Source organism: Pyrgilauda ruficollis, unplaced genomic scaffold (assembly GCF_017590135.1).
Source record: "Pyrgilauda ruficollis isolate IOZ18807 unplaced genomic scaffold, ASM1759013v1 scaffold127, whole genome shotgun sequence".
NCBI classification, from domain to species: Eukaryota; Metazoa; Chordata; class Aves; order Passeriformes; family Passeridae; genus Pyrgilauda; species Pyrgilauda ruficollis.
Window position 1 is genome coordinate 1,250,326 of NW_024511099.1, and position 68,872 is coordinate 1,319,197.

The 68,872-nt window shown below is 51.7% G+C and overlaps 3 protein-coding genes across 3 annotated transcripts in view; 1 reads left to right on the plus strand and 2 right to left on the minus strand.

The window, feature by feature from the left end:
• Nucleotides 1-10,286: 10,286 nt before the first annotated feature.
• LOC121348637 (BPI fold-containing family B member 4-like) lies at nucleotides 10,287-20,847 on the plus strand. The gene is made up of 15 exons (XM_041458387.1): nucleotides 10,287-10,398; nucleotides 11,157-11,271; nucleotides 11,720-11,824; nucleotides 12,058-12,213; nucleotides 13,780-13,843; nucleotides 14,198-14,261; nucleotides 14,692-14,783; nucleotides 15,846-16,019; nucleotides 17,050-17,103; nucleotides 17,694-17,861; nucleotides 17,979-18,046; nucleotides 19,106-19,148; nucleotides 19,636-19,699; nucleotides 20,158-20,234; nucleotides 20,762-20,847. The coding sequence occupies exons 1-15, from the start codon at nucleotides 10,287-10,289 to the stop codon at nucleotides 20,783-20,785; spliced, it is 1,380 nt and encodes a 459-aa protein (XP_041314321.1). The 3' UTR covers nucleotides 20,786-20,847.
• A 4,226-nt stretch (nucleotides 20,848-25,073) lies between these two features.
• BPIFB2 (BPI fold containing family B member 2) lies at nucleotides 25,074-38,547 on the minus strand. The gene is made up of 17 exons (XM_041458297.1): nucleotides 38,509-38,547; nucleotides 30,675-30,747; nucleotides 29,733-29,849; nucleotides 29,407-29,500; nucleotides 29,036-29,140; nucleotides 28,730-28,867; nucleotides 28,260-28,305; nucleotides 27,948-28,008; nucleotides 27,613-27,704; nucleotides 27,316-27,492; nucleotides 26,924-26,965; nucleotides 26,632-26,796; nucleotides 26,294-26,361; nucleotides 25,967-26,012; nucleotides 25,642-25,705; nucleotides 25,459-25,535; nucleotides 25,074-25,142 (listed from the first exon to the last, which is right to left on the minus strand). The coding sequence occupies exons 1-17, from the start codon at nucleotides 38,545-38,547 to the stop codon at nucleotides 25,074-25,076; spliced, it is 1,473 nt and encodes a 490-aa protein (XP_041314231.1).
• A 29,653-nt stretch (nucleotides 38,548-68,200) lies between these two features.
• CDK5RAP1 (CDK5 regulatory subunit associated protein 1) overlaps nucleotides 68,201-68,872 on the minus strand; it is a 4,379-nt gene continuing 3,707 nt past the window's right edge. The window contains exons 9-10 of the mRNA XM_041458298.1: nucleotides 68,564-68,704; nucleotides 68,201-68,432 (exon numbers count right to left, since the gene is read on the minus strand). Of these exons, the coding sequence (XP_041314232.1) occupies nucleotides 68,352-68,432; nucleotides 68,564-68,704 (222 nt within the window). The 3' untranslated portion in view covers nucleotides 68,201-68,351. The remainder of the gene's footprint in view (nucleotides 68,433-68,563; nucleotides 68,705-68,872) is intronic.

Below are 68,872 nucleotides of genomic sequence, written 5' to 3' on the forward strand. Positions count from 1 at the left end.
GGCTGGCTTCAGAGACCAGCTTTGGCTATTTAGAAAACATCAATTCAATAAATCATAAGGGGAGCAGCTGCCGTTCTCTGCTGAGCCAAGGCACATCAGATAAAATATTGCTCATTTATTTGGTTTGGTAGAAATAAAGTTGCTGTAGTGGAACATCATTACAGACTGTTCTTAATTCACCTCAGGGCTATTTCTAATAGCAGCACACAACTCTCCTGTGACAGCCTCAGTGAATGAGATGGGTGTTTTGATGTCAAGCTGAATGTAAGAAAGGTTTTAGGAATCAAAGCTTTGAGAGAGAAATAACTACTGTTTGTGCTGTGATACTGGAAGAGGTCCCTGTTTTATTATTAGCACTATAGCTATTGAAAGCCCTGACACTTGTTCCTGGGGGATTTGAAGCAATTCAAGCCGTGAAATACTGTTTCAGCTCAGCCTTTTACAAGTCACTGCGTGTCGGTGAAGCCGAAGGTGGCTTTGATCGCTGGTGGAGGCACCCAGGGCTGGCGTTAACTTAATAATATTAGTTTGATTTTCTCAGCTGTGTGGCAGCTGGGAGCCCTGCAACCACCCAGCCGTGGTGCACAGCAGAAATCTGCTGCTGGCCAAGCAGGAGGGCTGGGGAGAGGCTGTCCAAAGCCTCTGAATTCAGACCTGCTGCTTGGCACAAAGACAGTCAGGGTCATGCTCAGTAATGGGGCCAGGACATCTGTAGGGATGGTTCCTACTGGTCTGAAAAGATGCTGGAGACTGTTACTTAAAAAAAAAAAAAAAAAAAAAAACCAACAAAAAATCCTCAAGATGCCTTATTTCCTCCTTGCATCAGGGCTTGGCAAAAACAAGTGAGAATCTTGTGGCTCTGAAATTGCCACTGTATTGCAGCGGGACAAACAGCCACTGCCATGGTGTTTGCTGTGTTATGTCCCAAATGCCCACTCACCTGAGTGAGGCAGCAGGTGTTTCACCTTTGTTTGGTGTGGGATGCTGCAGAAGGGAGCCTTGGATCCTGCTGTGCCACAGGGTGTTGCTTCGCCCTTGCTTGTCTTACTTATTCCCTAAAAAATAGAGGCAACTGCTGGAAAATGTGTATTTGCTCCAGCTCCCAGGAAACCAGCTTGTGTTTCTGAGAGTGTTCCAGCTCCCAGTGCAGGAGCAGGGCTGGATTCCTGTGTGTGAGCTGCGTTTGGCTGCCAAAGCCGTGTCCTTCAGTGGGATGGAGGTGCAGCCCTGCCCTCGCTGTGGCTGACGCTTGGTCAAGGCAGCACCGTCGCCCCTCAGTGCTGGGGGTTCCTCAGGAGCCTCCTCAGCAGCGGCTCTGGAGAGCCCTGTGCCAGGGGCACGGGGGGGATTCTGTGTGAGTGACAGGATGCTCGTGGTTCCTGGGAAGAAATGGACAACAGGAGGGAAGGATTTGCAGGGTGCTGGTGTTACCAGAGTTTCACACAGCGTATTTCACACGCAGCAACACTCCTGCTGCCCATGGCCATGCTGGACACACCTCTCCTCTAGCCCAGCTAGCCCCTGCTTACAATAACTTCTGCTGGAAGAGAAAAACCAATTGCATCCTGAAACAGCAAAGCTGAAGGAGCAGAGCTCTCCTGCTGACTGCTGCCAATGACCTTGATTCCTTGATTCCGCCTTGAGGCCTGCAAAGTGTCATAATTCAATGAGAATATTTATACTGAGCTGCACGGCACAAGCCCAAAGATTCCCAGCTCCTCATTTCCATCTGACTAATTTCACATGGCCAATAGGGGAGTCAGGTTTTTTTATTCACTCTCTCCTCCAAGTAAACCTCCAGAGTGCTCTTCTCCTCTACATAAAAGTTGCTCAAAATAGTGGTGATGGAGCTGTTTAGTTCAGCTGTATTTCCATGCTATTGGTGACTTTGTTAACAGCAGGCCCCTGCCGACGCTGTCCCTTTGATGCTGGGTGCTGCATGGCACATTAAAAATCCTTAACTTGGTTCTAAAGCCTCACTAAAAACCCTACTGGGACTTTGATGTTGAGAAGATTCCACTCAAAGCGCCCAAGCCCTGTGAAGCTCCCCAGCCTTATCTCAGAGGCAGGACAGCCAGCGGCTGCCTCGGGCGAGAAAATATCAGTGGCAGCAAAAACGTGTAGTGATTATTTACAGTCTGAGCATCTGCAGTCAGGAGAGGCTGCAGGAAATTACCAGATCCTGGTGATGCTGTGAAAAATCCTCTTCTTTGTTTTGGAGACAGTTTGGAGGGCTGCACGCTGTGGTTCAGTGTTTGGGTATGGGGGTGATCCAGCTGAAACACCTTGATGGAGCACGTGGTGATTTCACACACAAATTCCAGCTGTGAGCACCTCTGCCCCCAGATGGTTACATAGGGTGTTTCTTGCTCAGTGGTGGGATGCTAAAAGCAATTGTGGAAGCTTATTTAGGTTTTAATTAGATTGTAGTGGGGTTTTGAACAATGACACCTTCCTTGCTGCTGTGCAGGTGAGGGACACGGTTCTTTCCCACAGGATGTGGGGTGGCTGGGGCCTTTGGCATGGCTGTGCCAATGAGTGAGTCCCTTTGTGCATGTGAGGAGCTCTGCTGTGGAGCTTCTTAACAGATATTCTTAACAGATCAATCTGTGCTATCAAAGTTTTGCTTTTACTGCGTGAGTGAAATCATCCTTGAGCCACATAGTTTTTGTAACTTAGAATCATAGAATGGTTTGGGTTGAAAGGGACCTTCCAAAATTACCTAGTCCAGCCCCTCTGCCATGGGCAGGGACATCTTCCACTACTCCAGGTTGCTCCAACCTGACCTTGAGCACCTCCAGGGATGGGGCAGCCACAGCTTCTCTGGCCAGGCTGTGCCAGAATCTTACCAACCTCATAGTAAAAAAAAAAATCTTCCTCCTTATCTCCAGTCTAAAGGTTCCCTCTTTTAGGGAACAGGCCCTGCTGAAATGTCTGTTCCCATCACTCTGAGTGTCTGTGATGCTGTAGTGTGAGTTACCTGGCCCTGCTCATGCCCCAAGCCCCTGGGCTGTGTCCATGCTCAGGGCTGGCATTGCACTCCTTGCCATGTCTCAGGTCGATATCAAATAGCTCTTCTTAGTGAAAGGGGAATTAAATGGTCTCTCTCTATTCTGTCTTTATTGCCTTTGGTGCACAGGAATCGATCTGCCCACACCGGCAGTCACTTTAAGCAGCTTTATCCCCTTCATGAACCTTTTCCTGTGGAACCTTCCCAACCAGTGCCTTTCCCCTTCCAGCTCCAAACCCCCAGCGTTCCATCAACACCCTCCTGCCGCCCTGCGCTGTCCCGTGCCCCCTTCCCGGTCACCGGGGGCGGTCGGGGGTCCCTGCCCGGTCCGGTCCCTTTCCCGGCGGAGGTCCCTGCCCGGTCCGTGCCCGGTCCCTGCCCTGTCCCTGCTCGGTCCCTGCCCTGTCCCAGCCCGGTCCCTGCCCTGTCCCTGCCCGGTCCCTGCCCTGTTCCTGCCCGGTTCGTGCCCGGTCCCTTTCCCGGCGGAGGTCCCTGCCCGGTCCCTGCCCGGTCCGTGCCCGGTCCCTGCCCGGTCCGTGCCCGGTCCCTGCCCTGTCCCTGCCCGGTCCCTCCCCAGTCCGTGCCCTGTCCCTGCTCTGTCCCAGCCCGGTCCCAGTCCGGTCCCTGCCCTGTCCCTGCCCGGTCCGTGCCCGGTCCCTGCCCGGTCCCTGCCCGGTCCCTGCCCCCGGGGCCGCCCGCCGCCAGCAGGGGGCGGTACAGCCCCGGGGAGCCGCCCTGAGCTCCAGGGGCCGCGGGTTCGAGTCCCGCGGTTCCAGCCCCGCGCTGGGTGTCCGAGCCGCTGTCCCTGCTCCCGGAGTGTCTCTCGGCCTCTCCCTGGCGCTCCTCTGCGCTTCGTGGGTGTATTTCACCAGAAACCCTCCAGGCCTGTCCCCAGGGTAGCTCTGGGCCCGTGCACCCCCTGCCCCTCGCTCCCGTCTCTTTCTTCGCGAGAGCCGAGCTCCTCGCCCATCCTTTGCGCTGGAATGGCTGTTCCGTGTGGAAACATGGGGACCCAGGCAGGATGTGTGAGAAATGTGGCATCTCCTCGGTGCACAGGACACGGGATGGGTGCTCACAAATACCAGCTGTACCAGCTGTAGGTGTGAACTGGGATGCTGAGCCCCACGGGGTCAGAGGCAGGACAGCCACCCACCTGTGTGGCGTGACCCTGTTCTTTGCCCTCCAGCCTGCTCAGGATTTTAATGCCTCTTTGTCCTTTAATGCCTTTTTGTCTCCTTTCAGAATCACATTGGTTGTTTTGATGTTTCTGCCCCAAGACAGAATCGACACACCATCACCAAACTGATGGAAGGGAAATGGCACCTGGGTGAGTTAGACCTCATCCGTGCTCGTCAGGCTAATTAACTCATCAGCAAGGTTTGTTTAACATGAACTCACTCTCTGGTTTCAGCTGCAATTTCTTTAGAGCAGTCGGTGTCTTCCTGGATATAAGCATTTATTTCCATAACGCTGACTCGGAACCCTGCCTGCCTGCAGGGCTGTAATTTATCCCCCGAGGAGCATCTGGACAAAGCAGGGCACTAATTCTGCCACCTGTGCCGATGATGTGTCCGAAGAGACCGTGTCAAGGCTCTATTAAAAGCTGTGAATAAGACAGAAAGCCTGAAATCTTTGCTTCCAGAAGATGTATGAATGTAATATAAAGCTGCTGCTAATTCTTCCCAGGGATTAATGGAGACTATCAAGGACAATTTCACTCAATACTGCTTTTCTTTTTGTAAAGTAAAGCTTCCCCAAACCTCAGGCAAGGCAGAAACATGACTTTGAGTCTGTGTCGCTATCCTTCAGTCAAATAGAATTAGCTGTCTTTATTTAAAAAGTCTTCACTGGCACCACAGTGCCAACACTTTCTGAGACAACAAAATGGACAGAAATCCATTTTCCAGCCTGAGAGGAAGGCAAAAAATAAATTGGAAGAATGAAGAGTGAGGAGGAATTGAGGCGTTCACAGCGCTCGCAGTGCGAGTGATTGGAAGTGATGGGAGGAAAGCAGGAGAGGGATTCATTTGCTTAAAACACAGAACTGGAATTGACTTGGAGGTGCATGTTGCATCACTGAGGAGCCCAGGCTACCGTGGCTCTGCTGGGGATGTGCTGGGCAGCAGCAGGAAGGGAGGGAGGGACAGAGAGCTGCTGGTGTAGGTCAGCTGCTGCAGAAGCCAGGGATGGCTCTGGCCGTGCACCCCAAGCACAGGGCAGACAGCAGGTCACAACCCCTTGTGTGGGGCCAGCTGAGAAAGAATGCCCCAGGGAAACCTGGAATGGGCCAAACCTGAAAGTCCAGATGCAAAACACCCACCCAGAAAGGTGCTCAGGGCAGAACTTTGGCTGCACTTTGGTCTTTGCAGTGACAGACACTGATAAAATATTGCAAAACTTGGTGAAGCAGTGCCTGCCCAAAGCAGCTGGGAAGGGATTTGCAAGGCTGCCTGGGCTTCCCTGGGTGTCCCTGTGAGCCCTGCAGCCTGTGCTGCTGTCAGTGTTGTGTTGGGGAGCTCTGGGCAAGCTCTGAACACCCGTCTGCAGAAGTGCCCCCATTTTTGCTCTGCAGAGTGCCCAGTGAGTTTTCTGTGCTTTTCTTTTCCGTCTCACTGTGCTGCATCTGCCTGATGAAGTTTGTCCCTTTTTGCAGGCTGATAACATTATGCTCCTTCTGCTTCTGTTGGCGTCTCAGAAGAAGAAAATTTCCTGTCTATAAAATTCCTGGAGACATCGATTTGTGCTTATCTCACGGCAGTGATTTTACTCGGCTTTGCTGTTTATGCTCAGCATTGCGGATGCTTCCAGAAATCAATGCTGCTGCTCTGCCTCCTCCTGACAGGCAGCTCTCTGTGTCCTTCTCCCTGTTTTCCCTGCCTGGGCTCTCTGTGTGGCCCTTGCCTGAGATGATGCTCCTGCTTCTCAAGCTGCCCGTGTAGGAAACTGCAGGGCTGAGTGATCAGACACGGGCACAGCTGCAAAGGAGGGCTCTGACGTCTGCCCTGCCACGGGCCCGGGGTTTGTGTGCCAAGCAGCAGCCCCAGGTCAGCCTGAGCTTGGCAAGGCTGCCTGTGCTGCAGGAGTGATGGGTATTAATTAAGCTGCTCTGCCCTCCTGGGCTGCTGACAATGGGAGCTGCTAAACCAGCCACTGTAAATCTGGCCCTGGGGATTGTGGGTTTCTGTCAATCCTGGCCTCGAGTCAAGTCCCAGTGCTTGAGGAGGGTTTGAGTCCTTCAGTTCTTGCTAAAACCTACCAGGTCCTTTCTAGGAGACTCTAGTTTAAGTTTTGGCAAATCCTGTTGCTCAAAATTAGTTTTGGAGCCTGGCTCTGGGAAGATTAATCCATCCCAAACCAACCAGAGCACAGGTGACTCCACAGAGACAGTGCTGCACTAATGCCATGTTTCTGGTGCTGAATTCAGCGTTTTACACTGCATTGGGGAGCTCAGAGACAGCTCCTTCCTTCCACTTCCCTGAGCAATTTCATTAACAGGAGTGGGAAAAAAAAAAATCTCTGAACAAGCCAGCTCGTAGTGAGGCAGAAGAATTAGAACAGTGAGTCACACTTTTCCATGCCCAGGCTCTGGACTGAGCTGTCCTGACTGAGGGCCTGATCCCCTCCCAGAGAAGGTCTGGTATGTTGCCATATTCCCCAGTAAAACACTGTGTGGGAAAAACAATTCATCACCCCAACTTCAGCATTTCAGAGACCAGGCTGCGAGTTCACAGCCCAGCTGCAGTCAGCACTTAAAGCTTATTTTGTTCCCCCTGCCCTTTCCCAGTTTCTGCTCCAGCACAGCAGTTTGCTGTGTCATTTTCCTCCCCAAGTGCTTTCTCCTTCCCCTTGGGCTGCTGCCTTCTTGTTGGCATCAGGGAATTTTTTCCATTGACATCTGGGCTGAGCAGTTCATTAATGTTCACAGCACCCGTTTGGAAGCAGTCACGGACTCCTAGGAGGTGTCCCTGGGAGGGAAAAGGCTGGACATCTGTACAAAGCAGCTCCATCACAGCCTGCAAGTCCTGCCACCAGACTTAGGCTTTTTACCTCGAGAGATTCAGTTTATTTATACTCTAAACAAGGAGTTACTATTTGCCCATTAAAGAATTTTAACACTCTGAGGTTACTCCTTTTAGTTTTAGTTTTAGTTTTAGTTTTTATTTGTCACATAGCAGTGAAGGAAAGCTGTGCTCCTCTAGCCTGCAAACCTCTGAAATGTCCCAAACCACCATCTGTCATTAAAATGTAGTGCAAAAATTCTGATTTTATTTCATCTTCTGCATTGCTCAGCATTTTAATTTGACCTGTATGGTGGAATTCTCCTAAGTTTTCCCTAGGCTTCCATGGTTCTGAATATTAGAGAAAAAAAAAAGTTAATTTAATTATATTTAGTAAATTATTACATTTAATTACTTTAATATTACTCTTCTAAAGATCCTGTTGCTTTTTAACCTGCCTTCTTGCAGAACCCCAAGCCTGGGGCAGTGCAGGATGCCAGAGGCTGCTCTGGAGCATTTCTTCTCTGTGGGTGTTGGTCTTCCCTTGAGCCCTTCTGCTTTCCAGCAGTTGTGTTGAGACAATCTCTTCTACAATTTCTTGCAATGCTTTATTTTAATATATCTTCCCTTGTCACTGCAGGGCTGAATCCAGCCTCCTGGTAAGTGATATCTAAATCACTGCTGCAAGGAGAGGATGAAATATGGGCGCAGGAGAGGGGAAACAAGGGATGTGACTGAGGAGGAAAAAGTCACAGAGCAAGAAGAAATATGGACAGGGTGTGTAAAATGGGCTGTGTTCCTCACGGCTGCTGTCAGTGCCGTGGCTCAGGTGTGGTGCAGGACGTGAGGGTGTGGACATGGATCCCATGGAACAGCGAGAGGATCCGATGGGAGCGCCTGGCTCTGCTGGGCATGTGCACGTACACAGCAACTCAGGTGACACTGCACACACAGGGACACTCTGAAACCAGCTGGAAATCCACATTTGTTCGTGCTCAGCATTGATATTCCTGTACGTGGCTGGAGCAGTGTCAGGGACTCTTCACTGTGGGTGTGCTCGTGGTGACTGCTCAGCCTGGTGCATTTGGGTCTTTGAAAGGGGACAAAGAGGAGCAGCATGGATAGGTTGCCTGTTAACATCATCTACTTCATCCCCTGGTTTTGGGACTAGACTGCCACCAGCACATCAAATGCAGTGCTGGTTGAGTGTTAAATAAAACAAGTTTCTGTGACAAGCAAAAGTTTGCTCCATTGAGCCCGAGCCCTGGGCAGCCCGTGCTGAGGGACTCAGTGCAAGCACTTTGCTGCTGCTGCAAAACACACCTTGTACAGAATTGAAGAGCATCCTGAGTATATTTTTCTGCCTTCTGTATTCCCAGGGGACAGCTAGCTCTAAACTCACTGTGGTGGTAGCAGCTTTCTCCTAACTTCAACTTGAATCATCAGCTTTGTTTGTTCCTGTGCCAGCCTTGTCCCTGAGCCCAGGCAGCTCTCCTCCCTCTCTCCTCTCCTTCTCTCCCATGTTTGTGGAGGATGATGGTATCTCTGCTGCTCCCTGTTCCATGAGGCTGAGCACACCAGCCCCTCTCCAGCTCCCCAGCTCTCTCCCCAGCCCTTTGCTGCCCAGCTTCCCCCGTTTCCATCCCAGCTGAACACGGGTGGCCAGACCCAAACAAAGTGTCCAGATAAGATCTCCCCGGGGCCCTGCACAATGGAAACTTCTGCTAAGCCCAGCCAAGGCATCTGCTGAGGGCTGAGAGTCTTATTCCTGCAGGATGAGATTTTCCTTTGAAATCCGTGTTGCTGCTACCAGTGTTCAGCTACCATAAGTGTTGTTTATTCAAAACCATATTAACCATTGGCTTTTTGCATTTCAATACAACTTCATTTTTTACTTGGCAATTTACAGACCCATCTGAAATCAATCTAAATGCCAGCCTTTATCAGATCTCTGCAACACTCAGTATTGCCTCTTGTCAAGAAAATCTTTTCCCAGGAGTCCACTTGAACCAGGAATAAGTCTTTTGCTTCTCACACCTTGCCAGGTTGCCAAAAATAGATATTCTAAACCTAAGTTCCTATGCTTTTTGTGCTGCCTTCCTGCATAGACAACCCCATCAGAGGCCAAATCACCCTGGGACTGACTTGCCAGCTTGCCAAAAATAGATATTCTAGGTCTAAGTCTCCTGGAACCCCCATTCCTGTGCTCTGTGTGCTGCCTTCCTGCTCAGGAAGTCACATCAGCCTTCTGCCAAGATTCTTCAGTAATTCTCACTAATTTTTAAAAAGCTTGTTTACCTCATGGGGTCCCCACTGGCTCGACTTTTGCGGGGCACCATTTTTAGAGCAGATGGGGTGAGGGGGGGTTGAAAAGCAGCATCCAGAGGCCAAGTGAGCACTCAGGGGGCGGCTCAGTGGTGTTGCCTTGTTTCTAACAAGAAAGCTGGCAGCTGGGTGCTGCTTGCAAGGAGCAGGAGCAAAGGGATGGCTGCCCATGGCCCAGGGAGGCTGAGCACGAGAGGCGTGTCCCCTTGGCTGCGGATTTTATATAAGGGCCGTGCTTTCATCTCAGCTCTGGGGAGAAAAGGGACAGCGCAGAGTCTCGAGGAGTCCAGAGGAGCCTGAGTGGAGCCAAGAGCCCATCCCAGCTGGCTGCAGCTGAGTCAGGTAACATCCTCCACGTGCAGGTTGTGTGGTGGCAGGGTGACAGCTGCAGGGGCAGGTCCCCACGCTGGAAGTGCTTGACTGCTTTGGTTGGAGGTTGTGCTGGGCACCAAGCTCCTGATCACCTCGCTATGTCTGCTATGGCATAATTAAATTTGTGTTAGTAGTTATTAAGTTATAACTTCTAGCTGGCTTATTTTTATCACTTGTGCTTTAGTTTATTGCTTTTGAAAGGTAGAAGGAGCACAGAGAGTCCTCAGATGCTTCCCTTGGCAAAGCCCCTCACCAAAAGACCTGTAACTGTGTATTGCAGGGCTACAGAAATAGCTTAAACATCAGGTTTGGCTTCTTTGTGTGAACATTTTGGGCCACTCATAAGGGATGAGGAAAGGGCTTTTATTGACCCACATGTGCAGCCTGTCCATGTGTGTGGACATGAAGAAGGTTCTGTTGCTCTGGGCTTGAGCAGAGTCTCCTTTGATCCAGATAAAGAGTAAAGGAGGGATTCCTTTCTTGACTTCTTTCCTCATAAAGACATTGGGGTCGCTTCTGAGAGTTTTTTGCCTCACTGTCCCCTCTGATGTCTCCCTTGCCAGCAGGGGAATCTTCTGGAGATGATGGTTTTGAAGCTTTTTGGAATCATCTTTTTCTGTGGCCTCCTCCCACCCTCGCAGGAAGTCTTGTCTGGGCTGTCCTGCGCTGTCAGCCCGCAGGCAATGCAGAACGGTAACTACAAAAAACACCTCAAAGTTGTGTCTGCTTTGAAAGCTCTGTGTAAAGTAAAACTTTCTGAGTTTTACTCCCCATTATCTTTATTTCATAATTCCTCAGGGCTGCAGACTTTGCTCAGAGCCCCTGAGAGCCATCACCAGATTCATGGGTCAGGGAAATCTCTGCTCCAGAACTGGGGCACGTTTCAGCTCCAAGCAGCCACACAGAATTTCAGGGCTAGATCTGGATTATTTCCTCTTTTTTTCTCAGTTTCTCATTTCCATATTGGAGCAGCTGATATTTGACAAACAGCTGCTCTGAAGTAGCAGACATAATAATATTTGCAATGTTCAGGCTTGTTTCAAGTTGTTTCTACGAAAAAACTCCAAAAGCCGAAAGCAAAAATAAACAGGCAAAAATCAACAAGTAAAAACCTCTTTGACAAAGGGGAAATGAGCTGTGAGTGGGAGCCCAGCCTCTGAGTGGGGTCCTGCTGCCCCTGGCAGTGCACAGCCAAGCTGTGATGTTTGAATTGGAGTCTGGGATGCTTTCCACTGCTGCCCCTCCTGTTCACTTCACCAAGGGCAGCTTTGGTTTATTGCACCAAAGTTGTAAAATGCCACCCCTGTGTTATTTTACTGCATGGGGACAGCTGATGTCTCTCCATGAGGAGTTCTGGGGAGGGGAGGGGCTTTGCTGTGCCAGGCTGGATGTGCCTGAGGGGGACAGGTCACTGCTGCCCGTGCTGGTCCTCACACACAGATGTTTTCCAGTTCTCTCAGATGCCATAATTCATAATGGGCTCATCCAGCAGCACCTGCAGGGTCTCGTGGTTCCCAACATCATGGGTGAAGGGAGTCAGCTGAACTCTCCCACCAGCATCACGGAGTAAGTGCTTCACTGAGTTCCCCTTCAGCATCCGTTCTGAGCAAGGCGGGCTGAGCTGTCCCTGGCATGGCTGGCCTGGGCTGTTATCCTGGTCTTATTGTGGTACTGAAAATCTGACCCAGTAATGTTGTCAGTGTGGTCACAGCGTGGGTGGCAAGGGACCCTGCAGGTTGTGGGTGCAGAGTGACAGCTCTGGTGGTGCTGTTAATGCCTGGCAGCACTGAGAGAGGGAAAAGGCACCACGGAGGGAAAAAGCAGACAGCTCTCCAAAGTCAGCTTCCACCCCAGCCTGCCCTAGGCTGCCTCTTGCAGTCAGCTGTCTCTTATCCTTGTACCTCCAGCTGGAAGTGGCAGGGGTGCTGTGGGTGCTGTAGGTCCTCCCTGGGTGCAGCTGCTCAGCTGCTGGAAGGTGTTTTTAGTTTGTGCCAGCCTTTGCTGTTGTTCACAGCCTGCACCTGATCAAGGTCCGGGTGCCCAGGCTGTCGGTGGTGCTGCTGCCAGGGATCGGGGTCCAGCTGACCATCGGGGCCAAGCTGCAGCTCAGAGGCAACTGGTGAGTGGGGGATTCAGGCAGGGAAAGCCCTGCCCTGACATATTTTGCATCTCTTAAGGATTTTGAAGTGTTTCTTACCTATAATAAAGTCACAGAGCAAAACAGACACCGAAAACGACCTGTGGCATTGGCAATAGCCTGCTGGAAATGGAGAAGTCTGTTTCTCCTGGCTTTGGTGAGTTTCTGTGCGTAGAGGCTGAGAGATGCAATAATCCCGTTTGCTTTTTTTGCAGCTTGGTTGGCCTGCTCTCAGAACTCATTGATATCTTAGTGGAGGTGAACATTACTGCAAACATTAAATGCACGAATTTTGAATCTGGCACGTTCCAGGTTGTCACTGAAGACTGCCTCTGCATTCTTGGGGCCATAAAGATCAAGGTCCTTTCTGGGTAAGTGCCTGTGGATTTACGTTTTCGTTATGTGCAATCCTCTTCTCTTTATTAATATGGACAGTCTGCCAGGACACAGAGGTGCTCGCTGGTACAGAGCCAGGCCTCAGGGATGGAATTTCTTTCCTATTGCCAGTGCCAATTGCATCAGTGGAATGAGGCTTAATTTGCCCAGCTTGCCTGTGGAAATTTTAAGGTCTGAAGCATGAGGTTTGGTACCTTTCCCAACACACTTTCTCTAGACTTAGCTAGAGAATTGATATCCAAAGGGTAGGAGTAATAGGGCTGGGAGAATTCCAGGAAAACGGGACCATTACTTTCCCTGGTTCTGTGCTCCGACTTTGGCTGCTGTCCCAGGAGGATGCCTGGCATGTGGAGTTTCCCTCTGATTGCTGTGGCTGTGTGTAATTCCATGCAAATGTGCCATCTCTTGCTCAGTCTTATTAAATTCTTGACAGCAAGGATTGGCTGACTTCATGTATTGATGAACTCAGCAGTACATTGATAATGGGAAATATTTTCTTCTATTGCTTTTGAATTACTCACTTTTCGGGTTCATCGAAATCCTCCTAATTAATTTTTGCATTATTCATTATATTTCAATCAGTGCAGCAGCTGCTTTGAAAAATGCTGTGTGAGTGAACAGAGGAGCACGACTCACCTGCTCTGGGGGTCATGGTTTAATTTTTAGCAGGATTAATGTGATGGTTTGCAGGAAGTGAACTCCTAGAGGGCCAAGGGAAGTGTAAATATACACAAATGACTTCATGGCAGCTCCTCAGATCCATTTGTAGGCAGAATTTGGGCATAAATAACAGGTGCTCTATGAATTCCTGCTGTCTGTGTCTTGCCAACTCAACAGTCCAGAAATATATTGATTATCAGACAAAACTGCCTCTGTGCTGCTGCAGGCATCACAGGTCCTGAGTGAGTTGTTCAGCAGCAGTGTGGAAATGTCACACAGCAGATTTCTCCTCTTGTTATTCCAGATGCAAATTGTTTGTTCCCAGTAACTAACATGAAGATATTTCCTAACAGCTCCCTCTTCCCTTAACTACAGCACTGATTTAAATACCTGAGGGAGATACCAAGCACAAGGTTAGACTGTGACAGGCTCACTCTTTTCATGCAGTGAAAGCTCCCTGAGAGCTGAAGGAATATTTTCCTCACAGAAAGGGTTGTCAAGCACTGGAACAGGCTGCCCAGGGATGTGGTAGGGACACCACCCCTGGAAGTGCTAAAAAATGTGACTATGGCACCTGAGGACGTGGTTTAGTGGGGAACCTGGTGGTGGTGCAGAGCTGATGGTTGGACTTGATAATTTTGGGCGTGTTTTCCAGTCTTAATGATTCTGTGATTCTCAGCAATGAGTGAAATTCTCTCCTCAGTGGATAAGTGGCTCTTTTTTACCTCCAGCCCCTGCTCTGGTGAGCATCAGCCACAGCACTGGCCCTGAAGGGATGACTGAGGGTGTAGGAGAATGTAAAATGAAGGCTGGAGATCTTTTTGTCTCCTGTCCTGGAGTTTTGTTTGTGCTGATTTGGAGGTTTTTTCTTTCTTTTCCAGCTTGCTCACCCTGTCAGTGAACGAGCTGGTTCTTCGCCAGCTGACAGCGACTCTGCCCGCTTTGGTACGGCTGAGGATTGTCCTCCTGTCACAGCTGAAGCACAGAAACACTGGGGAAAACTGGTTACAGCAAGATGCACTGTCTCTGTGCTGCTGTCCCACATCACTGCCATGGCCCGTGGGGCTGGGCTGTCCACAGGGCTGCTGCCTGTGGGGCGAAGCCCCAGATCCAAACATTTCCCTTCAGTGTGGTCCCACCGCTCCAGGGATGCTGCGCTGCCCCAAGTCTTTCACAGCATCCCAGCTGTGTCTATTGCCATGCAGCTCTTTCCCTGGTGGGGAAAGGAGAGCCTCTGGGCAGGCTGTGGGTGATGGTGGTGAGGGGGTTGGGCAGTCCCATCTCTGCTTTGTGTTGCAGCTCTGTCCCGTGGTCGATATCGTGATGAACCTTGTGAACATCCATCTGCTGAGCACTCTCAATGGTGCGTTGCTTGTGGAGGCTGAGGCACTGCTGCCCTGTGTTTCCCACAGTGGGAACAAGACCCATTTCCCACATCAAGTCCCTCAGCATCAGCAGAAGTCCAGCACTTCTGCAGGGCTGTTGGTGAGCCTGGAATTCACACCCCAGCATTCCAGTGAACTGCTCCCACCTTGGCCCTCCTTATTCCACTTTTATGCATCACCTTTGGATTTTTCTTATTGTCTTTGATGCTCTTTTTGTGCTATATCCTAAAGGCAGATCCCACCAAGCTGAACTGGGGATGTTCTGGCCTTTTGGAGTAGCAGCAAGCACCCCTCAGCCCTGAATGCTTGGGCCTGTTTGTGGTTTGGGGGCTGGTGGCCCTTGGGGTCAGGGGAGGTTGTGTTGCTGCTGATTTCCTGGTGCTGTAATGATCCTTTTCCTGTGCGTAGCGGTGATCCCGGTGGGCACAGCAGGAACAATCCACTACCAGCTGGCCAGCATCCCCTACACCTCTGGCAAGTTCCTTGGGCTGGATTTAGACGTAAGTTAATGCTGGGCAGCAGGACCCTGGGAGCGTGGCTGTGCATTCCTCATCCCATGGGAGCTGGAGAATCCCACGAGAAGCTGGGCTAATGATTTGTCCTGGAAATGCAGCTCCTAAGTGCTTAGGTCTTTATCCAAATCACCACTAAGTGATTGTTTGGGCTTTTCTTCTCTTGGCTCTTTATGCCAACCTACCCTGAGTCTGCTCGAGGCTGTGTCTGTTGGATGTAGCTGCTGGGATGAGCAGTTCTCCTTCTCATGAGATGAGCAGTTCTCCTTGTCTGCCTTGCCCTGCAGACCTGCTGTTGGTGCTTTTGCCTTTGCTGTTCAGTCTCTGCAATGGGTATAATGATAAGCCAGGCTAATGGATGCATTTTTTTACTTCTGTCTCACTGTGAGGGAAAAAACCCCAAACAGCAAAAAGCAAACTACTTGCTAACAGGAGAGCTTAAAAAGGCAAGCAGCTGGACAGAAGCCAGTGGGGGAAAAAAAAACCCAGCAAAAAGCAAACTACTTGCTAACAGAGCTTAAAAAAGCAAGTTGCTTAAAAAAGCAAGAAGCCAGTGGGACGTGAGCACTGAAAAGGAGCAGGGGCTGATAGCAAACACTGCAGCCTGTGAAACCCATGCTGCTGTACTAACTTTGGTGAAATGACTTCATTGGGAGGAGCCTTTGCCCCAACCCCCCCGATGGTCAGAATCAGTCTCCTTAGCAAAAAGTCGGTGTCAGTGTGGGTGTCTGTGGAGCTGGAGGGGGATCAGTGTGTGCAGCACCATCACCCCTCGGTGCTTGGAATGAGACCTCAGGGATGAAGTGAAGCAGAGATTTGTGATTTGGACTGTGTGTTATTAGCTAATAGCACCTCAGTTATGCAGGCTCGCCTTTGCCAGCTCCTGCCATCTATGAAAAAACAGAGGGAGCTGCTCGAGTCCGGTGCTTTCCCGAAGCTCCGAGGAGATGAGGAGGGAGGGATGTTCAGCTGGCACCGGCTGCTCTCCTGAGAGATCTGACCGTGCCTCGAGGCCTTGAGGGCTGATGTCTGTGTCACCTGTCTTTGCAGGGCGTGGTGAAGCAGGTGGGAGGCAGCACCATCCCTCACGACTCGTCCCCCTCTGCTTTGCCTCCTCTGATGGACCGGCTCCTGCTCCTGGTGATGCGCCAGAGCTTCCTCAACGCAGTCCTGTCCCTGCTGCTCCAGCTGCCCCCACAGACCTTCCCCTGCACGCCAGAGGTTGTGAGTACAGCCGGGCTGTGTTCCAGCTGCAGCGAGTGACAAGGGACGGGCAGCAGCAGCAGGGAGGGCTGTTTGTGCCCGTCCCTGGCTGTGAGCACTGTGTGTGCAGCACTGCCTCCCTCCTGCCTTCTCAGAGAGCTCTAACAGCCCCTGCACTGCCCGGCTCTGCTCTTGGCTCTGAGGACACCCCCGGGGACACCAGCTGAGAGCAGCTGTGTTCTGGTTGTGCCATGGACTCCTGCAGGCTGTGAGCCTTTCAAGGAGTCTGCAAAGTGCCACCAAGAAAAGACATTGCATGTCTGCAGTGCCATTCCCTGGGTGTTGGCATTTCCTGTGCCTCTGATCTCTACTCCCAATGGGAAATGTTTAAGGTCCACACATGGCAGGTGTTGAAAGCCTCTGGGGGATACCACTGTTATATGTACCTCCTCAAGCCAGGTCTCATAAGCTCTTGGAGGTATATAGTACACTTAAGATAGCTTAGCTACTTTTGGAGGCATAAAAATTAGCAGGACGGTTTTTGTTGCAGTGTTGGAAACAAAGAGGTTTAATAAAAGGCAAAATAACAGATAGAAAAACTGATCTAGGTGCAAGAGGCTCTCTTGCCCCTGATAAAACACTTCACAAAAGCGACTAGTTTTTTTTTTGTTCACTTATTTTCTAGTAAATTGCCCACGTGGGACTTTTTGGCTTCTGCCCAATTAGCTATCCTTAAGTCTGAGGTGGTCTTCAAGGTCTTATGAGAGGTCTTTTCACCTAATCGACGAGAGAAACTTCTGGGCTTCTTTCTTTTTTAGGGGGACAAGGATAGTTTTGCCACTCCATCAACACGGGATACATTCCTACACATCACCTTCCACAGCTGGGTGCCATCACCTTAACAACTCCCAGGAATCACCCAGACAGCTGGGGAGCAGTGGAGAGAGTGGGGGGCTGGGGGTGCTGAGTGGTGGGGTGGCCCTGGCAGGATGGGTGCTGTTGGAATCGTCTGGAGGGCTCACTGGGGCTGCTGGTGCTTCTGTTCCCTCAGTTCTCGGGCGCCAGCCGCCTGCGCGAGGCCGTGCGGACCATCGCTCCTGCTGGGGTGAGGAACTTCTTCTGCCACAAGGGTTTGTGTAAAGCTCTCCAGGACACACCTGCCTGTGCCATCATGCCCCTGCCAAAGGTCCCCAGTCTTCTGCTCCCCTCCTCTTGCACCAGCATGGCCTGAGCCTGTCCTGCTGCCCGGCCAGCTGATGGGAGTGGGAGAAGGGGCTGGGGTTTGCACAGCCCTGCCCAGTACCTGCTCTCCTGTGTGCCATTGTCTGTTCTGCCTTCTCCTGCTCCCTGACCAGGGGAAAGCCTTCTCTCAGCCTGTAGCCATTGACACAGAAAGCTGATAAATATCTCCTGTTTCCTTGTCTGGTGTATCCCATTTCTTGGGCACCCTCTAGCACCCGCAGCCCCCTCTGTGTCCACCTTGCCTTCCTCATCCCTTCTGCCCTCAGCATGGAGAGCTGATCCGTGCCAGACCTATTTGCTCTGTAAATTTGGCTTGTCCAGGGTGTGTGTGTGACCTTGGGGAGGCCCTGTGGAGCTATGGGGCTGTGAGAGCCTGCCGAGGACTGCCAGTCCCCTGCCTGGCTGGTGTGTGGGGTGCCAGCAGCCACCTCCATGCGTCCCCAATTCCCACAGTGCTCCGCCTGCAGTGGGACCAGTCCTCTGAGCATCAAACTGGTGTTGAGAGGGAACCCGCTCATCCTCTTGGAAGAAAACAAAGCCAGTGTCAAGCTTTCAGTCCTGATTCAGCTGTTCAGTAACCACTTAGATGGATCCATCCTCAACTTCCTGCTGCTGAAGGCTGTAAGTGTGGCTGGAGCTGCCTCCGAGGGCTGCAGCGTGGTGGCTGGGAGTGCTGAGTGAGTGGTGGCTGGGATGGGGATGTTTCCATCTGCTGATCCTCTCCCTCTCTGCTTGCAGGACCTTGCTCTGAACGTCCGTGTGTCGATTGTTGGGGGCAGGCTGGTGCTGCAGCTGGCCTTGGGCAGGTGAGCTGTCCCCTCACGCAGGTGGGGACATTCTCTGTGCTGCAATGTTAGCTCTGGGGCTGCTGCCTTGACATGTTTTCCATGTCTGTAAACCAGACATTTCATCTGAATGTGAGAATTTCATGCCTGACTGATGGCATAAGGTGGATGGGGTAGTTCAGGAAGGATTGCAGCAGTTGGAAAGTTTTAAGAGGCTGGAGGAAAAGTGTGTCAGTTTTATAACAAGGAGGAATGAGGTAACCTGAATAATTGTAAGACTGTCAGCTTGACTTTGATCCTGGGCAGTGGTTCGAAATGCCTGATATTGGACATGAATGATAAAGCAGTAAAGGAAAGTGCTGTCATTAATGCCAGTCAAGGCATGATTAAAGTTTGGAGAGCATTCCTTATAGCGGGAGGTTTGAGGATTTGGGGCCATTTAGCTTGTCAAAGAGCTGGATTTAGAAGCAAAATTGGCATAGCTTGTATGCAGCGATATAGGGAATAGAAATGCCTCAAAAGGCTTTTAATTCAATAGACAAGGGTATGACAAGATCCAATAGAAGTAGAAAAGAGAAATTGAAAGTGGAAATAAAGCATCCATTTTAGGTATGGATAGTGGTGTGATTGCAGTGATAGATGAGGAGCTGTAGCAAATTCACCAGACTGTGTGCTTTTCCATAGAACCACAGAATGGTTTGGGTTGGAAGGGATCTTAAAGATCATCCAGTTCCAGCCCCCCTGCCACGGGGTTCCAGCAGCTCTGCTCCCAGCTGGCCAGGAGCTGTCTTCTTCCTGAAAGGGAAGGGAGGGAGAGGGAAGGCGCAGCCAGGAGCTGTGTCTGCCTGGCTGCAGTGCTGCATCATTGACAAGCAAATTAAAATTAGGTTAAGCTTTGATTTTCCTATTTTCTTTTCTCTCTTGCAAGTGTGCCAGCCCCGGTTTTTCATGTCACAATGCAGGTGTCCCTTTGTGGGTCTCTGCCCAGGGGCTGAGTGTGCCTGGAGGTGGCTGGGTCTGGCTGTGAGCTCTGGTCAGTGCCTTGTGTCTGACCTGCTGTTTGCTCTCCTTTCCCTGCAGCACTTCCCTCTCCTTGGAGTCTTCTGATGTTGGCATCAGTAATGTAAGTCTCTAACATTAGTCTGGGCTTTACTGGGCAGGGAGAGCAGCCAAGCATGATGCCCTGTGGCTCTTGGGGAGGGAGGGAGCCAGGCAGTGGCTGTGGGATGCTGTGATGGATTACCCCTGCTGGTGGTCAGAGCTGTTAGCTGCTCTGTGGTGTAGGCTGTAGCAATTCCTCTGTTGCTGGGGTTTCTTTTTCCCTTCTGCCTTTTCTAATAAAGAAAATGTAAAGCTGAAATCTGTTTGTTTATTCACCTCTGCTTGGGCAAAGCTCACACTGAGCTGCAGCAGAAGTGTCACGAGGCAGAAGTTTTTCTAAAGGAAGGACTGAATACAAATCGAAGAAGAAAAGTAGATTCACTTCACAGAGAAGAGGGATTGTTCTTTTGCTGTGTCAGTGGGCAGTGGTTTGCAGTCCCAGGGGTCCTGCTTGCTGCTGGCATGGGCCAGGCAGTGCTGCTCACATGGCTGTTCCTTCTCTGATTCAGATCTCCACCCTGAAGCCCCACTGCAGCAGTTTGCTTGTGGAAACATTCATGCCTGTGATCAATGGTAAGGTGACCTGGATGGTGGCTGTAATGCTGGGAGCACTTGGAGCTCTGGACAAGGAGGGAAGAGGGGGTCATGTGTGTGTGTGCATGTGTGTCTGTGTGTGTGGGTGTCTGTGTGTGTGTGTGGGTGTGTATGTGCATGTGTGTCTGTGTGTGTGTGTATGGGTGTGTGTGGGTGTATGTGAGTGGGTGTGGCTGTGGGTTTGGAAGACATACAAGGAATGCTGGAGCCATTTAAACCCTGAAATCCCCATTTTGAGGATGTAGTTAGAAGCCCAACCTTATATTTGCACCATCCCACCCCAGCATCACTTCTGGCAACAGCCAGTGCTGGAGAACCTCAGGAAAGCCAAGCACACAGCGCTGGCCCCGAGAAGCTCTGCTCCTGTGCCCTCCCTGGAGCAGCTCTGCTGTGGGCTGAGCTGGCTCAGCATGTGAGGTCCTGTGTGTCCCCTGCAGGTGCCCTGAGCATGGGGATCCCGCTGCCCAAGGTGCTGCGCATCCCCTTGGTGAATGTGGATTTTCAGATAAAAGCGGTGAGTGAACGGCTGCTCCCTCCTGTAAGGCTCCAGGCTGTTCACAGGGCCCTGCCAGTGCTGGCTGTGTGTGCAAGGGCTGGAGAATTCACTCCCTGAAAGTCTGAAAGGGCTGCTCTTCCTGGCCAGGGAATGTCCTGAGGATGTGATGCCCACACAAGGGGTGGGCGCAGCTGCACCGTGAGCAGTGCTCAGGCACTGGGCAGGTTCCTGTTCCCTGCCCAGGCCCTTTTCTTTCTGAGGAACTCAGTGGGAGCAGCTCTGATGTGCATCCAGTGTTCAGGCAAGCCCTCTCCAGTGGCACCATTCAAAGAATCTTGAATTGCCTCAAATTCCAGCCCTGTCCACCCTGGAGCTGTCCTGGAGTAGCCAGGATATTCCCCAACACTTCCAAAGAGTTCTGTGCCCCCTTACTACAAACTGGACGTGAGGACTTTTGCAGGAGGGTTCTGTCTTTGCTGTGTGCTGTGAACCAACATCCCTTGACGGGAGATAATGTGTTTGTGTTTCTCCCTGCCCTCCTCCAGGGCCTGATCCTGTTTCTGGTGTGAGCTGTGCAGCCTGAGGCACGGAGAGGACTGTGGGGGCAGAGAGAGGAAGAGAGCAGCAAGAATGGAATGCCAGGACCAGCATTATCTGCTTTTATTTACTAAATTTGATTCAAGATTCTTGATAATATTTAAGACTTTTTAAAGTGAATTGGCTTGTGTGAGTACAGTTTGACACTTGCAAACCTGACTGGCAGCTCTATGTACAAATATTTATTTGGAGAAGTTGGTGTGATTTTGGGGTCACAGTCACAACAGTTGAATGTGGTGCTGCAGTGGAATTGGGAAATTTGTTCTGAGGTGAAATTTTTCCTGATAGAATGAAAAAGTGAATTTGTTGCATGTGGCTTCTGAAGTGAATCTTCCCATCCTTGTCCAGGAGGATGTGAAGTGCTGAGTGGGAGCTCAGCATACATTTGTCATGTAATTCTTTTAATAAATGTTCCTACTTTTTTAGTGCTTGGAATGAGGTTCTGGTTTCTGATGCTTCTCAGGGTGAGCTTCTGTCCTGCCTCCACTCTGAAATCTTGTTCCTTTGTGACAATCAATATTTTGAGTTTGGGTTTGAAAAGTCTTCCCACTAGAACTTCCTGAGAAAAAAATTTGAACTTTCAGTGGCTCCTCCTGGCCTGATAACCTGCTGACCAAATGCTAATCCACAAGCAGAAATCAAAATTAAATCGAATTTCCAAAGGTCATGAAGCATTTCCTAATAGAATCTGGAGGGAAAACTTCCTTACCAGAGGACTGAGAGGTCTGAAAGCCCTGGAGAGCACTGGTGTGCCTGCCAGAGCCATGTCTGCTTAGGCTGATGTCACAGCCTGTTGGTCTCTGCACGTCACAGTGACAAGAATCCCAGCATTTTGGATTTTAAAAAGCCCAAATTATTCTGTGTTAAAAAAAAAATTACAAATCTCAGCTTTTAAATGGCCTCTCCAACACCATTTTTTCCCCAGCACTGGATGATATTACCAGTGTGTGTGACTTACTCCTTGTGTCCCCAGAGGTTGTGGCAGTCTGGCACTGACCAGGTGAGGGATGGGGCAATATTCCACCCTGCATTTCTGCCTGAAGGTAGGAGCAGCTCAGTATCTGTGGGGCCAAACCTGTGGCTGCTGCATGAGCTCACAGCATCCCTGTGAGATGCTGCAGAGGAATCACTGAGCACGGCAGGGGAGGTGCTGGACCCATCAGGGATCCCTCTCTGTGTGAACTGGCCAGCAACCTCCTGAGCTGTTCCAGACACAAACCTGGTGTCACACACTGCCACCACATGGGCTGCCCTGCCTTGTGTCCAGCAGAAAGGCCTTGGGTGGGCTGGAGTGCATGCTGATGTTGAAGATGGGTGTCCTGGTGAGTACAAACAGCTCTTTTGCTTCCCAGCGTGGTGCAGGCTGGTGCTGCCTGTGGCACTGTGCTCCCCAGAGACCGTTCAGCTGCTGGTGACACAAGCCTTGTCCTGTCCCTGGGCAGAAGGGACACTCCTGTGTGGTGACACTGGAGCACTGGGCTGGGTCCCATCACCAGCTGAACCCCTGTGGAGTGAGCTGCCAGCAAGAGTGAACGCTGTGGAGCTTTGGAACCTGCTCAGGAGCCAGGAGCAGGGAGCTCAGATCCCACTGCTCATGTTCTCTGACACCAGCACGCCCCTGGAGCTGGCAGAGCAGCTCTGGGCTCTGTGGGACCCTGTTACCTGGAGGATGGCATGAGTGACAGCTCCCCAGCAACCTGTGCTGGCATCTGCTTTGTGCCACTTCAGGGCTCCTGCACTGCTGGGACTTGGTGTCTCCATCCATCCTTTTTGCCCACAGGTGGCAGAACAGGCTGTGTTGATACAAGGTTTTGTTCTGGCTCCTGAGCAAACACCTTCTGGACAGTGAGTAAAGTTCAGGGCCTCTTTTCATTCCCATTTGGCCATCACTTCTGTGTGTATTCTGCTCTACTGGGAGGCATTAATTTCTCTGGCACATTGCAGAGGTCTCTGTGATCTGGCACTTTCCCAGGCCTCTGCTTGTCTTGAGAAAGAAAACAGTGTGGTGAGAGCGTGTGATGAGAGGCTGCTCTGCATGGAGCGCTGGCACGGCGAGCCCAGGGCCACAGAGGAGTGGAAAAGTCACCTTGTCCCCCTGGAAAAGGCTTTTCCTCTCGGGGTCTGGCCTCCATCGTGCTGCTCATCACACAGGACTGAGGGGGAAGCAGCAGAGGAGCCTTTTCCAAAGGGAAAGGCAGCATCTTCCCGGTGTTACTTGTCACTTCTGCAACTTGTACATCTAGTGCTCTGAATTTCTACTGGCTTCAGGAGTATATCCAGAGCAGGAAACTGCAATCCAGAACCCTTAACAGCTGGGATAATCCTGTTCAGGAAAGTTTCTTTAACACTGGAACCCTGACAGGCTGGAAATCTTTTGCTGGGCGAGCAGCAGGAGGGGTTGCCAGGGACTGGCTGTGCTGCTGGGGTTTGTTGGAGCTCTCTGGCTCTTGCTCCAGCAATGCCCCTGGCAAAAGCTTCATCCCTCTGCTGTTTTGTGGGGGCTGGAGAAGGGGCTCGTTCCCCCTGCTCTGGGGTTTGAGCCATCTGGCTGGGGTGTGCTGCTCCATGTGCCGGCAGTGAGGGAAGCTGGGGGTCACCAGGCAGCTCCTCCTGCAGGACTGCCCAGGAAAGTGATGGATTCTGTGTTTGCCAAGGGGACTAATGCAAACAATTTTTTCAGCATTCCTTTTCCCTGGCTGTGCTGGGGCTCTCAGTGAATGGGGTGTCTGGAGGGAGAAGCAGAAGACCCTCATTCTCCAGCATGAGGCAGCTCTAAGCTGTGGCTATTCCCAGGTGGGGCTGGCAGTTGTGGATGCAGCTCCGGAGACTCCAGCCCTGCACTGGAGAGGCAAAGTCATGCAGTAAAGCTTGGAGCCAGAATATTCCCTGCCAAAGAAATGCATCTTTTCACTACTGTAGCTTATTCCTTTTGGGAAACTGGTTTAACATATATTAGTCAAAGAATAATGGTTGCAGCTCTACCAGGAAGCTTTTCTTCAGAGCTGTTCCTGCTATGGCCAACCTCAGGCATTAACATCATTAGTCAGGTCCCCACTCTGGGCATATAAACCTTCAGGGTTCTTTACTCCTTGCAGTAAATCAACCTGGCTTGTTTTGTTTGCTTTTCCTATTTCTGAGCCTTTGAAATAGAAGGTTTTGAAGTGCTTTCCAGCAGCTTCAGAGGCTAGAAATGATGGGTATAGTTGTAGCAAGTGAAAGAAGATGTAGATATAATTAATAAGGTTTCGTGGTGAAATGAAGCATCACCATGGGAGAGCTGGGGTGGGAGCTGCATGGTCAGGGATGAGGATGCTCCTCCTGGGCTGTATGGTCAGGGACATGGATTCTCCTCCTGGGCTGCATGGTCAGGGACAAGGATTCTCCTCCTGGCATCAGCACAGCCTCATGTTCTCCCTGTCTGGGGTAGATGCCAACAGCACCCACTGACTGAGTGACTGGGGCAGCTTTTGAACTCTGCTACCACCCACCCTCCCCTTTGGATGCCTGTGTCTGCTGTGGGTGTTTTTTCCTCCCTTTATGTTCCTGAACACCCGGGAGATGTGTTTGGTCAGTAGGAAGAAGCATCCCAATGCCAGCGAGCACGGCGCCGGCGCAGTCTGAGGCCTGCAGTCACCTCTCATTCAGCATCTTCTCTGTGATGAGCTTCCTCAGAAGCAAAGTGTTGAAAATATAACTGCCTTCAGGTCTAAAATTAGAAACCATTCTGCAGACTGATTTCCTCCCCCTCCTCTTCTTTCTGACCCAGGAAACTCACCAGCTGTAATGTTCCCATAGTAACACGAGACATGGAGGAAAAGCAGATGAAAGATCTCTCCTTGTAGGGACTATGTTGTTCTGCAGCTGAGAGGCACGAGTCTGTTTTGCATCCGTGTAAATGAGTGGAATTAATTAAATGTAGGGTCTGGATGTGATGGGCAAAATTTATCTGTTTATAGGTGCAAATTGTTGAGGGTGGAAATATGTCAATAGTCACACCAATAAATGCAGAATTAAAGAGAAATGTTTAATTAAAGCACAGAACGTTGTTACAATCCATTCTCTGTGCAACAAAACTACCAGGAGCAGGGCTGGAAGAGAAAGCTGCTAGTGCAACACCATTATTATCCAGAATACAAAACCATGATGTTTTAGTATGTCAAGAAAGGAGATTTTCAACACTTCAAGCAGTGGCAAGCCACAGAGCACGATGTGAGAGTCAGCTGAATGATTCTGCCACTGTTCTACTCCAGACACCAAATTTCACTCCCAGGTTCTTGCCTCTGCAGTCCTTGCCTCTAGCTGGAGGTTGCAGGGGATCAAGACATAATCCTGAGTGAGGAAGGAAGGAAGGAAGGAAGGAAGGAAGGAAGGAAGGAAGGAAGGAAGGAAGACTGAGCATGGTGCCTGTGTGGCTCCATCAGCTCACACAGGGCTTCACCATCTCCCCCACAGCCCCAGGCACTGCCTGTGGCCATGGGGCTACACAGGGGCTGGGCCTGTTTGAGGCAGTGGAACTGGGTCCTGCAAGTTACCAGGGCTGGACAACCAGGCTCTGATTTATTCTGGAGCTGGGAGGTTAGCATTGCTCCCAGGCTTCCTTTAAATCAAGCACAGCAGGGAGCAATTTCAATGTCTTATTTCTTACCTTGTGAATGGTGATGTTGACATCGGTGTAAGTGAAACTGGCGATGTGGGGCAGGAAAACCCCTTGTCTCAGGACCTCTGAGAGAAAGAAAGAAAGAAAGAGGGAAAGTTGCCAGCTGGGTGCTGCCTGGGTCCATGCTGAACTTCCCACATGGCAGCACCCGCAGAGCTCCCATCTCCTCACTGTTTATCTGGGCTGGCACCTCCTCACGGATTGTGGGCAGGAACAGCTCCTCCAGCAAGGCAGCCTGTGGGGGAAAGTCAGGCTCAGCTCATGGTGTGGGGCTCAGGCAGGAGGAGAGGGGCAGACAGGGTCCTGATGCTCACTGCACCTCTTCCCACCCCACAAGGACTCAACTCCCCTGCTCCCCACCAGGTGCAGCAAGCACCCAAAGTCAGTATTCCCATATTTCCCTGCTGGCACCCGCTGCCCAGGGTGGCTGGGGCAGCTGAGGGGGACCAGGCTCTTAGAGGATGGCACCAGGAGTGCCACAGCTGGAGGTACCTACCAGTATAGGACCCACGTCAGAGGTGGCCAGGCTGAGCTCGATATCCCTGCAAAACAAAGAGCAGCAGAGGAGCTGCTGGTGCTGAGCTGTACTGAGCAGCTTCCCCAAACTCCTCATCTGTGCCTTTGTGGGAGTGTGGAAGCTGCAGTTCCCACTTTTCTCCCTAGCCATGTTTCTGGAATTTCACTGTCTCCCTGGGGAAGAAGCTACGTCTGCAATGCCCCAACTCTAAAAGCTCAAACCCTCCCAGCCCACTTTGCCTCTCCTTTCCCTGCTGTGGGTGGGACGTGTCCCCCTGGGGCTCCTGCAGGGCAGAGGGGCCATTACTCTACGGCTGCCACAGAGATGATCATCCTGGTGTCGGCCACGCTGAGGTGGAGCCTGGCAGTCACGTCCTGTGGGGGGAACAGAGGGCAGGATCAGCGAGGAAACAATCCCACTGGGGCTTCGTGGGGTGTGAGGAGCCCATCCACGTGCTGCCTCTGCAGTGTGCTCCCTGCACCCTGCACCATGCCACGCGGGCAAACGCTGCTGGACCCCGGGAGCACCGTGATGGAAAAGGCTGAGCCAGCCTGCAGTGGCTGCACTGGGGCTCAGAGGAAGGGGCAGTGCCTGGGGGCAGCACAGACACTCTCAGCACACGCTCCCCAAGCTTCCACACCCACCACGTTGACACTCAGGAAGCTCTGGGAAAGGGATGGTCCTGCTCCGATCTGGGCAGTCAGGAAAAGCTGCACGATGGCTTTGCCTTCCTCCAGCACCACGTGAGGCGAGCTCCGGGTCACAGCTTGGAGCACCACTGGGAGGTCCTCTTGGAAGAGGGAGCCCATCTGCCGAGGGAGCGGGGCTGTTTCTGGGCATGGCAGCCACCCCTGCACCCCCAGGGTGGGGTGGGCAGCTGGGGACGCTGCCTGAGTTGGGCTTGTGCCTCTTGGGGTTCCAGGGACAGCAGCACACCTGAGTGATCCTCTCAGCCAAGGTGGCCGTGGTCAGCGAGCTCTGGAACACAAAGCACAACTCGTGATCAGACCCATGGGGCTGCTCCAGGGCTCGTGGCCATGCAGCCCCTCTGATGAGCCCCCTCCCACCCTGGGTACGAGCAGGAGCCCTCCTCACACCAGCCCATGCCAGGAGCAGTGCAGGTTACTCCTCATGCCAAACTCTCCATGCTCCATTAGACCAGGAATATTTTTAGGAGCTTTGGGGTGAGGGGCTGGGACTCCTGAAGGTGCTTGGACACACTCTCATCTCTATGTAGGGCTTGTGGATCCCCCCAGACATTCCCAGGGCAGGGCTGTCCCTCCAAGTGTGTATCTCCCACTCCTTCCTCCCTCCCTTGTTCCACTCACCAGGAGACTCACGTTGAGGGCTCCAGACTCTTCCAAGGCAGAGAATAAGCTGGTGTAGAAGTGCTCAGAGAAGGCCAGGATGAGGTGGGAAGGGCTGGAGCTCGCTGGCTCGGGCATGCTGAAAGGCACGGGGCTGACTGGCAGAGGGACCACTGTCCCTGCCACTTGGAAAGTTGTCTGCAGGGACACAGGCAAAGAGAAAATGAATTTCAAGTGTCTCAGGGCTGTAGCACTTGGTGGAAGCAGCTCTTCCAAGGACTGGAGCTGGGCTGTAAGAGCTGGAAAGTGAAGACTTACTTGCAGAGAGATGATGATTCCCTGCTCAGAGTACATGGGGGCAGCCAGGGGCAGGTACTGGACTTGGCAGTTTGGTGTGATGGGAAATGGAGCTGCAAATGGAGCAGAGGGATGCTCAGGAAGAGAAGGGAAGGAGTGACAGGCTCTGGGAAGTGTCTGGGTTTCCAGAGTAAAAAAGACAGGGAAAGAGCTGGGCAGAGGGAGCACATCCCAGGGAGATGATGGCAGCAGAGCCTCTGCTACTGCAGGGTAGGAATCTGTCCCACCTCATCATCTGCTCCAAAATGCTCCTTGAAACCCTCAGTCCACAATGGGACTGAAAGCCAGCTGCCCACCTGCCAGAGACATCAGCCGTTCGTTTGGAAGAAGCAGCAGTCTGGAGACTTCCAGGCAAATCTGTGGAATAAAGAACAAAAAGAAAAGAGAGGTGACAGATGAAGATGGGGTCTGATGGCACTGGGTGTCCCCAGAAAGCCTCTGAGGTGGGTGTTGCCATCAGCTGGTAGCAGGAGCCAGGGGACAATGGCAGTGTCCAGTGAGCACGGAGCTGTGGGGGAAATCTGGAAGAGCACCAGGGAGACATAAACTGTTCTAATTCTTACAGACCTGTACAAGGCTCTCTTATGCCTTTACAAACTTTATCTTACTTTTTCAACGTTGATCTGCTTGTCCACATCAGAGCCCGAGGACTTGCTGGGTAAAAACAACAGAACAGAAGTTAGGAGAAAACCAGATCAGCCAAAGGTGGGTGATTGTCTTTTATCTGACCCAAAAGGTATCCAGAGATAGAAGTACCAGTGTTTTCTATCAAGCCATGATTACAATTCAGAATCACAAACCACTGGAGAATTGCCACTGAACCTACATAAAAAGCATTCCAGCTGCGTAACTCTAAAAGTACCACTCCCTTGTGACAGACTGAAACCCTCCTAAAATGGGGAAACCACCCCAAAAATAGAGCAAAGCCCCTCCCATGAAGATAAAGTTTTAGTGTTGGCCTTTGTTAGCTTTGAGGGCAGTGAGCAAGTCTCAATCCAATGCCTAGAAACATTTGTGCCTCAGTTTCTTCTTTCACCCATTACCTGAATCCCACAAGGAGGAAAACTGTGGGGCTGACCTGTCTGTCTCCTCGGTGCTCTGCACCTCCTCCAGGGTGGGTTTGCAGTCAGAGGTCACCAGCTCCAGGTTCCCTTCGGGGTTCATGTCCACGTGGAGGTCTGCCAGGATGGACAGCCTCATCTCCTTGGTGGCTGAGCTGTGGAGGAGAGGAGAGGAGAGGAGAGGAGAGGAGAGGAGAGGAGAGGGCTGGAGCTGGGGGCTGCTCCTGGCCATGCTCCCCCCAGGCCCCCCTTGCTCTTGCAGGTGTCCTGTGACTCCAGCCAGGAGCTTGGGCTGGCTCCAGCCCGGCAGCCCCGGCACTCACGGGGCAGATTTGATGCCAAGGTCCACCTCGATGCTCAGCCGCATCCCAGTGTCGGGGATCAGGGTCAGGGAAAACTTGTCAACTTTGACAGAGATAATTTGGTTCCTGCTGGAGCAGAAAGGAAGATGTTGGGAGACTGAACAGACGCTGAGAAACCCCCAAAGTTCACAAGATCTGCACAGATAAATCCATGCTCTGAGAGCCGCGTGGGTTCTGCTGCTGCTGGACACCAACAAAGGAGCCAGAGCCTCATTTCTAAACGCCCTGGTCTGCAGGAGGATTTTTGTTCTCACTGGCAAAGTGCTTTTGTGACAATATTCAAACACCAGTGTGAGCCAGGGGTATGGCAGGGGCAAGAGAGGGCAACTCACCTACTTGGAGAGGTGGGAGAAGGGGCTGGGGCTGGCGGGGCCATGAGGTCCCTCCTGAGGACCGACTCTGCATGTGGCTTTGAAACTTCAGCAACTGTGAAACAGAGCAGATGTTTTATGAGAGCCTCTGGAGCTTGTGTCCTGATGGACAGACTAAAACCCATTTCCATCCCTTACTAAGCCCCTGCTGCCAGCAATGGGCAGGGGGTGAGGCAGGTAAGCTGAGCAGTGGCAGGAGATTCTGGTGCCAGCGTTTGGTGTTTCACCAGCAGAGAGGAAGGTGTCACTGCCTGCTGCTGGCATGGGAGGTGTGGCTCTGCACTTACGGTATCCCAGTCCAGAGGGGCTGAGGATGCCCCCACAGTCGGGTGACCTGGTGGTGAGAGCTGGGACCAGGAGGCTCAGGAGGATGCTCAGGGTGCGGAGCACGGCCATGCAGGCACCTGGAGGGCGAGGAGGAGAAAGAAGAGGAGGAGGAGGAGGGGGAGGAAGAGGGCACCCACAGCAGCCTGGTCAGAGCAACGTGGCCCTTGCCTGGCCACTGAGGCATGGAGCCACAGATCTGCTCCTTGACTGGGGTTGTGGTGTGGAGCTTTTCAGCTTTGGTGCAATAACAGCCCACAGCTCTCGTGTGGTGTCTCAAAAGCACTGACAGAAGGTTCAGCCTTGAAGAGCCTCTGCAATCTTGTGAGCTAGGACAGTGCCTGCAGCGATATCTCGCTTATTGAGGAGCACAGAATGGCCACAACTGGTATAAAAATAGCAAATAAACAGAAGCTAAAACTAATAGAGGAAGAAATGGAAGTTATGGAGGAGTTATAAAGTCAAATGAAAAGGTGAAAGTGTTATCTGTCTCTGAAAAACATTTGGGAATTGTTTATAATGTCTGTAATGCTCCTACAATGTTATGAAAACAAGTAATTCAGAAAGTTTAACCTGCAGAAAACATACATATTTATCTCAGTCTTTGCAGAAAGCATCATTCTGGTGAGTGCTGGCCCTTATGGAGACACACAAAAGTAGGAGCAATGCCTGTATCAAGTTATTCAGTTTGCAAAAGCATCTTTACCTCTCCTGGCTGGTCTTCCCATTCTTCTGACTCAGCCTGTGACTTGCCGTGGCCACGCTGAGAAATTCTGCTGGTTTTATATATCCTCCCAGCCAAAGCTGATGGGCAGGAATTGGCAAAGAGGGCTGGGAACCAGGACACTGGGGGGACACTTTGTTTTTTCGTCCCTTTTTTATTGTTTCCCCATAGAATTGATTACTTTGGCCGTTGACCCGGCGAGGTGAAGGATTGAACAGCAGGTGCTGGGGCAGCTTGTCTTCACTGTGGTGCTCCTGAGGAGCACAAAGAAAGGCCTCTGGGTGGAGGGTGCCAAGAAATCAAACATTGTTAGAAAGCAAATGTGGATTTCTTTGCTCTGCAGACACCCTTTCTTCTGAACCCCACAGGGACAGCAGCTCCGTGTCCCCCTCTGCTATGGACGCTGAGAGGGCTGGGGTTGTTCATCCTGGAGAAGAGAAGGCTCCAGGGAGGTCCTTGAGCCCCTTCCAGTGCCTAAAGGGGCTCCCAGAGAGCTGCAGAGGGACTTGTGACTAGGCCATGGAGGGACAGGACAAGTGGCAATGGCTTTAAGCTGACAGAGTGCAGGGTTATGTTAGAGATTAGGAAGAAATTCTTCCCTGTGAGGGTGGTGAGGCCCTGGCACAGGGTGCCCAGAGGAGCTGTGGCTGCCCCATCCCTGGAAGTGTTCAAGGTCTGGAGGGGACTTGGAAAAGTCTAGAGGAAGGTGTCCCTGCCCATGGCAGAGCTTTGGAACTGGATGAGCTTTAAGGTCCCTCTCAACCCAGACTATTCCAGGATTCTATGGAGGCTGCTGTGGTTTGTGTCACTCTCCTGGCTCGGGAGCTCAGACCAGAAATAAGGTCCCTCAGAACCCAAGCTATTCCAGGATTCTATGAGAGGCTGCTGTGGTTTGTGTCACTCTCCTGGCTCGGGAGCTCAGACCAGAAGGGATGAGATTTGAACATGACCTGGCAATTTATTAAGAACATTCTCTGGTTCCATCAGGGCTGAGTAAGTCTTTTGAAGGTAACAGAAGTGTTTCTATTGGGTTCAGCAAGTTTTAGACCAGACAGAAGATCTGAAATGGTCCCATGTGCAGTAATCCCTTCCCCTCTTAAACCCACTCCCTATCAAAAGCCAGCAGCAATATTTATTACAATTGGCTGAGAATATAGTCAGAGGCATCCACTCTCTTTGATAATATCTCCAAAAGTAGAGAAACCCTTCATGGGAGGGAATAGGAGTTCCTCTCCTTCCTGTGCTTGATGTCCTTCATGTTCCTCTGGCTTCCTTTTGGCCTGGAGGACAGAGCATGGACCACCAGCAAACACCACACACACCCACCCTGCACGGCCTGGCCAGCTCCCCTTTGTGCTCTGCCTTCCCCCCGTCCCCCCACGAGCTCAGCATGACCAGTCTCCAGAGAGGGTTGAGCTGCCCATTTTGGTCTGAGTGCCTTGGCAGCGGGTGAGGTGTTCAGGGCTTGTTGAAACACCTGCAGCCCGGGCAGCAGCATTGTCCCTTGTGCCTCGGTGGCGTCAGCTACCGGCCTCTGGGTCCAGGTGCATCTTGACATGTTCAAAGCCCTTGGCTCTCCCCAGCACGGTGTTACCTTCCTGCTCAGCATGGCAGGGAAATGCCACGGAAAGCAGAATTCCAGCCACGCTGTGCATTTCCATCGAAGGCATCCTGGAGCAGTGTCAGGAGGAAATATGAAGATCGAGCAGCCTGCCAAGGGAGAGCAGGATTTACACTTCCACGCTGGTGTAGGCAGCCCATTGAGAGGCAAGAAATGTGCTCAGAAAAGTAAATCCATTGAGAAGGTTGTAACACTCAGACGAGTCCCCTGCGGCCATGGGAGGTGTTTTGTGGATCTGACTTTGGCAGGGACGTGGGCACAGCCTAGGAAAGCCTCTGAGAAATGGGTGTTTGTTGCATTTTAGAGCAGCAGTTGGGAATTTACCCCTGTGGTTCCTTTTCCCAGCGCAGGTGATGCCACCAGCTCTCCCTGAGACTGGGGGTTTTCTGGGGAGCGTTATTGTCTGTTCCAGCAGTGCAAGGGTTGGGGATAAGCTGCCACCACGGTGCTTAGAGGTGGATTTTCTCCTCCTGAAGAGCTGTTCTGGACCTGATGATGCCTGTGGAGGCTTAATTAGATGTCAACTCACAGCATAATGACTGATCAAGTTACTAGCACAAAAGTGTCTTTCTGGCATGATGTGCTCCTTGTCGGGAGTTATCCATAAATCTTACACTCCTGTTAGATAAGATGTAAATCTCCTTGTCTGGGCTTAGCAGCAGGCCACCGAGCACAGCTCTGGGAGGGAGGTAATGACGGATTAAACCTCATGACAAGTTTTATACAGAAATGAAGAGAGGAAATAAATTACTTTGTGCTGCCTTACCTCACCAGGCTGAGCTCCCAGAGCTGGGTCCTGCTGGGTGGGGTAGCCAGGAGGGGATGGGGGAGGACACAGGGGTGGCCAAAGGGACAGCAGCAGGCTGGAGGAGGGCTCTGTGCAGCCCCTTTGCAGCCTGGTGGGATGTGTGGATGTCCCTTGGTGGAATTAGGACAGGGATGGGGCTGAGGAGCCCATTCTCTGGGCGGGTGAAAGTTCCTCTCATCCTCACTCTAACCCTGCCTGAAATCAGTAAGAATATTATTGAGGTTACCACAATTTTCACTGGGTTATCCCCCAGCTGAGCCCATCAGTGTTTGCACACTCTTCCTCCCTCAGTGTTTGCACAACCCCAAGAACCTTTGGGGAGCTGCTCCTCCAAGAGTCACAATTACATGTGGGGCTCCTGGAGCAGAATTTGCCACTGCCCATCTTAGGTTTCCTCTTGCTCCCACTTCTGTCTGTACCACATAATTAAGGAGATGAGTTTTTTCCTTCAGACTTGATACACAAGTCTCTGTTGGTTGGGAGCTCTGATTGGGACCTGAGACTGAGAGCTTACCCAGACTTTCAGATTTATCAGTGAAATTATTCATATTGGCAGATGTTGGAAACCCTCAGGGACCAGCTCACACAACAGTATCCTCTTTAATTCTTTTGGTTCTCCTCTTTCTCAGTCAGGTTTTATAGACTGTCTGTTCCTTACCTCTCTGCAGAAGATCAGCAGGGGTCCTGGCTGTGCTGGGATGGGATATGTTAATAGAGATATTTTATATGATACTCTGCAACCCCTCACCCTCCAGCACAGGCTCCCCCCTGGGTTTGTGCTGAACTCCTCACATTCTGCAAATCCTCCAGCAGTCTCAGCTGCTCTAAATGGGAGTGATGCTCTGCAGAAAATGGCAGAGGAAGCTGTGAAAAAAAAGCCCAAGCCCAAGCCCAGGAAAGGCACTGGCGGTGAGTGATGAGCCGCAGCCTCGCGCTGCCAGCCCGGAACCGGGGACGGGCAAATAAAACTGGGAGGTTGGGAAGTGTCAGCCCGCAGGCAGCCACGAATCACTCCCTGCTAACAAGTGCGATATTAAAGCTGGTGATTTTCTGCATGGTTGTGTCTACAAACACACAAAGAAACTGTAACTTAAAGGCAACAAAGCGCCTCAGCTCCCGCCTCAGCACCGCAGGTGTCGTAGCTCTGCAGCATCCCATGATGTCCCAATGCAACCCCCGAATTTCTGGGGGATTAAAGCCAGCCCTCCATCCCCCAGATCCATGCTGGATGGGGGCATGGAGGTGTTTTGAATGCCAAAAGAATTTTTTCTTAAATTAGACAGTGTGATTTTTCATTGGGAAAAACATGTTCCTAAATTAGATTTAAATGGAAAGTTTGAACAAGAAGGGGAAGAAAAAAGTAATGAGAATACCAGCAAGAGGTGACTTTGCTGTAAGCAAAAATACTGGGCATCAGGCTCTGACTGTTCCCCCTCACCCAGCTCTTTTCCTCTGTCTTTCCTTTGGGCTGAAGGTGAAAAGTTTCTGTGTCCTGGTGATCTTTGTGGTGTTCTCCCTGGCTCAGGGCTCTTCAAGGCTTAGTCCAAATGAGAATCACTGGGAAAAGGTTAATGGGAGCCAATGTCCATGGAGAAAATGGCTGGGGGATCTGGGAGCTCACTCATCCCTGGGGTTTATCCTGTGCTGACCAAACTTTGCTCTGAGCAGCTCTACAGAAGGAAATCACTCTGGTTGTAAACCTGATGGTCGGAGGGTGGCTGGGGCAGGACACCAGGGGCACCCCGAGGTTCAGCCCCAGGAGCTCCCACACCCCCTTTGTCAGTGTTAGAAGAACCCCCCAGCAGGAAAGTCCCAAAGGACACATTGCTGGTTTGCCAGGATGGGCAATTCCTCAGGGGCAGGCAACAGCACTGTTAGAGGTTTCAGTCTTCAGGTTTGGATTTCTGCAGCACACAAATACTTTTTGCAGTTCTTTTTTCCCACTAAACAAAGATTTTACGGACAAATTCAGACCAGCTCTAGTTGTGCTATTCCATGCAATGTGCATATTTGTCTGCTTCATATTTCCAGACTGTCAGAGCTTCGTTTAGGGATGTAAACCTTCAACTTCGTTTAAAACCAGAAGATGGCATTCTTGAGAAAAGGTTTGCAAGGAGAGCAAACATATTTTATTATACACGAGGCAAATTTTGCTCTAATCCATACCAGATAAATTTCTTTAGCGAGTGACTTTCCCACCTTTTGATCTTCAATAAATAATTACTGCTGGGTACATGAAGGCTCTGAGGGTGACATGTTCTCCCTGCCCAGTGTGCAACCCAAGTCGTGAGCAAGGTCCTTCACAGCACCCTTCAGAAAGTGCTGCCAGCTCTGGTAAGTCCCATCCTCCTCCCATCCCTGTTTCCCAGATCATCTCCTCCCTCTCCTCCTTCTCCTCCTCCACCTCCTCCGCCTCCTCCTTCTTCTCAGTGCACTGTAACAGATTTCACAGTTTTGCCACACAAAGGAGCTTTCAGGCTGGTGAAAAGCAGCATTTCCAGCCGTTCCTGGGTTGATGCAGCAAATGCACTGGTGCTGCTGGAAGCCCCCTTGTCCCAGCCTGGCGGGCAGGGATGTCAGCTGCCCTTGGCGTTGAGCACTGGTTCCCAAATGTCAAAGGGCAGACTTGCAGCCCCCCAACACGCCATAAAGTCAGCCCATTTTAGTCAGGTACCTGTGGGGATCTGGCCCTGCTCTTTGCTCATCTTAAGGCAGGTTTAATCCAGAATAACCCAGTTCAGCCAGGGACAGAGGAATCTGAGGCAAACCCTGGTTTGTGTAACCAGCAGTGGAGGCTCCTGATGTTTGTGGTCTGGCAGCCTCAAAGCTCTGCTCCCACCAGAAGTGGATCCTGGAAATGAAAATGTTATCTCAAGGAATAATATTTCAAAGAATAACAAATGATAAATCAGCCTCCTAAACTGTTCCCCCCCAAACAAAAGTGCTCAGAAGTGATCCATGCTCACAATGTACAGTGTGCCTTTGTGGCAGAGTTTTGGCCAGCAGTAACTCCACTGGGTGTGGCACCTGTGGGGTGGGAACCTGGCACATTCCTCCAGCCCCCAGGACTGCCAGGGGTTCTGCTGGGACAGTCCTTGCCAGCCCTTCCATTGCAGGGGACCTGCAGGGGGAAGTGCTGGGCAGTGCCTGCAGCCAGGCTCTGCCCAGTCCTTCAGAGGCTGGAGGGATCTGCCTGCATGGACAGAGCCACAGCACAGGATGCAGACAGCTTCTCTGAGGCCTCCTGGAGCATTGCTCCTGTCCTCAGAATCAAACCTCCTTGTTATCACAGTTCTTTGCCTTTCTGAAATCTCCAAAAATCAACACATCTCCCTAAACCGTGCCTAAACCCAGCTGAAATGGCAACAAAATTCCCCACCTCGCAGCACCCATTTATCTACTTATCTCATGTGGGAAGTATGCCAAAAGTAGAGACTAAACTAAAATACACAAAACCAAGAACTCCCACCCTGCTGATTTTCCCTCTGAGTATTCCCAAAATCCTTTGGTAGGCAGGGAAATGCTGGAGATGCTGGCAGTGCCCACCACAGCTGAGGTGTCTCTGACAGTGTCTCCTCCTCATTTCAGGAGTGCTGTGTGCAGGGATCCTGTCTGACCTGCTGGGCAGCACCTACATCATCACTGGGGACAAGGCAGGGGCACTGCCATGGTGGCTCTGCCATACCCTGGGCCACCCCTGGACTTGGTGCCATTAGTCCATCACACACAAACACAGAACCAACTGTTAAATTCCACCCAGGTGCTTTTTGCTGTTAAATCCACAGAACATGTTGGTGCTGGACATGCCTGTCACTGAGACCTGAGGGATGGGGACTCTGTGGCTGCAGTCCCCAATCCCCAGTGTGGCCAGGACTCAGGGGAATGGATGGGGGAGGGACCAGCAGGGTGCTGGTGTTCCTGGGGTGTCTCTTCCTTTCCTTGGCTTTCCAGGAGTTTTTGACTCCACAAACTGAAGTAAAAAGACCTCATGACCCCCTAGTGAGACTGTCCTGCTGTGCACTGTCAGATCCAGCTGGGCATGGCTGGGCAGAGGCTGTGTCCTGAAAGAGCTGATCCCTAAATAAATCACATTTGCATTGTCAGGATGCATCACCCACATCTCCCACAAGATGGATGCAAGGAAGTGACCCTCTGCTCCGAGGGTGCACACCCTGGAGGGTGAGGAGTGTGCCTGCCCAGGGATTAGGACCCCAGAAAGAGTTAGGTTCAGGCTGGTGTTGGTATTTATCATCTGCTTCACTGATATTGATCCTGAGTGTGTAACTCACTGGCTCCTGGATAATTTCTTGTCATTAGTAAGTCAATAAACAGCGTTGATCCTTATTTCATCGAGCTGACATGATTTGAACATCTTTTCCTGGTGACAGGAAGCTGGCGCTGAACCGAGGATATCTTTGGAAAGACTGTTGTGGTTTTAGGAAATTACTCCCAGGAAAACCTGCTGGGGAGGCAGGCTCCAAAAACCCCGTCTGCTCTCCACAGGGATTTGTTCTGCATCATGTGTAAGGAATCATTCTCCTTGGGAGTCCTCAGCAGTGAGGAAGGAGCTGTAAAAGCAGCTCCCCACAAAAACTGGGGTTTGTGATGCCTCTCTTCATGTCACTGCAAGCATGGGCCAGATTTCCCTTATTGTTCTTGTGTTAGCTAACAAACAAATTGAACAGTTTGAGTCTCAATCCTTTCAGCAGAACAAAAAAATGAATCCAAATGTCTGTCCACAGCTTTCCTAGAGAATTCAAGGCTGGGAATCTCAGGGAACACCTAGTTAATTTTTCATGAAGCAGCTCTGCTGCTGAGCCACACTGTCATGTCCCTGGTACTGGTGACCTGGGGTGGATGTGCAGCCTTGTCCAGCGCTGTTCCCTGGAGCCCTGCACGGACACAGAAGCCCTGATCCCTCAGCAGCAGGGATGTACCAGTCTCTCAGTGGTCCCAGAGGGATGGCAGGGCAAACCTTGGTTTCCTCAGGCAGACAGGCCATGTGTGAATGATGCCATCAAAGGGAGAGCAGAGCAGATCCACCTCATTTTCCAGCCATAGCTAGGATGTTTCCCCCAGCCTGCTCTGACTGGAGCCTGCTGATGTCAAGGTCTGACTCTTCTTGGGAGTACGTGCCCTTGCTGTTTGCCTGACAGCTTCATTTCAGGTGATCCAAGCACAGAGAACTGAGGCAAACATGTCTGTTCACATCGGTGCTATTCTTCTCCCTCTGACCAAATCCGTTCTGGTTTCTGTCCTCACTCAGTAATTTGGCTCTGTGCTCCTGGGGCTTTGAAAGTCACTTTAGCGAGACCTGGACATCACCATGTCATTCTCTTTATGGGAATCTGCTTCAGTTTTTCCAAAATATCCAATGGCCAGAGACCTCTGCATTCAGCAGCCTCTGGGGAGAGGCCAAGTTACTGTCATGCCTGAAAGGTCACTGCACAGGAGCTGTTCCCAGAGCTGCCACCCTGCCCCTTCCCCGTGCACTGACCAGTATCGGGGCTGTCTTCGTGGTAATTCAGGTTTTGGACAGTGGCTCCTGGACCATGAAGCGATTCAGGATAAATGATAATTTAATACCATCTTGTTAACACCCTCGTCCATCTTATCAAAGGTCATGATCTCACCATGACAGCGGGGCTTTGTGCTCCAGAGGTCCTGGCTGATCAGGTTGCAAGGAGGGTGACAACTCCTTCAGTGCTTTGATATCTTTACCACCCTTTCCTTGGCCTTTAACTAAGGTATTTTTTCAAAGCTGGAAATAATGTGTGTCCAAAGCTGGCTAATCTGCTGGAAATATTTATTTCCAAGTTTACAGAAAGTATTAACACTGAGCAAGCAGTTTTTCTGGATTATTTTTCAGCAGAGCTGGGGAGCAGCCACTGCCATCCACTTCTGTCAATGAGGACATCAGGGAGTGAAGAGCTCACCCCAGTCCCCTCAGCTGGTGCATTCTCCCTTCAGCACAGACAGCTTTTGCTGTGCTTGTCAGGATGCGCCCCATGCATGGGAACCACATCCCACATCCCAGTTTGGTCTGGGGCCCATGGAGGAAGGTTTCCTTTCCCTCCCCAAAGGGCTGCTGCAGTGTCTCTGTGTCTCCTGGGCAGCAATCAGGGCAGGGTCCACAGAAAGGAGGCAGAAGAGCCTGGGCAGCTGCAGCACATCTGTTGCATGGGGTGGTGTGCCCACAATGGGATCATCAATCCTTCCAGAACTTCAGAAAGACCCCAAACCAACAAGTTCTGACGTGGGAGCTTCCAGGTCAATGGCATCAGCCTCTCAACAGAGTCTTCCTGTTAAAGCACATTCCACCTCCAGCCCTCTGGAGCACTCTGAGCAGGGGTGATGGACTTGGAAGCAATTCCATGCCAGTTAGATAAGGCAGCATTTCCCAGTTAGGTGGTGTCTCTCCAAAGAGTCACCTAACAGGGTATCTGTTAGGTTGTGACATCTGATCAGGCTGTAGGTAAGTTGGATGCAATGCTGGGCATGTCCTGGAGGCCTGGACAGGGAATACCTGGCTATTTCTCTCTCCACAGTCTGTCTTTACACTGGAAAAGGTGCTGCCTGGTCCTTCATTTATCACAACGCGTGGCACATCCCCACACAGGGGCTTACTGCTCAGCACTGCGGCCCTGAGAACTGCAGAAGTAAGAGCAGCCAGGGGTGGCCAGGGTTTTGACACATTTTTCAGTCAGAACATCAATTTTATTTAGAAAGAAAAAAGAAAGAAAGGTATTTTATCAGGGCATGACATCTCAGCCACGTCCACATCGAGGCAGGATGAAAGGATGGTGTACCACACCAGGCACCCAGGGCTGGCTGAGTCTGCACCTACAGCTCGTTGCTCAATGGTTTACCTAACTCCTAATATCTCCAAGGAAATATTTGCAGTGGAAGTCACCAGAAACAAGACCTTGTTTGCTTTGCTCCCCACCAATTATTTTGGATGCCCCAAATGACATCACCTGCCTTTTTTTTCCTGCTGAGAAGCTCTATATATGAAGATCTTGGACCCCGGTGATCTTCAGAAGACAGGGACATTGGCTGGAGAGAGAACTTGGTCAGGTAAGAGCAAACTTATTCCTCAAAAGGTGTGCTCCTTGCTTCTGCCTCTGCAAACCCTCAGTGTTCCTTTGGGAGTGTTGGCCTTTTAGCAAAAATTGTTTTTCTTGCCTGCTGCCTGCCTGAATTATGCTCTGAGGAGTAAATGGTGCCTTTCAATGCAAGTTTCTCCAGAAGAGATGTGCGTGCTCATTGGATTTGCAGTCCTCGCAGAAGAAAGGGTATTTCAGGGTTTTCATAAACAATTATCACTTCAATTATCTTTGGTATAACTTGGTTATCTGCCATAGATTTCTAGCTAAGGTGAATTAGACTTCTCACACTTGTTTTGATCCCTTTTTGATGAGTTATTTACATTTAAATAGATTTGGAGCAATGAAGTTCATTTTGGTTCTTTAAAAAAGAAAAATAAGCTACTTCAAGTTGTAGGTCCCACAGAAATATTTCAATGACACTGAAATATCAAAGTTTACTTTCTCTTTCTTACAATTCTATCAGGTGTTTCCATGCAGAGGGAAGCCTCAGAATCTGATGTTTGTGCAGAAATCATGACATTCACCCCGGAGGTTCTCTCCTTGCTTGATATATTTCTGTATTTGTACTCTGTAGATGTTGTTGCTTTTCTTCTACAGACAATCATGTTGTCAGAAATGTCTTGTTTTCCCATTCTGTGGCATGCAGGATGTGTTTCTTGGAGAAATCCCCATCTAGGATGGATGAGTCCCAAATCACACAGCTCAGTCATGCCATTGCTCACCAGCACTGAGGGGATCACAGCAGGAACATCCCAACAACCCTTTGCTCTCCCCTTGACTGCTCTGACCATTGGTTTTTGGAGTTACTGGTGTTGACACTCTGGTTCCTCCTGCAGGAAAGAGCCACCAGGAGTGTCACTGTCCATCATAACCAGTGATGAGGAGGCAGGAAAGATGGCAGCAGCTTCCTCCCTGATTTTGTCTTCCCTGACAAAATCTTTCTCCTTCCTCCCTCCTTTCTCCTCCCTCCCTTCTCTTTCCTCCCTCCATGGGCTGGTGCTCGCTCTCCCAGCACTGCACTCATGGCTATCACTTCCCACAGTTATCAGGACCAAAGATGTCGGTGTTGTGGACTGTTGTCCTGCTCAACAGCCTGCTGATCCCTTCACAAGGATTTATAATCCCATATTCGGTTGCCAGACCAGATACAAATGGTAAATGTATGTAAGAAACAGGATTTATCCTTCTTTTGGGGCCAGTTCTGCTTTCTTTGTCTCTTGACCATACTCAGAATATCAGAAGCTGGTGCACATCTGCCCAGCAATAGTAGCAATGCAAGTAATTTGCATTTATAAAGCACTTTGGAGATGGCACTTCAGTCACTTTACAGAGGCTGGTGCCACCACCTCTTTTGTATGAAGAGGGAGAGGGGAGGGGAGGGAAGAACCAGGCTGGCACACCTTGTGCAGCTCACAGTGACCTCTGATTCTGTTCTTCAGGTTTTAAAGATTCACCAGCCAAAGATGTTCCCCAGAGAGCTTCGGGTGGTCTCCTTGGTGGCAATCTGCTTGGTGGTCTCCTTGGCAAGCATGGAGTCGCTGGGAGTCTCCTTGGAAAAAATGGTCCTGTAGGAAGTCTCCTTGGAAAAAATGGTCCCGTAGGCAGTCTCCTTGGCCCAGATGGTGCTGTAGGCAGTCTCCTTGGCCCAGATGGTGCTGTAGGCAATCTCCTTGGCCCAGATGGTGCTGTAGGCAATCTCCTTGGAAAAAATGGTCCTGTAGGCAGTCTCCTTGGCCAAGATGGTCTCCTTGGTGGTCTCCTTGGAGAAAATGGTGCTGTTGGAGGTCTCCTTGGTGGAAATGGTCTCCTTGGTGGAAATGGTCTCCTTGGTGGTCTCCTTGGTGGAGATGGTCTCCTTGGTGGAGATGGTCTCCTAGGTGGTCTCCTTGGCGAAGATGGTGTAGTTGGTGGTCTCCTTAGCCAAGACGGCATCCTCGGCGGTCTCCTTGGCAAAGATGGTGTTATTGATGGTCTCCTTGGCAAAGATGGCCTTGTTGACACTCTCCTTGACACCGTCCTTGAGCTTCTCATAGGCAAAAATGGTCTCCTTGGCAAAAACGGTCTCGTTGGCAGCCTCCTTGGTAGAAATGGTGAAGAACTCATTGGGTGAGTGCGAGTGGGAGACGGTGACCCTGAGCAGCCTGGTGTGTCTGAGCCATGCTGGGGAAAGGAGGTCCTGTTCTGGAGCCTGCACACACAGGGCTCCCTCCCTCCACTCCTGGGGTGGGCTCATAAATGGGGGTTCACCTGTTGGGAGTTTCTGCCTCTGCCTGGGAGAAGGATGCCTACAAGGCATCCCAGGGTGCCTTGTATGTGCCACAAGCTGCTCCTGGCTGGTGGGGATGCCTGATGACCCAGGGGGAAGAGGACCCCAAGAGCACAGCTGCAGTGCTGGGGGCTGAGGGGGCAGGGCTGTGCAAATGTGCTGTTCACTGCCTTTTTCCTTGTTGTAACCATCCAGACTGAGAATTGTGAACAACACCCTCCCCAAAATCAGTCTGCGCTCCCTGCCGGGCTTTGGGCACCAGGTGGACTTCAACACACAGCTGCTGGTAGAGAGCAGGTAGGGCATGTCCGTAGGGGCATGGCTTGGGGCAGGGGGGCTCCTTCTTTCTCTTTGGAAAGAAGGTGGTCAGCAAGTGTCCTGAGCTGCCTGCTGTGCTTCTCCTGGGCAGCGTGCCGGGCCAGCCCCTCTGCCAGCTGGTGGAGGTAGATGCGACCATACTGGTGCAGGACACGTGGACAGCTCAGCAGAGGGCTCTGAACTGCAAGACTGTTGACATAAACGCCCATGTGAGGTATGAATGAGGTGTGAGGGAACATCTGTGTGAGGGGGTGGCCCGTGGCTCTCGTGGCAGTGGGACGCCTTGGTGCTGTTGGTCATTGATGGCAGCGCCTTTCTGCGTGGTGTCTTGAAGGTGATCCAGCTGTTGGGCTCAGAGGGGAACTATTGACCTTTTTCTAAAATTTTGGCTAAGAAAAGAACATTTCTGGGTGTGGGGAACCTGGCACCGGGCAGGATTCAGAGGGCTTGGGAACGGTGATATTTCAGCACTGAGTAAGGACAATGCAAGCGAGGCCTCATGTTTCTCTTGTGTGAAGTCCCCTTACTTTCCGGCATTAATCTTTGTCACTTGCTATTTCCTATTTTCCTGTTACCAGACCCAGAGTGCCAGTTCTGGAAGAGCCTTTGAAACGCCTGCTCAGCAATGTCCTGCAGGATCTGGTGAGTCTGCAGAGCCACCTCCATGCACAGTGCCGGGTGGGCAGGCAGCAGGGCAGGGCAGGCAGAAGGCCAGGCTGCCCATGGATGTGGATATTTGCACAGCTGTGAGCTCAGTGGGGCGGTCAGCCTCTCCTCCTGCTGAAAGGCACCAGCACCATCACCTGTGCCAGGCTCTGCTGGCAAACAGATTTCTGAGCCAGGCGCTGGTTTAGCAGCCACCAACTCAGGTGAGACCCACGGTGGGTCAGAGGGGCTGCTCACCCATGCCATGCGGAGTCCTGCGTGATGGGATGTGCCCCCCAGCACTGCCTGCAGCAGCTCTGCCCACATGGGCAGCCAGCAGGGCCTGCTGTCACTGGCTGTGTTGGTGCCATGTCACCCAGTGGTGCAGTGGGTCCCAGGACCCTCTCACTCCCCTCTGCTTCCCCAGGGCTGCAACATCATCAACGCCAAGCTCAAGGTGTTGAGCTCCCTGCTCGGCTCCAGGAACCGTAAGTCGACACCTCCTATTCCCCTCCTCCCTGTGACATCCCGCCCTTAGCATTGCTTGGCTTTTTACATTAGGCAAATACAAATATTTTAGTAATTTTCTAAAACCACAACTCCCAGCTCAAACCCAAGACTCAGTTTCCCTGCCCCAGCAGCAGCAGCCAGCTCTTCCAGCAGAACCCACCACAGGGTTTTAGAAATAACTTTTTTTGCTGCAAACTATTATTTTCTAGTGGCTTTTCTAGCTGAGAATGCTGTGAATGGGAGCTGTGCTGGTTCCAGTAACTCCTGGGACCATGGGATTTGGGAGAATTCCCTGCCATTGCAGCTGAAGAGCTTTCTTCCCTGTGTTCACAGAGGTGCTCCCACTCGGGGCTCTGGGGGACCTGCCCTCCTTCTCCATCCTCAGTGGTGATGCCATCCAGATGGATCTGAACGTAAGTGCCACTGTGTTCCCTGGTCCCAAAACCTTTGGCTTTGATTAATTGGAACGTGGTGGATGTTTATCAAAGGCTACTCACATTTCAGCTGCCTTCAGGCACTTGTTCACAGGAAGGTTCTGATGAGTCTGCTCCAGCCACATCCCTGCTATTGCCACTGCTGGATCTCTGCTTTATTTTTTTTGCCTGTTAATCCTTGACGGTGGCATGATCAAGAGTGGCTTGATGCTACTTAATTAAGAATAATTGTAGCACTCTCACAGTTTTTAATCAGAAAAGTTTAATTTCATACAGGAGCAGCAGTCACTGCTCACAGGCATGTTCTGTTTATAAGTGGTTTGTCAAAGTTTCATAATTGACAGGGACCAGAATCATGCATAAAATATCAGCAATGTGTCTTTCCAATCAGGATATGTGGCAGTGTTTCAGTGGGCAAGGTGCAGCAGATGCAGCCCTTGCCTGTGCCAGAGCAGCCCGGAGCAGCCCTGTCACCATTTAATGCTGACAAACCTCGTGAGAGCCTCTCCACGAGGTCCAAGGCAGGCGGGGTGCCCAGCGCAATCCTCTGAGCCCTCCCTGCTCTGTCCCCTGCAGCTCCTCTCTGAGAATGCCAGGGATGGCACGAAGCGCCCCGGGCAGGGACTGTCCCTCTCTGCCAGCCTGCAGCTGGCCACCGGCCGCCCGCCCCGGCTCAGCCTCCCCCAGGACACGCTCAGCGCGCTGCTGGAGCAGGGCCAGGGCCAGGGAGCCCTCAACCTCAGCATCACCAGCTTGACGGGCAGCAATTCCCCCCTGCAAGGCCAGGTCAGTGTCCTGCTTGCCCTCGGGTGACCCGAGGGTGCCCACCTTTGCCTGCTTGTGTTTGTGGGGTCTGGCTGAGCCCAGCGTGGGCTCTGCCCAGCCCCTCCCAGCAGCGATGTCACCGGTGCTGTCCCCACAGGTTCCCCAGAGCAGCTCGCTGAGCGTGTCTGCCCTTTTCCCGTTCATCCCCCAGGTCAGTCACCTTCTCCACGTGCATTGATTCCAACCCCTCACTCACCCCACCCCTGCCCTGACCTCCTCTGTCCCTGCAGCTCAGACGGGCCCTCCCTGGCTCCCTGCCCCTGGAGCTGCGTGTCCGAGTAAGCAAGGAGCCAGTGGTGACTGTGAGGGATGGAAGAGCCACTGTCACCCTCAAAGCCACTATTGATGTCGCCAGCCCTGCCCTGCAGACCCCCCAGGGGCTCCTTTTCTCCGTTGATGTGGTGAGTGAGCTCCTGGGGGATGAGATGCCTGTAACAGGGCGCTGGCTGAGGCTGGATCACTGCTGGCATCCCCTTGGCATACCCTACCCTTGGCCCTGCAGCGTTTGTACTTTTGTATTTACTGCATCATCAGAACGGTGATGCCCAGTCCTTTAAACAAGCTCATAACCAAGCATAAAGCGTAAGTGAAATGTTTCAGGAATAACACAAAATAAAGACAGGAAGGCGAACCCTGGGGAGAGAGATACATGATGCCATCTGTCACAAAAATGTGGCTTCTCGGCACAGACAAGTGTTTTTTCTCAGAATGGGTAATTTACAAACACACTTTTCAGTCTTGGGAGCTGTGCAGGGGAATAACCTCATTTCTTTCATTGTTCCATTTCCAGGACATCGTTCTGAGCATCACCCCATCAGTCTCTGATGGCAAACTGCAAACCTCCCTGGCTCTTGACAGGTAGAGCCCAGCTCAGTGCGTGGGGGGGGCTCTGCCTGGGGACAAATGGGGCTGTGGGGGACAGTGGTGTAGACATGGTAAAGATGTCAATGACTGCTGGAGCCTTCCTGCCTCCCCCCAGCCCCAACCTCAGACCAATCTCAGACGTGATGAGAGAATTGTAAAAAAGTTGTTCTAATTTTAAAATCTTGTGTCTTTATGAAAGTGAAAAAAACTTCCAGACCGAGAAAGGGCCTGGAGGAGGCTGCACCAACACACCCCAACTCCTCCTTGTTTTTATCTTTTGTAGCATCAACCTGACACGGTTCCCCCCCAGCCTTGACGCTCCCAGCGTAAGTGCATGCACTGCATCGAGGTGCTGCAGTGAGTGATGCAATGGCCAGAGGCTCTGTGTGGGGGAGGAAATCCACAAACTAATTCTTCAGTTTTCATCCTTCTACTTCTCTTGGCAGAGGGCAATTTCCCTCTGCCCTGCAGATCCCCTGTGCTCTACAGCAGTGACACTTGGGTGTATCTTCTCACTTGGGGGTGCTGGGAATGGGGGAGGAATAATTAAAAAGAAATTACCCAAAGAACATATCCACCCTGAGTCCCGGGAGTGTTTCACAGAAGGAAGCTTCTTAGCTCTTGTATTTCATAGCAAACTGAGTAGAACTCAACTGATAACCCTGACATGGCTCAATAACCATTGCTCTGACACATCCTCTTCCCTGCAGGCCTCCTCGCTGGCAGAATGGCTCAAGAATGTCCTCACAGCTGTATATGTACCTTCTGTTCAAGGTATGGGGGTCAGGGTCCCCTCTCATCTCAGATTCAGCTGGATTTGGGGCTCTCCCCCTCCCCTTGCTGCCTTCATTCCGGGTTTCATCCCTGTGATGAGATTCTTACCCTGTTTTTGCAGATGCCTTCCGTGTGTCGGTCCCACTGCCCAACGTCCTCAACATCAACCTCAGGAATGCTGAAGTCGACATCACTGATGTAAGGGTTGAGTTTTCCCACCGTGCTACATCCTGGGGAGTGGGAATGTGCCCACCCAGGGCTGGGACATGCAGATCCCACAGCTCCACACCACCCTGGCCAACCTCATTTCCCATGGGCTGCTCCCAGTTTCCCTCTGCTGGTTTTCCACAGGGAAACCTCACCTGGGATACAGCAAAAAGCTGGTGAAAATCTGAATGAGAAAACTGAGTAGGTTTTGTTCTACTTCTTCCAGGTGGATGAGTTTTCCGGCCAGAACACTCTAGGAAGATCCTGCTCGAGAGGAACCTCAATGCTGTTCCCTTTCTGAGGCAGCACATGCCCCCAAACCCTGCTCTGCTCCACTCTGTCCCTGTTCCTTTCTCTCTAGTGCTGCTCTGTGCTGTGGCTGTGGCCTGAGCAGGACAGGCAGCAGCCTCAGCCAGCATCATGTGGGAAAGCTGCTTGGCTGGTGGATGTCTGGGGGCTCCTGTGGCCACTTTTAAGATCCACAGCCAGGAGGCAGAGCTCTTAGGCACAAAGGCTGCTCTCCTATTGCTCTTTCAATAAAATCTCTCACTGTCACAGTATTTCCCTCTCTGGATATTTATTTATATGAATTTCTGGCTCCCCACGGCTGTTTACCTGCTCCGTGCCCCTGTGCCACATGGCACACAGGTGGGTGGGGAGGCTGTGCCTTCAGAGGACAAACTGGGACCTAAAGAGAGCATTTCTGAAGCTCAGCCTGTGGCACCAGGTGTGAAACAGCCTCTCAGAGGGGCACTGGGTTGGGTGCACACGGGTGCCCTGCTGCAGCCCATCTCTCATGCCTGACGGTGGCTTGTGGTGCAGCGCTGGCACAGCTCCTGCTGATCTCTCCCTCTCCTTTGGAGCCCTCTGGAGCAGCTCCCGCTGGCAGCAGGTCTCACATGGAGCCTGCTGGTGCTGGTTGTGCAAGGCTCTGTCCAGAGCCAGGCACAGATAACGTGAGCACACACTCCATGGGGATTTAGTTAGGTGTGTGTTACCCCCTTGTTGTGTAAGAAGCACCAGGCTGTCAAAAAAAGCACATTTGATCTCACAAAGGTATTAAGTGTTGAGGGCACCAGAATAAACGTGCCCTTATAGCCAGGAGGGGCCGTGGAGGTGTCCCAGCACAGGGGTTTTTTTGGAGGAAGCACCATCTGCTGGGAAGGAGCTGGCAGCTGCAGGATGGGTGGGACAAGCCTCAGGAACCACTTCTCGAGGTTCCTTGAGCTCTAAACTATTCCAAAGCCTCCCCACGCATTCACTGGAAAGTTAAAAACTTCCCCTGATGTGGTAACCTGTGTGCCAGCCTGTGGGGAGGTGTCAGCAGGGATTTCTGTGGAAGGAGCTGATTTCCCAGCACGGCTCTTTCGGGTCAGTGCAGCCTCACGTGCTGCAGCCAGAGTCTCACACACTTTTCCTTCCCTTTTGCCCCGGGCTCTTGGGAACAGTGCTGCCTGATACTGGCTGTCCAGTCACCTGCTGCTCAATGCTTTTTCCTGGTTTACAAGTCATTATTTATAGTGGAATATATGAAACACCCAAATGGTGTTTTGTAACCTCAATCCACTAGCCAGCTTGGGAAATTCAAGCACCTTTCCACTTTTCCTGCAGCATCTTCACTATAGAAGGATCTGCTGTGGGTTAAAGCAGAGCTGCCCACGGACCAGCATAAGGTCTCACTTCAGGAGGAGCTGAGCAAAACCAGCCTTGAAATTCAGGACAAGGTCAGGTAAAGAAAAAGAGCTCAAAAAGTGGTACAAAGTACTGTGAGCTTTGTTTTACCCCCAAACCTTATGATACACTCCAGTGAGCCAAGAAAAAAATGGGAATAAATACAACAATAGTAGGAATGAAGTAATTCCAGTTTATATTTAGTGACTAGTCTGAAAAATCAGAAAATAGGTCATTATAGCAAAATGAAAACCCTTTTCTGAAAATCCATTCATTTAACATGGAAGTTTAAGGAGGTTTTGTGTCATGATATCCTTTTGAGGTTCTGGTTATTTTTATCATTATAAGGTTAAAAACGGGCCATTTTACTAAGAAAGGCCAGTGTGAGTCACTGATATAATTTCAGCCTTAATTTGCACAACTCACCTGAGGGTGAGGTGGGTTCAGGCTGGGCTGTAAAGGAGTAAAGTAAAGGAGTAAAGTAAAGGAATAAAGTAAAGGAATTAAATAAAGGAGTTCTGAATGATGGTGGGTCACCAGTGCCACTCTGGAAGACAGGGATCACTGGGGATCCTTTGGGATTGACATCCTCATACCAGCACCACGATCAGCCAGGAAAGGCAGGGGAATTGCACAGGGAAAGGGGAGAGCACCATGCTTGGGAAACCTCCCCCTCCGAACTGAGTAGTTTTGTTTATGTAATTAAAATTTCAACTGGCCAGGCTCTTGGAAGGAGGAAGCTCTGGAAGTCCCGCAGGTTTGCAGGGCAGAGGAGGCTCCTGGGGCTGCAGGGAAGGCAGAGGGGGCTCCTGAGGTGGCCGAGGAAAGGCAGAGGAGGCTCCTGGGGCTGCAGGGAAGGCAGAGGAGGCAGTGCCGGAGCCTTTGCCCGCAGAGGGTGCACGAACTGCGCTGCCGAGCCGCCGCTCCCGTCTCAGCCCATCCCTCGCTGCGCTTGGAAGCCCAGCAGAAGCAGAAGGAAAAAACAAGGCAAAAGAACCAAGCCTCTGATAAAACTGGAAAGTAACTAACTTAAACAGGGAAATAAATGAGAAAATTCTTGTCTTTTGGCATTTCTGGTCTGACTGGCCTCTGGCTCGCCCAGCCCTGAGCATGGCTGTGTGCCAGCGGTGCAGCCCAGCTGTGCTTGGAGCTGTCACTCGCAGTGTCCCTCTTGCTGTCGCTGGAGCTGGCGCTGCCCAGGTGTCCCTGCAGCTCCTGCCTGGCACGGCTGCTTACCTCAGCCCCCCATCGAGTGCCCTCAATGGCAAGGGCTGGGTCGGGCTGGGGCTGGTGCTGTGGCTGTTTGGTGGCATTAAAACCAGACTCCTGAGAGGGTGGGTGATGGAGGAGTCCCCTGCTGGCGTGAGCCACCTCGCCATCAAGTTCTGCCAGCCCCAACCCATGCCGTGCGAATGGTAAATGTCCCAGGGCATTTCCCTGTCACAGCTCTCCCTCCCTCCGTGCCTGGAGGTGACAGCCACCCACAGCCGTGTCACAGGGCCAGTGGTGCTGGTCCCTGTGCACCCTCACACAGCCACAGGGAGTGGTGTGCTGTCCCAGAGATCTCAAGGCACGATTCTGTCCCGTGTGCCACGTTCAGAGCTTATTTTAATGGACGTGGAGTGGGGGTCTTGTGAGACGTGAGCACGGAGTGTAGGAACCACTCAGCCTGAGATTTTCTCTGCTCGTTTGAGGAGACTATACACTAGCAGATAAAAGGCAGCAATAAATTTCCCATCGGCTATTTTGGGATGCAAATTACAGTTATCTCATGCAAAATCCAAGCAGAAACGATTCACTCTGCTGCTGCAATTGCCTTGCTCCGGGAGGTCTGTGCTCCACGCTATTCACAGGGAATTGTTTAACAAGACCCATTTACTTTGCAGCAGGTTGTTTTCATGGTGCTCCTTTATTTTTCCACAGCCTGCTCCCAATTGTGGATAATTTATTGGCAAGTGTCCTGAACAGACTTCTTCCTAATCTGGTAAGTCAGAAAAATAAAACGTTCCAGGAAGGAGCAGTGAGTCTGAAAAGATGTGGTGTAGCTCCCAGCGGCATCACTGGTGCCTGGAGCAGGAGCAGAGCCACTGTCCCAGGGCTGCTGCATGCACCCAGTACCTTGGGATCAGTGGCAGACACATTCCATGGCTCCACCAGCTTGGGAGAAGCTTCTCCTTCCTTCCCAATGCGAGGTCTGCCCAGATGCTGAGAGCTCCTAGTGATGTCCTGGACTGGGCTATGGTCTCATGGAATCCCTCCTCCTCCTGAAAGCCTCAGGGTGTTTCTAGCCATCTCCCTTGGGCTCCTGGGTCTCCTACCTTCTTTGAGGAAAGAGAGGGTCAGACCCAGAGCAGGGCTACCATTCCAGGTGCCCAGTGCTCCCATGCCCAGGGAGAGCCTGGCAGAGCCAAGCAGGGCTGTGTGTCCTTCCCTGGCTCTGAATGTGGGTTCTCACTGACCTTCCCCAACTCTTGCAGCTCTTCCCAGTGCTCATCATTGCCCTGGGACTCATCAGTGACCAGCTGGGACTCCTGAACTGTGAGCACACGGTGGGTCCCTCACCTTGTCCTGCCTTGTGCCTTGTGTCACCCACTCCAGCTCAGGGAGGACTGGGACACCTTCCCCTCCCCTGCTCCACCCTGGCCCAGATCTGCCAGGAGCAGGGGTCTGCAGGAGCTCCCTGCCCAGAGCCCACTTGAAAGCCAGGCTCTTCTGGATGAAAAGGAACTTCATGTAGGAGAGGGGGATTTGCAGCTGAGTCCAGCAAGGAGCTGCTGATCCCTTCCTCTCCCCCCAGCACTGGTGCCCCTGGATTTGCTGGGCAAGATCCAGTACACCATGCCCAGCCTTCCCCTGGTAACTGGCCAGTTCTCGAGGTGGACTTGAATGTGATTCCTGCATCTTCTCCTTCCATCTGTGCACAGGGCTTGGGATATTTCCCTTAGCTTCATCAAGGTCTCCTTCAGCCATGTGCAGCTGGGCAGGGGGCTGTGGAAGCTGGCAGAGGTCCTGGCTTCGTGCCTTGCTCTCACCTCTGTCATGGGAGAGCACAGCAGGGTTTAGGTTTCACAAACTTTTGGAGAAGGAAGTGTCACGGGCCCTGCCTGGCGAGGCCGTGCGTGCAGCCATTCCGCAGCGAGGGAACGTCAAGCTGACCGTAAAGGCAAATATTGCAAACCTTTGGACCTGTGTTTCCTTCCCCTGTGCCCAGAATGTCACTGGGCGTGTGGCTGGAGGCCTGGTGGACTGTCCACGGGGGAAACCAGAGACTGTCCCCAGACCCCACGGGCCCCCACGCCACCCCTGCCCCCCGCAGTGGACACCAGCTCCTCCCTCTGGGCCTCCTGATGAACTTCTTCAGCTGAGATACAGCTGTGCTGGGCTGCAGGAATTCAGAGTCAGACCTGTCCTGGAGAGCAGCACTGTGCAATTGCTGCATCAGTGGGCAACCTGCTCTGCAGCTCCTGGTTTGTGCTCCCACCAGCAGAAACTTTTCGTTTTTGGGTGTTGCCAGATTCTCAAGGCATACCCTGAGCCACATGAATTGCTGATGGAAATTGCAGTCCCCCCGGGACAAGTGGTGACCTTAAAGACAAATACAGGTGTGATCCAGCTCACAGCTGCAGCAGAGGTGATGGTGATCCACCCAGGTGATGTCCCTCTGCCTTCTGAATAATGTGTATGAAGTAACAACCCATGCAGAAATTCCTTCCATAGTTTCCCCTCACCACAGGGCAGTTTCCCCACAGATGGGAAGTGCAGTTTCCCTGGGCTGCAGCCTGGTCAGAGGCTGGAGGAGCCACCCCAGCCCTGACCTCTTTGTTTGACCACAGAACACCTTGAGGAGACAGGAGCTGCACATAGAGGGGATGGAGTTTGGGGCTGAGACCTGGGAATAAGTTCAGCAGTGACCCTCCTCCTGTGGCACTGTGCTGGGCTGGTTTGTGTCCCACAGATGTGCTGGGAGAGGGGGTTCCCCTCCCTAAGCTGCTGAAAATTGATTTCACTTGCCTGAGGATCCTGAGTGTCTCTCTACACCCAACATGGCACAACAGCAGCTTGGAGTTATCCCCGTAGATGTTGCATCCTGCCTGCATTCTTGAGCAGAAGGAGGACACGTGTGTTTTCCATGGAACATTGTGTTTCAAGCTCTTTTGTGGGTGCTCGGAAGGGTGTGGGTGTACTTTGCATTCTTGTGCTCAGGTTCAATAAAGTCCAGCCCTCTCTGCAGCCACAGCAGGTGCTCAAGCCTCTGGGGGTGGCCAGCTCTGGTGAAACCCCTGGGCTCAGGGCAGACCTCAGGTGGGAGGGCTGCAGTCCCCTTTGTCACCCCCAGCTCAGTCCCCTTTGTCACTCCCAGCTCAGGGGGTGCAGAGCTCTGCCAGAAAATGCTGTGTCAGACCCAAACATGTCAGACTCTTCAGGGCCTGGGCCCAAAGCTGTGGGGTATGTTGATCATGTTGGCACCCATCACACCCTCACCTGCCCTGGACTTTATTGGGGCTTTGTCCTGGGTGCACTTAGGGACCTGGGGGGAAAATCACCCAGCAATGCCCATGAACTCTACATGAACCACATGAAACTTTTGCTAATTTAAGGCTCTAAAGCCACCCATTGCTCCTGGGGTGAGAGGGAGTAGCTGGGACAGCTGCAGCATCACTGCTTGTCCAGCCCAGATCCACCCTGAAACACACCTGGAACAGCAGAATCAGGTTTTTCTGACATCTTTGATGTTCCTTTTCCTTTCCCCTCTATTTATTTCCATGTTTTCTTTTATCTGGTGTCTCTCAAGCCTCCTTTAAACTGTGGAGCTCTTTCTTGGACTCACAGCCAGCTCCTGCTTCCCTGTAGGACACAAGCAGTTTTCTCAGAGCAGATGCTGCACCACAAACCAACACTCTCTTTCGTTTGTTTTGCAATTTGTGAGGTTTCTGTATGTAATTAACTCGTTGGGAGGTAATTGCTCACCTCTCACTCTCCTTGGACTCATTCTGCTGCATATGATGGTGCAGAGCTGTGCTGAACCAGCCCTGGGACACTCCCCAGAGCGGGTGGGCACCACGGCCAGGGTGAGGGGCGAGCTGCTGGCCAAGCAACGTGTGGTGTTCAGGGGCAGGCTGGTGCAGGGGTCACACTTCACAGCCAGCAAAAGGGAACTGTCCCTGCTCCATCCTTCCCTTGGCTTTCCTCATTCCTGCAGCTTGGGTTATAAAAGCAGCTGCCAGCAGCCGTGACCATGGGCAGCTCCACCTCGACATCAAAGGGTCCAGGTAAGTGGCACTGAAGGACCTTGGCCACCGTGCCAGCTCCATCAGGCGACCTACAGCACAGAAAAACTCAGCTTGAAAAGCAGGAATTTTAATGATGCTTTCCTTTGATTTCTGTAGCAGCATTTAATCATTTATGAAAATTAATTTTTAAAGCTAGCAGAGCTCTTGCTTGTTAAATTCCACGTTTATTCCTGTTGTTGTTAAGTTTGTGATAATGACTAAGCTGGCAGAAAGGACTGGGAGTTTTTTCATGATCTTGGTGGCCAGAATTCAGAGCAATTTTCAGCTCTCCAGACCTCATCTCAGCTGGTGTAAAATAAGTGTTTATCTGCAAAGCCAGACATGCCTTTTGCATGTGCAAGATGCTTGGCTCACTGAAACGTGCATGACCGAGGAGCAGCACCCTGGTAGATATTGTTAATAACTGCAGAGATAGGTGCCTGCATGGTCACGTATTCTCTAAGAGCTCTTCTAAGAGCCCTGACATCCATTCTGGTACCCTTTTGCAATGCTGCACACGTCTTTCAGAGCCCCTCCAACAAATCCCACTGATTTTATTTGACACGATTTTCAATAGAAGCTGCTCGAGCCTCTCTCCTTCTCCCCTGTTCAATAATCACAGCTACAGGAGCTGTGCATCATTACGTGCTGATCAAAGGGAAAATGTAAAAGACAGTCGAGTGAATTAAAGTCTAATTTAATTGTGCCGAGAACTGTCATAGAGGGATTTTTTAAGGTATCTGGAAGAGATAAAGGAGTTGTTCAGTCTGACCTAAATAATGTTATTTCTCAGTGCTGAACCTCTGCAATCTGCACCCTGTACATTGTTTTTCTCAGAAGGGACAAGCTGAGGTGTCTGTTCAGGACATGGGCTGTCCAGGAAAATGCTCCTAGAGCTGGGACCCCTGGCAGTGCTGCAAAGAGACCATTTTCTCATTTCTTTGCAAACGCCTTTCCATGCATAAACAAACACTCCCCAGCCTGAGCTGTCACCCTGAGAAGCCCAGCTCGGGCAGGAACGGAAGGTCCTTGAAGGTACTTTCTTTTGGCTGGGGGTAGATCAAACACAGGGAAAAGAGACTCTTTTCACAGCTTGAGTGGAACAAGATGAGAAAAACAAACAACCTGCCCACGGGAAAGTGAGTCTGATTCTGGCCATGCTTTGAGCTTTAATAACACAGGGTGCTCTTCACAGCAGGCAGAAGGACACGACTGTGACACTCGTCATTTTTTATTTGGCCGTGCCCCTGCGAGTGTTCCTCTTTCAGGGCCATTTCAGAGTGGTTGGATGCCATCTGTCTCTCTCAGTACAAGGTCCTCCTGCCTCATCTCCATCCCTCTTCCTCTCTTAAAATGGCATTTTCACTTCCCTGCAGTGTCAGGCACCCAGCTCTGCAGGGGGGAAGCACAGCCAGGCGTGGAGCCATCGATGGCTCTGGAGCAGTGTGGCACTGGGCTTCAGCTGCTCCCTGGCAACCTGAAGTGGGAAAAGGGGGCTGCAGGTCTGGGCTGACCTCCTGGGATGAGGGGCATGGTGTCTGGAGGCTGTATGTCCAGGAGGAAGCTCCCCACCAGCCCAGAGCAGTGCACATGAAGGATGGAGAGCTGCACCAGTGCCCAGGCTGTCAATACCCATGTGAAACTGGTGCTTGGGCTGATGTGGGTCTTCCCACAGGTGCTGTGCCAGGACATGCCACCCTTCTGGTGTCTCATCTTTCTTGGGGGCCTCCTGCCCCCCTCCCAGGGCCTCCTCAACCTGCTGAACCCAGCACAACCCAGCGGTGGTGAGTTCAGATATTTTCTGTGTTTCCAGGGGAGAGTCACGGCAGAGTTCTGTGCCATTTCGAGCTCATGGCACATCCCTCTGCTCATCAGGGAGCTGCCTCCTGGCAGGCCTGTCTCCATGAGGAACCCAGCTTTGTTCAAGGATGCTCAGGGCTCCCTGGGAGAGCTCACCAGCAGAGCAGCCTGAGGTGGCCAAACCAACCTTCCCTGTCAATGAAATCCTCCCAAGAGTGGAAATCCAGTCAGTAACTGGGACTCTCTTGGTGCAGGCCTGCTTGGCACTGGTCTCATTGGTGGAAAAAGTGGGTTGCCTGGCACAGATGCTCTTAGTGAAGGAGGGCTGCTTGGCACTGGGCTCCTGGGCAAAGGAAGTCCCCTTGGTGCAGGAAATGAACCCAGCGCAGCTGCAGTCCTTGGCACAGGCCTCCTAGGTGAGAAAACTTGGCACAGGGAGGGTTTGGGAGAGGAGGGTTTGTGGGTGGTAGAGGACAGGAGAGTAAGGAAGTCCTGGCTGTTGCAGGAGGACAGCCTGGCAGCGGTGGGCTGCTCGGCACAGGAATCCTTGGTGGAGAAGGACTTGGCACAGGAATCCTTGGTGGGAAAGGCCTTGCAACAGGCCTCCTTGGTGGGGAAGGACTTGGCAATGGTCTCCTCAACAATGGTCTCCTTGGCAATGGCCTCCTTGGCAATAACAGCCTTCTTGGAGAGGCAGGTCTGCTTGGCACAGGGCTGCTTGGAAAAGGAGGTCTCCTAGGCAATGGAAGTCTGCTTGGACTTGATGGCCTTCTGGGTGAAGCAGGAGGACTGCTGGGTGCAGCAGGAGGACTGTTGGGTGGCGGAGCCCCCCAGAAGATGACACGCTACGCCTGGTGAGTCAGAAGCCCCGTGCTGGGGCTCCCTGCAGGGTGGCCCATGATATCCAGGGGATCAGACCCTCCCTCTCATACAAACCACCAGTCCTGGGCTCACAGCTCACATGAGAATCTGAGACAGGGGAAATTCCAACCAGGAATGGGAAAATTACCTGTGGGAGTGGTGTGACACTGCCATGGGCCACACAGAAGGTGGGGCAATCTCCACCCATGGAGATGGCTGAGACTCAGGAGGACACAGCCTTGAGAAACCTGACCATGCTTTGAGATTGGCTGTTTGCAGAGTGGGAATTGGTCCTTCCCCTCCTTCGCTTTTACGATGAGCAGGAAGAGGTGGGACTGTAAGATCTGCTCCTGCTGATCCTGCCATCTCAGGGTGGGTTTGCCTTGGTGTCAACCCCCAGGCTGAAGGTGCTGAACCTCGAGAACGCCCGAGTGTCATGGAAGGTCTTTCGTGGGTCTGAGCTTGTGCTGAACCTGTACTCGAAGCTGGTGCTCCACTTTCCAGGGTGAGTGAGGCTAGAGAGTGAGGCCATGGGAACCTGAGGGTGCTGGGGAGGATGGGACACTCCTGGGTGCTGGACAAACATCCCCAAACACTGAGCAACAGGCTGGTGAGGAAAGCTGTGCTGCTGATTCTCTCTAGAACCATTTCCAGCTGTCCTCACTCCACAGACGCTCACCATCCATGGAAGTGTTCAAAAAACTTCTGGATATGGCTCTTGAGGTCATGGTTTAGTGAACATGGCTGTGGTGCTGGGTTGATAATTGGGCTTCTTGATCTTAGGGGGAAATTCCAGCCTGAACAATTCTATGGTTCTGTGATCTGCTACAGGACAAGGAGCCTGAGGGCAGCCCCAGACCTGAAGCACTGTCCCAGCCGAGGCTGTGCTTGCAGCTCCACCACAGGCACCAGTCTCCAGTGCTGCTTTGGCTTCCTCCACAACCTTCCACGCCACTCCCTCTTTTCCAGGATTTTTCAGTTTCTGAGTGGATCCTCAGTAGAAGCAAACATCACATCACACATTGCCCTGACCCAGGACTCCCCTGGTGACCTCAAGTTGGTGCTTAAGGATTGCAGCAACCTCCTTGGTGGCTTCAGCGTCAGCCTGCGGAAAGGGTGAGAGTGGGGGTCAGGGGGGCAGAACTTCAGTCTCAAATCTGGGCACAGATTGACAGCACAACAAGCAGATTTTGGGATTCAGATAACAAAGTCCTGAGCATCTGTAATTCCTGCTGAAGCCTGGGGGAGCTCTGGGCTTGCAGCATCTCTTATCAGAGAAGAGGAGGGGGGTCCTCTACAGAGGAGCTTAGTTCTTTCTTGATGTCAAGTCCTGGGTTTTGACAACTTCCTTGGTAACTTTTGTCTGTCTTTTCCCTCCCCAGCCTCCTCACAAATCTGGTGAGCAGCTTGCTGAACAAGTCTCTTAAGTCCCTTGTCCCTGCACTGGTGAGTGTCTGAATATTCTTTGCTGTGAAGCTGAATTTCAGCTGCAGTCAGTGCTCCTGCCAGAACTGCCTGGTAGATTTACACACACACACAGAATCACGGAACAGTTTGGATTGGAAAGGACCTCAAAGGTTAGTTAGTTCCAATCCCCCTGCCCTTGGCAGGGACAATATATATAATATATCTAAATATATATATATATATATACACACATACATACAGAGTATGTATTTGTGCATGCACAGATACATGCCTGCAGCCCATAAGTGAGTTACACAAAATTGCTTGATCTTCTTTACAGTCAGAATTTATTTGCTAGGAGTAATTTCAATTTCATCATGTGATGTTATCAGGTAATTTTTACTCAGCTGCTCCCTGTGGGGGTGAAAAGAAGCAACAGCCCAGTTTAGAGCAAAGTGGCCTTTTTTACCTTGCTCAGTAGAACCTGTGCCATTTTGAGAAGGGGGCTGAACAAATCATACAGCTCTTTTTCCATGAGCTAGGATGAAATCAGGACGTGTGTCCCATCCTGATTTAAATCTGTGAAACCCAAGTGGTGCTGGGGAACGTGCTGCTGCACCCACTGTGTTCTCACTAAGACTGTGCTGCTTGTTGCCATTGCAGCTCTGCCCAGTAGTGAACATGTGGGTCAGCATCATCAACATTAACCTGCAATTCCTCAACCGTAAGTCATTACATCTTCTTTCCTATATTAGGTTTTAGAATGATGCTTGGGGTCTGTGTGTCTGGCCACCTCCACGGGCAGCAGTGTCCTCAGGAGAGCTGGAGCTGTGCAAGCAGGGCTCTCTGCATGGGGGTGGCACAGTCCTGGCTCACCACCACTGCCAGACACCACAGTCCTGCTCTTCTTACAGGTGTTTTTCTAACCAGGGCTAGACCCAAGCTGCTGCCAAGAGTTGGCTATGCCAGGACTGCCAGGTGCAGCCCCACAGAGCCAGAGGGTTTCCCCTCCCCAGCTCTCTCCATGTCAAACCTCATACACAACTGCTGCTTCACTGAAAGCAGATCTTTTGCCCCCAGCATTTCCCTTGTGATGGGATCTGCACCTGTGAGCTCCAGGGTAGCAGCTTTCGTGGGAACCTTTGAACCCCAGGGAGTTTGTGATCCATAGGAAGGACAAGGAGTTTTTCCTCCTTGCTGGGCAGGACAGTGCTCTCCCAGCCTCTGCCAGGTGGGCACAGGGCTCCAGCAGGCTCAGTGACCCACACACAGCTGTGCCCAGCCCTGATGGCCTCTCCCTCTCCCCAGGTGTCATCTCCTTGGGGCTTCTGGGGAAAATCTACTCTGCCCTCTCCAAACTGCCAGTGACATCTGAGCACTATGTGGAGCTGGATCTGCAGGTAGAGCCATGTCCCATCCTGTTCTCCATCCCATGCCCCCACACTGCTGCCCTCCCTCCACATTTCCATGCTCTAACACCCCCTTGTTCTTTGCAGAATTCCCCATTCCCAAGCACCTTCATCGACTGGCTCCTTCAGAGTAAGTCCAGCCCCAGTGCTGCCATGGGATCCCCACTGGTGTCTGTGAGCCAGAACAGGGCAGCTGAAATGGGGGACACAGTCCTGGGGAGTGGCCTAGAGTGGGGAGGGTCCTCGTGGCTCTGGGGTGCAGCCAGAGCTGCCAGGGGCTGTGCATCTCTGAACAGTCCCACAGAGCACTTGTACCTCTCAGGGCACAGCAGTGCTGGGGGTGCTTGGGGTCCCTGGTCCTCAGAGACGGCCCCCAGCTCAGATGTGAGCAGCTTTGCCCCTGTGCAGTGGCAGGTCTGGAATACAGTAGCAAGAGAAAGTCTGTGCACTCCTACTTGTGCCCTGCACAGCCCTGGAAAAGTCACTTCACCTCTTATAAAAGGATTTAATAATATTTGCTTAATAAGAGTGAATAATGGTCCTCAGGATGCTGCGAGGATTAATTAATATTTGCAGAGGTGATTGGAAGAGCTTTCAGCTTCATATGCATGGAAAGTTAATATATAGGGAAGGGAAGGAAGAGTTGGAAGTCTTCCCAGCTTCCCCAGAGCCGTATTCCTGAGGGCACTAAATCATCTCAGCCCATAAAGCTGGGGCCTCTCAGGCCACTGGTACTTCAGGCACTGCTGAGGGACACCAGGGGACACCAGGGGACTGTCAGGCTTTGGGCACCTGGAGAAGGGCGTGCACTGACCTGTGTGTGTCTCCCCCAGCTGCAGGTGTCAATCCCAGGATCAATCCATAGCTGCAGGACTGACAGAGCCCTGGGGTAAGGAGGACTGGCTGGCAGGGCCTGGCTCAGAGCTCTGCTGCCAATTGTGCCAGAACCTGGGCTGGGTGAGAAGAGTCCTGACCCTGCTGCCTGGTAGTGGGAGGTGACAGGGGTAGCATGGGGCTGCCTAAAAATCTCCACTCTGGTATCCCTCCAGGTCCCCCTGCAGGTGATTCCCAAGGAGGAGCAGGAGGGAAGGGAGGAAAACAACTCAGTAGGTGGAGAATAGACATGAAAATGGAGAAACCCAACCAAGAAAAGTCTTTCTTCTATTCTGCATTTCAGCCTTCTCAGATTTTGGTGTCTCTGTCCAGCCTAGAGTTATCTGTGCCAATGATAATCTGTGCCAATAGCGATATGTCGATAATTAGCCACATTGATAATTAGCTACATCAATGATCAGCCATGTTGATGACACTGTGACTGGAGGCAGGAGCCCCAGGCCTTGCCTGTGTCCCTCCTGGCTGCCATGGCCACAAACCACTTGTTCTGGCACTCACTGATGCAGGGATGACCTTGATCCCCTGGTTTTCCCTCACGCCCATCCCAGCTTCACTTGGGCTGGGGTTTAGGCCAGGAATGGCTCAGCACAGAGGGAACATTCCAGCTGCTGGATGCAAACCGTCAGGCAGGGGTTTGGTCCCCTCAGGAATTTCAGAAGACTGCACCAACTGCCCAAATCCTTCTGAGAAGGGAAGAGAGAAAAGGGATGAATTCAGTGAGCTGTAAATACTTTGTCTTTGCTCTCCTTCTGCTTCTTGATTGGCTTACTATTTCAAAAGGGATTTTTGCTGTTTCCAGTGATTTCATACTGTTAAAAAGAGGCAAAAAAGCCCCCAGCCTAATCCAGGCGCACACTCAGCCTATTTGTTCCCAAACAGCAACGCTTTGAACTGATCAGAGTGAATGCTATCCTGCCTTGTAATCTCCAAGTGGATTTGGACGTGCTGCATTGTGGGTGAGGTGGATTTGAGGCAGATTCACACCCTTCTGTTACTCCTTACAATAAAAATGATTTTTCTTCATCTGCATTCAGCATGTGACTTGGTTCCTTTCCAAACTGCCAAAGGATTTTTGCATTTGCAAGGGTTTTGTTATTTATCTCTCCAATCAGCTACAGGAGTAACTCACATGTGAGGAATATTGAATAGGTGAGTCTGCTGGAAAGGTGGGGAACCACAGGGGCTGCAGCCCCAGAGCCAGGCCTGAGTGAAGCCCAAACCCTCCCCAGGCTGCTGGACCCCCACTCTTACAGCTTAAAGTAGCTACAGAAACATGGTCAATGTGGCAAATAAATATTCCCCTCATTTGTATTTATGCAGATTTATTCTGCCCCTGTCCCTGAGCTGCTGGTTCTTTTAGTGTGTATTCCTGCTCCTGCCTGTTGCCAGTGAGCTGGGGGGCTGTTTGACATGGACAAACACATCCCTGGGGCCCCAGGGAGACAGCTCCCCCCTAGGTTGGGCTGGGACCCCCAGGACCCCAGGGAGAGCCGTGGCAGTAGCCAGCAAGCTCTTGGGCACAGGAGCTTGCTCCTGGCTGCATTGGCATCAAACCCCATGCCAGTGCTGGCTGTGCCACAGCCCTGGAGCTGAATGGCTGCATGGTGAGAGGGGCCAGGGACAGATGCCCAAGCCCTGCAGCCTCCAGATCCACTGGCACAGCACCATGTGCCACCAACCATTTCCACATTGGCTCTGCTGGGCATTCCCGGTGGGCAGCACCCACACCCTTCTCTGCCTCTGCCCAGCGTGGGTCCCTCTGGTCCTGCCCAGGGCCCAGAGCCCCATCCAACAGGCACAGGGGAGTTCTGGTGCTGTTAGCTGAGAGTTTGCAGCCAGCATCCTCCTGGTACCACGCTGCCAGGGCCAGGACTCCTGCTCACATCTTCTGTGTGGCAAAATGCTCCCCTGAAAACCTTGGAGGTTCTCACTGCCCTTTTCCCAAGGTAATGCTGGTGTGGCTGATGTGTCACCAGTGCCACAGGACCACAGCCCAGCCTCTCCTGCTGCTCCTTCAGTCCCTTTACCTCACTATTGTGAGTGAGCAGTACCCCAAGCAGCCAATGCCACCCCTGCCCTGCCAATGAATGGCAGAGGTAACAATGCTAATGAGGTGTGGGCACTGGGCACCTCACTCTGGCTACAGTCACACCCACACCGGGGGGCTCAGGGAATGGATCTTGGTGCTGATGATCTGTGTGTGCTCAGAGAGCAAAGATGAAGGGCAGATGCTGGGTGCCCTTTGATGACAGTGGCAGAGCTCTGTCACACGAGGACAGGATGGGTGGCAGTGTTTGGCCCAAGCTATTGAATCCGTAACGCCTCATTGGGCACCTTCAGTTTCCAGTTCCTAAGGAAACAGGAGGAGGAGGATAAAGGAACGTGCCAAGCCCCCTTCTAGGCTCACTTGCTGTGAATGATTGCAAAAAGAGGTGTAAATATTTCCTCAGTAACCCTAGAGCCAAAATGCCAAACCCCAAACCTCTCCAAGTGGCACAGTGCCACCAGGCTGGGTCCCACCTCTGCTGCCACAGAGGCAAAGGTGGGCAGCCACTGGCCACTGTGAGCCCTGTGGGGACAGCAGCAGCACCTGCACTGCTCTGACCCACCAACATGAGTAACAACAGTGCCATGGGGGATGTCCCTGCTGCTGGCACCACCCAGCCCCAGTGTGCCAGGACAGGTGACCCTGGAACAGCTCAGATCTTTGCCAGATCTGGCTGCAAGGGCACTGATGGGGTTTCTCCTGAGGTTCCTCTCACCCTACTGGGTTGCCTTGTGGAGTGTGGTCTGAGCCTCTCCCAGGCTTCTGCACCCAGTGACACCTGTCTGCTGTGCAGAGCATCCCGGGGTACTGTCAGCATTGCTGCTGCTGTACTGGCTGCTGAGCATGGGATAGGGAAAGCTTTGCCACCAACAGTATAAGGGCTTTTCAAAATGGAGTTTGGATAAGAAACTGTGGGAAGAATCTTCCCCTTTAATGAAATGTCAGAATGTTTTCCATTTTTAATGGAAAGCTGGTTGTGGAATTGCCTCCTGTTTGGTTCTGATAGCTTCAACCAAAGCCTCCTACTATTCTTTTTTAAACTTCCTGTAGTTAAATTACAGAAAGATGACATTAAAAAAAAAAAAAAAAAAAAAAAAAAAGAGAGAGAGAAGAAACAGATTAAAAGACACTAAATAACCCAAAGAGAAGGGAGCACCTTGTTTAGGCTCAAAACCCCATAATCAGCCTGACCAAAAGTGAATCTCATTTCTGTTCCCCTCACTGTCCTGATGGATGCAGGAAGGGGAGGAGGACAATCTTTTCTGGCTGTTCATTTTCACAGCAGTGTGCTGAATATTAATCACTCTCAAACCCTTGCTGGAGGCACTGCTGCAAATTGCCCATCCTGCAGCCACTCTGTAATTCCTACATGGGAGTCACAGCCAGGACGGGCGAGGGATCCCACAATGACCTTGCTCTGTAAGGGGCAAACACACCCCCAGCAGTGTCCCTGAACACCCTGACAGCTCCATTAGCCATGCCACTGTGCATCAGGCAGTTGTCATCCCTGGGTTTGCTCTCCAGGAATTAAGACACCTTTCTCCTCCTCCTTAATTCAAGAAGTAAATGTAGGGCAGCGAGGTTGAGATTTGGGTGTTTTCAATACTGATGGACTTTGCTTTTGACACCCTTGGAGACATAATGAGAAAGCCCTGCCTTGTCCTTGTGCTGACAGCCCTCCCTATCCTCAGGCTGGCCACCCTGCCTGTCCCCAGGCTGGCAGTACTTCCAGCTCCACGTTCCTGGTGGCAGTGGCAGCTGCCCCAGACTGGCTGCTGGGGAAGGTAGCTTGGGCCCAGCAGGAACAGGGACCCTGGGCAGGGCCCCCTTGAAATAATGTGAAATAATTCCCTTTCACATTTCCTAGTGGAAGCTCTGCTGAAGGGGAAGAGCCCCTGCCAGGCACACAAAGCACAGAAAGCAGTCCTCTGTTTTTCACAGATACAGCTGTCCAAAGGAATTGCAGCACCTTCGCCTCACAGGAGGCATTTTAATTACTCTATTGACTCCTGCTCCTGAGAGCCCCAGGCGTGTCAGAGCTCAGGCTGGGATCAGAGGGATGCAGAGAGACAGGGAGGGAATGCATGACCATCCCCGACAGCCCAATGGAGCCCCACTGCCACCCCATCACAGTCCCAGTGCCCTGCCCTGCACAGCAAGGAGTGCTGGGCCATTCCTTGCTGTCTCTGACCAGCATCAGACCATTTTCATGTCTCTGATCTGTGTCTGACTGTTAAATAACTCAGCAGCAGGGAAAAAATACTTGAAAAAATATCTGGAAGATATAGAGCCATTAATGAAAAACATCAGAAAATAGATATCAAGTAATGACACCGCGATGAGAGCTTATTAATAGGAAAGGCTAAAGATAAAACTAATTTAAACCTGATGAGACAAGACATCTCATCTTCAGGAGAATGAGAAGTCAATAGTTGTCTGTCAGTAAAGGAAATAAATTGCTCACAAGGGAGGAGGGAGAGCCACAGGACTGCTGGGCCCCAGAGAGCAGCAGTGCCTGTGACAGACTGTGAGATACCCTCTGAATTCACAAACCCCACAGCTCGGAGCTGCCACTCACCACCTGTCATTGCCATGCAGGTCACAGCCCAGCAGCTCTCCGGGGAGGCACAGGGACATGGAGGGAGGCTGGGGACAGACAATGCCAACCTGGGGGGGCTGCAGAGCAGCTTGGGGCTGGTCTGGGGGTGCAGCAAGTAATGGCAATGGAGAGCTCATTGCATTTCCAGCACAGCATAGAGTTCACCATCGGCTGCAGAGGAGCCTGCAGGAGCAGCTGTACCTGCCCTGCCAGAACCCAACCACTGCCAGTTTCAGAAAGGAGTGAACAGTTGAACTGGTTTTAGAAGTGGAAAACAGTTTTGAAAACTCTTTATGTTACATTAAATCCCAAAGCTCTGTGCAAAGAGCTGGCTTCAGAAACGGTGATGAAAAACTGCTGAAGGAAAACTCCCTGAATCCCCAGCCCACAGCAGTCCCAGAGCAGGGAGGAGGAGAAGGCCTGGGGGAATGGCTGGCAGGCACATGGAGCCTGTCTGCTGAAGTGAAAAGCCATGAGAAAAGAGGAGGAAGGCATTTCCCCTGGCACAGCCTGGCAGGCCGCTGGCATCACTCAGAGGCAATGCCTTGTCACCTGCCATCCCCCAGCAGAGCCAGGCTCCAGCTGACCTAAAGCAAACTGTATTTACAGGCTTCCATCAGGGAAAACGTCCATCCTTCCCTCCACCAGCACCATGACGTGCAGAGGGAACACAGACTGCAGAGCTCAAGGGGTTCTGGAGAAGGATGTGATACACCACGGCCAGCTCTGGCACTGGGAAAAGCCTGACTGCTCTGCCCAAGCTGCTTCAAAAGTCTTGGAGAAGGGAGAAAATTTGGGCAGGCGAGTGTAGGCAGTGATGGGAATCAATTTTGAGGCTGTCCTTAGGCCAACAAAAGCCAGTGCTGAGCAGGGGCTGTGAGCACCTGCTGCTGTCTGTCCCTCCACTCCCTGAGCACAGCCAAGACCTGAGGACAAACAAGTTTGTTCTCTGATGGGGGCCAGGGGAACAAACGGGCTCTTGTTCTCCCTGACAGCAACCTTTCTGTCAGGTGAAGCTATTTGTGCGTGCTGGTGATGTCCAGCCCCACCCACACCCTGCCAGCAGAAAGGAAAGTGCAGGCTGTGATTTACGAAATGCAGGTGTCAGGAGACACCCTCGGGGCACGGCTGCTGTTGGAAAGTAAATGTCATCCCAGCACTTCAGGTCTGTACTGGGAAACCTGATCTGCCAAAAGCCTCCTTAGGTGTTTGCCCATGGGTGTAACTGGGGCAGGACTGACTGTAAGGGCACAACTTGGACCTGCAGAAGGCACAGGTGTACATCAGGGAGATGGGAGGTCTGGCAGGGTTCAGGGCTCTCGTCCCTGCTCAGAGTGGGAACAGAAACGTGCAAGAACACAAACGAGGTAGGAGTCCAGCTTTCCTAACAGCTGGATTTAGGCAGCAAACCTGACAAGTGACACAGAACCTGCATCCCACCTCCAGGCCTCAAGAAAAACAACACATTCCTTCTTCCACGCAGTGCCAAAGAACTGACTCAGCCTCCAAGGTCACCGTAAGCACTTCCTAATGGATGCTTTGCTGCCTTAAAACCTCGGTCTTCATTCCCGAGGCCTATAAAAACTAAGGAGGCGAAGCAAATGGTGAGTGCTATGGCTCCCCAGGGAGCCCGTGCAGTGAGCATTATCACCTCCTCATCAAAATGTAAAACCCAGCTCTCCTCCTCATTAGTCTCCCGCTCTTAAAATAATGATTGTAAAACGGCCACAGCTGGCCTCAAAGCAGGATGGAGGGGGGAGGGCACACTGTGGTCTGCATTTCTCACTTGGAATAGATGCTCCTGGGGAGGTCAAAATGAACAGGGAAAGGTGGGTGTCAGCCCTTTTTCCAGGGTGCTGGCTTGGGCCCTAGTCCCAAAATGCCTGGGAATTATGAGCTGAAAGATTTGCCATAGGGCACTTAAATTTGGCCACTGCTCAGTGGGCTTGATGAGCCAAGCACGCTGGCCTCAGTGCCCATCACCTCTGAGGACTGTTGCTTACACATGCTGCTGCTTCCTTTGGGGTTTCATCCCAAACTGCTGCCTCTCCCTGAAACCCCCCTGGACCACAGGCTCACCCTCAGTGAGCAGCAGAGGTTCAGGCCCTGGTTTGTGAATTTGGGCCACATACACATTCCCATGTGGAAGCAGGAGGGCAGATCAGCCCTGTGTGCCTGTCAGCCCCGCAGAGCCCACACAGACTGTGCTGACTGTGCAAATTCTCTTCTAGGAGAAGGGACTCAGCTCTGATAATAAGCAAAATGTACTTGTTTCTTGAAGCCTAATGAATATTCAGTGAACCATGCTGTTTTCAAAGGGAAACAATTATAGCCCAGAAAGAGTTGAGCAGAAGAGGCAGCTTTCAAGCAAAACCCTTTCACGTTTATTTTAAAATTCTGCAAATTCATGTTGTGACTGCCCTGCTACCAGCTGCTCCTTCAAAACTGGTCACTGGCTTGAGCCTTTTACAAGCATTTATTTTAATGACATGATTATCTGTATGAAAAGGGCTGATCCTTTCTCACATGTCAGTTTACTCACAAGTGCAGGTCACAGGTCCTTGTTTGAATTTCACAGAGCAGGCTGGAATGTGACACTGTGCAGCCAGGGTCAGCTGCAGGCTGATGAAAACAAGGAACTGTCAGATGCACATGAAGAACTTACTGGCCATTTAAATCAATACAACCATTTCTCTTAGTAAGCAAAGGGAAGGACACCCACAGATATGTGGATTACAAAACTGCACCCCACGTTTTAAGAGGCCAGAGATGATCCTCAACTAGCAGCCATCTCTTCCCATGCATTCCCCAGGCCTGGAAACAAGGAAATTTTCTCCAGACAAGACCCAATCCTCCCCAGTACCAGGGCAAGGCTGCATTCCTTCAGCCCCAGACATAACAGATTCACTGGTGCACGTTAAACACCATTTTTCATTCCACACTCCAGTGCCACATTCCAACACAGAAATGCAGTGTGGGTTCTTGCATCCCCTTTCCAAGCATTTTGCCAATATTTGGAAATAATTAATTAATCTTCTGTTATTTCAGTTCTTTCTACCTTTTGACAGTACTCCTGCCATTCTCCAATAGCTACTGGGGCTGTGTTTTGTAGGTACTACCAGGTTTTGCAGCTCCTAAATTCAGCTGAGCTCGTAGGAAGGAGCTGCTCTGCACATCCGTCTCAGGCTGGGCTGTGCCAGAGGACGTGATCACAGTCAGAGGACAGACCTGCAGCACCCTGAGGGTGGGACAAGCCTCAGGGCAAGTCAAAATACAGTAAAGTACAGTACTTGGATTTTGCAAGTTCACACACAGCTTCTACCCCTTTGAACCTGCACACACCTATTAAGGGTAACTTGACACCAAAGCAGAAATATATATGTATTTTATTACTTCATAAATAAATTTCAATACACATATATATCTCCCTGGTTCTACCGTATCTCTCCACCTGACCACACTTCCTTGTTTCTTCATGGAGAACATGTGCTGCTTCCATCCAGGGGCAGCAGGGATCCCTCAGTGAGAAGCAGCAGCACGGGACAGGGAGGTCCGGCAGAGCGGAACTCCCCGCAGGGTCTGCGAGCTGGCAGAGGTTACCTGAAAGAAACAGCACAGGCCCTCAGGCACAGAAAGGCTGGGGAGGATTCATTCTAATTTTAGGCTCTTCTGGCAGCAGCTGCCCTAGAGAACAGCACTGTGCAAGGAAATGAGCACTGCAGGTAGGTCACCTTCACCATCACATAGTCCCCAGGCTGGGCTCTGCCTGGAGCCCCGTGCTCGGCAGCATCCTCCAGCTCGGCGTCGGGGAAGATCACCTTGATGTTGCCGTCGTTCCTCCCACACAGCTCCGAGGCAGAGCGTTTGCTGGGCTGCAAAGAGGACAGGGAACATTACCTGCATGGCAATTGCTCTGATTCACTGCTGGGCTTTATTGCCTCAGGAATTAATTGAGCACTATTGATGGTATTAAACCCACATTAACCAAGCCCTGGAACACAGCACTGTGTCCAGAGCTGCTGGGTGACACTCACACACCA

Bases quoted from the DNA above. Each gene is read 5' to 3' on its own strand.
- LOC121348637 (XM_041458387.1), top strand. From the start codon at position 10,287: ATGATGGTTTTGAAGCTTTTTGGAATCATCTTTTTCTGTGGCCTCCTC. The intron at 13,844-14,197 runs GTACGGCTGAGG...TTTGTGTTGCAG, and splicing joins CAGCGACTCTGCCCGCTTTG to CTCTGTCCCGTGGTCGATAT. The intron at 16,020-17,049 runs GTGAGTACAGCC...CTGTTCCCTCAG, and splicing joins TCCCCTGCACGCCAGAGGTT to TTCTCGGGCGCCAGCCGCCT.
- BPIFB2 (XM_041458297.1), bottom strand. From the start codon at position 38,547: ATGACCTTTGATAAGATGGACGAGGGTGTTAACAAGATG. The intron at 28,009-28,259 runs GTAAGATAAAGT...TTTATTCCACAG, and splicing joins AGCAGATCAACGTTGAAAAA to ATTTGCCTGGAAGTCTCCAG. The intron at 25,706-25,966 runs GTAGGTACCTCC...TTTCCCCCACAG, and splicing joins CTGACGTGGGTCCTATACTG to GCTGCCTTGCTGGAGGAGCT.